This window comes from Protopterus annectens, chromosome 1.part2 (genome assembly GCF_019279795.1).
Source record: "Protopterus annectens isolate FY-2018-M chromosome 1.part2, PAN1.0, whole genome shotgun sequence".
Lineage (NCBI taxonomy): Eukaryota > Metazoa > Chordata > Ceratodontiformes > Protopteridae > Protopterus > Protopterus annectens.
The window spans coordinates 300,297,288-300,369,376 of NC_056727.1; positions in this window are offsets into that span (position 1 = coordinate 300,297,288).

Sequence of the window (72,089 nt, forward strand, 5' to 3'; positions counted from 1 at the left end):
TAAAATTGTGGGCATTACCAAGGATAAGAGACTACATTAACATTCATGACGGGCATACCTTAACTATATAGGTATAAAATTGTGGGCATTACCAAAGATAAGAGACTACATTAACATTCGTAACAGGCATATAAGTATATAGGTATAAAATTTGGGACATTACCAAAGATAAGTGACTACATTAACATTCATAACAGGCATACCTTAACTATATAGGTATAAAATTGTGGGCATTACCAAAGGTAAGGGACTGCATTAACATTCATAACAGCCATACCACTCAACTGTCCAGATTTTTGCGTCATAATTTTAATCTGTTCTTCATAAAATTGAGGATTGAAGTCGCTAAAAACGACACACATTTGAGTTTTAGACTTCATATCCTTGAGAAAAAGGCACACATCCTGGTATTCTAGCAACTGTCCAAGTTTATAAGAGCAATATTTAAAATCTGTCCCTATATTTGGCCTTTGCCTCCCTCCAATTATTTTAGGGTTTATACAGATTTATTTATGCTAAGAGGTTGAAACATATGATAACAGCATAGCTTAACAGTTTTGAGTTCATAGTTAGAGCAAATTTTTTGAATCAGATCGAGAAATGTAATGAACCCATCTAAGAAAGGAAGCTAACGGTTCATCTCCTACCTTAAAGGTGATTTTATATGCTAACTATGAAATCATTTAGTGCTGTTTGCATTTCAATAGGTACTTTCCTACAAATATTACTTTGAACATTTGCATTAAAATACTGAAATACATGTCCAGCTGACAAAGAAAATGACAGACTTTGTCCATTCTTGGTCTGACATTTATAAGAAAATATATGCCTGTACTACATAACTAGTCCACAGTCACCGTCTGTTAACTGGTGTGTAGAATATTTGGGACCAGAAAAAAGTTTACTATTTTATTGCAAAACCATATATAGTTTATGGCAATGTATCCTGCATGGGGATGCTACAGCTAACAAAAACATTTTGAAAAACATGGTTATACAGAGATCAACAGCTCTATACTGAAAACTGCAGTTGCAAACAGATAGCAAATTCAAAGTTGTAATATGATTAAAAACAAAGTAAATGCCAATATTAGAAGGGTACTGAAAGGTAATATGCTGGTTTATTCTGAAAGTAATCAGGCCAAAAGTTTTAACAATAGCTCATCTTCAAAACTTCTGTTGCACAGGAGATATCTAGAAAGAAGTTGTACAGACTGTGAACTTTCTTATGAAGGAGGCAGGCATGAGTTTTGTGCGTCTCCAGTCTGTAACCCAGGAAAACCAGGTCCTGTGTAGGAACCATGTGTGATTTTTTTGCAGATTATTGTGAAACCCAGACCTGCCAGGAGGTGGCGAGTGAAATGTAGATGCTGAGGAAGGGCTCCTGGAGACAGAGAGGGCTTGATACTATAGATCATCCAGGTAGGGAAAAATCTGAATGCCCTGGGTGTAGCAGAATGCTACTACTGGACTTAGACACTTTATCACCACCCTTGCGGCTGTGGAAAGACCAAAATGCAAAGCAGTATACTGAAAATTTGAGGAGCCAGAGAAAAACCTGGGGAGTTTACTGCAAGAAGTACAAATATGTCTGTGTATGTAGGTAACCTTCATATGTGGGAACACTAGAAGGTCTGGGGAGAAAGAAAGACAGTAGGAAGAGCAAGAAACTATGATCCCTCATAAAATCATCCAAGGCGAGTTTTGAAAGAAAAATTGCCAAGGAATCCAAAGATAACCACAAGGCATTCTTAAGCTATGTCAAGAATCTAAGTGGCAGTGCTCAGATCTGCTCAGAGTTAGTGCAGAATGGTACAAAATACACTGAACCGACCGATATTGTCAACATCCTGGCAGAAAGGTTCAGAGCAAACTTTGCCTTCCTCTCACCCCCAAAGGGGCCCATAACCATACCAGAAGAATGTACAGCCCCTGAAATCACAGACACTCAGGTTAAAACAGCCCTCTCCAAAGCCAAAAACACAGCATCAATGGGACCGGATGGTGTCCCAGGCTGCGTCCTACACAAGCTCAAAGATGAACTAACCCCACACCTAAACACACTGTTAAAACTCAGCCTCTCCACAGGTTACGTACCCATAGAGTGACGCACAGCAACGATTATTCCACTCCACAAAGGTGGAGCCACAACAGACCCTCGGAACTATCACCCTATAAGCCTGACTAGCTTGGTCTGCAAGGCTATGGAGCGCATCATCATGGAACTCATTGACAGAGACATTGGGAACCTCCAAACACTGGACCCTACCCAGTTAGGCTTTGTTAAGAGCAGATCATGCCTCCTAAATCTGGTGGACTTCTTGGAGACAGTTACCAAGGCTATAGACAAGGGAAAAGTGGTACACACAGCCTACCTAGACCTAGCAAAGGCCTTCAACAACATTCCCCATTCTGGTATTATAGACAAGCTCACCAGCCTAAATATAAACACCTACGTCACAAGATAGGTTGTCAACTGGCTCATGGACAGAACCCACATGGTAAGAGTTGCGGGAGCTAGGTCTGACTCTAAGCCGGTTACAAGTGGTGTTTCCCAGGGCTCAGTCCTTGGACCCCTCCTGTTCGGCATATACTTCTCAGAGGTACAGCCAAGCACAGGAGGACTATGGCTGACCAAGTTCGCAGACGACTGCAAACTAGGGGCTGTAACTGACTCTCCGGCTGACACAGACATCCTCCAAAAGGGTATCACTGAGACGGATACCTGGTGTCAAAATCATTGCCTCAAGCTAAATGCCAAAAAGTGCATAGTCATCCCCTTTGGAAAAAACAAAGTACCCACAAACTACCACATAGGTGGTAATCCCCTAAATATGGAAGATGCAATAAGGGATCTGGGGACCCAAGTAGACAGTAATCTCTCCTTTGATAATCACATTGCCAAAGTGGTTAGAAAATCCTTCTACATGGCCCACCTTATCACAAAAGGGTTCGCATCCAGATCAAAAGAGGTCATTGTGCCCCTCTCCTCATCGCTCATCAGACCCATCATAGAGTACAACGCCCCATTTTGGATGTATCTTACAAGACCCCTGCAACAGCCGGAAAGACCACAGAAGTACCTTACCAAGAGGATCACTGGCCTCAAACAGATGTCCTATGCAGCTCGAATGAAGAAACTCCAGCTGTACTCGGTTGCATACCGCCTACTCAGAGGTGATCTCTGCCTGACATACAAGGCCATGTTCAATCCAGCACAGATGGACATGCTCCACCTAAAGAAAAGCTTATCCCCTCGAGCCACACGCTCTAGGGATCTAAACCTCACTACAACAATAAATAGGACATGCTGGAGGGAGAGATTCCTGTCCCAGAGACTTCCCATGCTTTGGAACAAGATTCCAATCTACATTAGGCAGAGCTCCTCACTAACATTCTTCAAGAGAAACCTTGATGAGTGGATGGGAAACAGAAAATTTATCCCGGGCATCACTTCTGTGGCTCTGCTGGACAGAGGCACAGGGAACTACTCTAAGGGGGCAATGAAAGCCAAAACATTCTGGCTAGGCTTATAAATGCCTTCGGGCAGATAGCCTAGTACCTACCTATGAACCTATGAGACAGTATTTTGAAAGTCGGTGCCTTCAAGAAAGTGTTTAGAACAGAAACATCTAGGATGGGTCTCCAATGTTTCCTTGTCAACAGAAAAAAAATCTGTTGTATAATACTTTTCCTATGAAGTCTTCTGAGACTTGTTTGATGATGCTCCAATTCCAGAGGTCCTGAATAATGGAGGGGGGGGGGTAGAGATAACTGGTTGTGAGAAGGATGTATGATGCCTTTCAGAGGGGGAATATTTTCCCAGGGCATGGTGTAACCATCTTTGATAATTGACAGGAACCATTTGTCTGTGGTAATAGCTTCCACCAGGCCAGGGAGAGTGACAGTCTTTTGGAAAGATGTGTTAGGGGGCTGAGGGCAAGGAAGGGGGTGCTGTGAAGGTAGTCACAGATTTTTATTTCCAAAGGTAGGCCTCCCAGACGGAGCTTTTCTATTAAATTTGTCAGAGTACCTTTTCCTAGGGGGGTTTCTTGTTTTTTAGTTCCCCTAGGGTCCTTTCTGATGAAGAATGTAGACTTTTATAGGTAGTTATGATGGTTTCTAGGAAATGAGAAGACTAGAATCTGCCTGCACTCATTCATAGTCTTACTTCAGTCTTGCAGAATTCTAAACAGACTGGCAATCTAGGTACTAAGAGATAGGTCTTCGTTTAAGAGGGAGTCTACAGGTTTTGACTTGAAATCCTGAGGAATAGGCTGGCTATGAAGCCATGGACATCTGTGAATAATAAATCCAGTAGGTGTTGCCCTAGAAGAAGCATCCACAGCATAGTAACTGCAATTATTGCTTTGTCTGGCTATTTGAGTGGCCTGGGAAAGTAAATTCTGCATTTCTTGCATTGATTCTGCAGTTGGGGGATTCATCATAACTTTGACCAAGGACTGAAGTGGAGAAATCAAATATTTAGTAATTTGTGTCTGGTAGTTAAATGCCCTAAAAGCAGGGGTAGAAGAGGTGTATACCTTCTGAAAAATGATTGAGTAAAATAATGGTATCAACAATGAAATGGTGATCAGTCCAAAAGATGCACGACCAGCATTTGGAGTGGTGGCAAGCTAGTGCATAAACTTTACACTTATATGTCCACCTATCTGCCCCAACACTTATGAGCTGAGATCATGCATTGGGTGTACAACCCTTGGAAGATAAAGCTTTGGTACCTCGGCTAGACGTCAGTGGCAACAACCCATTTGTCACGAATTCTGCAATAGTGATTTCGGTCAGGACATTAATGGGTAACTGTAGTAGTATGAAATGGAAATATATCAGATTTCAAAATCTTGTCTACCCCATGCACTGCAGCTATGCAGTAAAACTGAAATCAACAAAACATTTTGACAACTGTATGCATGTTACAGACACAGAAGTATTTGACATCCAGCTGTGAATTCTAATTTTTTGACTATGCCTGTGCATATATTTTTCAAAATAAAAGCCTAGGAATACCACTGGTTTACACAAGACAGACCATCCACTACTCTTGCAATGAAGAGGTAGTATATAAGGATTACATTCTGAGCCTTTATAAATGCATATTTTCACAACCAACACTCTTTTAGATGAGCCATCAAACCGTATCTCTGCTGGACTATTACATCAGTAAATCACTCTTTCTCTAATGAAACTCATTGTAGTCACAATGGATTTAAAGCTCTCCCTTAATGTAATACAGTAGTCGCATCATTCTTATCTCCGACCTAAAACAGCACAGAAATAATCCACCCAGAGACAATGGCATGCCCTCTTTTTAATGCCATGAAATGCAGAATATATTTGAATTGTTTTAATACCTGGTTTCATAATCACAAGTACCATTCCAGTGAAATATTAAAATAAATAGAACTGACTTGAGCCTGCATACTACACATGTTTTCCTGCTGTTTTGTCAGTAACAAGCGGTTTGTATCATGGAAGATTAAATAAGATGTAATGTGTAGTTTTCCAGATATGACAGCCTAGTCATTGTCCTATGCCTTTGAGGTTATGTTTACCGCAAATTCTGTTTTACTAGACTTAATTTGCACTCTTTTTATTTTTTTTATTTATTTTTTTTTTTTTTACAGTGATGAGAGTATTTATTTATCATGCTAGGCAAAGCACTTCCTAATCTTGGCTATAACTTTTTTTCTTTTGTCGTACAAACTGTTGTGTCTGGATTCCACCTGGGTGGTTTGTTTTTCAACATAGTTTTGGGCATATTTGTAGTAGGCACACCAGTCTCTATGCATTTAGTGACATGATTGTACAGAGTTTCTGTGAACAATTCCGAACAGGAAGCTGTGTTCTCAGGATTTGGGGAGGGGGCTTGAAATGTTGACAGGTTATCACTTAGTATAAGAAGTTTGCCTTAGACTATTTACTAAATGTTGCATGGTTATCCAGGGTCAAAAAATGAGCTTTATTATGAAGGAGAAAGCTTTGTAGTCTGACCTTACCAGAGAGGGCACTACACTAGTTGGGATACAGTGTCTTTCCATATTTGTGAGTACCAGGTTGAATACCTTTGCACCCCCAGTGGGTGCATGAACTATCTGTGCCAAGGTGTTTATGTTTACAAGGTCCAAGAATCTCTGGGTCTATAAGTTTGGGGCTGTATAAATATACCAGTTTATAGTGGGGTTGTCAAAGTCATCCATGAATATGGTATTGAGTTGAATGGTGAGGGCATCCAGTAAGTCCAATTATGAGTTCTGGGTTTCTTGGGTCATAAAGGGTGACCTATCACTTGGAAGGATATGATATGGGACTTTGCCTATGGAAATCTGGACATGGAGAAGCTCAGTGCATTGTCCTGTTTAACTAATCTTGAGGTGAGTTTGTTATTGATATAGACTGAGTCACCACCACCTGTAGTCCCTACCTGTGCGGAACTCGTAAAAGTTCGAACATTGATGTAAAACCACATAAAACCAAAAAACACAAAACTAAACATTTATAGCCCCCCTGCACCCCCCACAACCCCTTTTAAATATACCAACTCTGAGATCGCACTACATTGCGGAAATGGGAAATCTTCCCTTTCCATTCTGAATGGAGATCTCCATTCATTCAGATTGGACTTTTACAACTTCAAACATATGGTCTCGGCCATATGTGGTTCGAACTTATAAACGTTCTGTCTACTGAAGGGGACCCATATATATATATATATATATATATATATATATATATATATATATATATAGACAGATATATAGATATATAAATATCTATATGGGTCTACTTCAGAAGACTGAAAAAACAAAAGACTGAATCCCAAAAGACTAAAAATGCAAAATACTGAATGATGGAATTTGCCCTCTTCTCCACTGTTGTGAGATCTTGGAGTTGGTATACACACACACACACACACACACACATATATATATATATATATATAGTTAGCAGGGGGTGTGGAGGATGCAGCTCCCCACATAAAGAGCTTGCCCCATTCAGTAAATATGTGTTCAGTATTTTGAATTTTCACTCTTTTGAGATTCAGGCTTTTGTTTTTTTCAGTCTTCTGAAGTAGACTCATATGTATGTATATATATATATATATATATATATATGTATATATATATATATATATATATATATATAAAAGTATCTATGCATGTATATAAATACATACATACATGTGTGTGTGTGTGTGTGTGTGTGTGTGTATATATGCGTGTGTCTTTGTGTGTAAAAAAAACATGGATTTATTGATTTTTTTTTTTAAAGTTTTTATGTTTTATGCACTAAGGCTATTGGTACTTACGTGGTTGTGTGTTGTCATTTTGTTGTGAATGTCGATTTTGGTTAGGTTAGTCAAAATCAATAGGCCAGTCTATATACACACATACTATGATGTCCACCACTTCTACGAATATGTGATGGGCACATATATGTGCCATCCCCATGCTAGGCCAGTAATCAGGGAGCCTGAATCCTCACCACTGACACTGGAGCGGGATGTACACTTGGAATACAAATGGATACACTCAGTATTTCCAGATGCAGACCTCTCTGCATCAAGTACAATTTCCCTTAACAGCACACATGGAACACACTCAGCCATGGGTCTGGATGTCTCTCTGTCTCCCTCCAGGTCCCCAGTAAGACTCTCCACTGGTACAGGTGTAGGGTTAGGTCCTCAGCTGAGTGTTCAAGCCAAGTCATCCAACATCCTCTCTGCGAACCCAGTGCTTTGTGTCCCTGCCCCAAGTAGCTTACACACACATTCTTTAAGATTTAATTTTTACATACACACACACCTGGGAAAGGCTGGCACAGATTATCCGCTCTACCAACTTTGGTAGACTATAAGGTAGCTATTACTGCCATCAGACACTCCACAATCAGCTACTCTAAGATCCTTAACAAAGGGTGTCCAATTATACTGTGGAATATTAATACTAATACAAATGGTAATAGTTCACCACAATGGCTAGGCCTTCTGGAGTGGCCTACACAGTGTCACCAAGTAAATATAAGCACTCTCAAAGGTTAGGTATCAGGATCAGCCACAATAAAAGTTGTAAATGTAATTAATAATAAATAATAAAAGTACATCAAAATAACTGAATATATATTCAAAGTAAATCACATAGTTCAAATCACAGGGAATACTGAAAAGAACACTGATGAACAGACTCAAATAAAGAAAACTAAACTAAGCTTCACTGTACTCCTAACTGAATCTAAAAGAATCACTGTTCCCTAGTTAAGTTACTCACTACTGCAAGGGAAGATGATGTAGGTAAGCAGTGTTTTAGTCAGGCTTCCAAACATAATAATCAATACTCTCTCAGATTTTTATTTTCAATATCTAAAATAACATTTCCAAAAAGGCTGGCAGAATGAACTAATCTGGTCTCCTGACTCTAGGTTCTCACAGTATCACCCTTTGAGATGAGACAGGAATTAGCACAGATGGCCACAGTAAACATCCAAATATTTATGGCAGTGCCTGTGGCCTCTCCTCTTTTCACTGAGCTAATGGACAAGTCTCTTCCCCAGCAGCTCCAGTCATATTTAGCACTGTGGCAAGTCTTTTAATTTATTTAACAGCTCATTTACATTTCTCTTATTTTTGCGAGGTACAGTGTAACGAACACTAATAAACAAAACAAACACTGTGGCAAGGACAAAACGCACCGGACAGCCAAGTAGTATAAAAACTTTTAATTTCTAGGTTAAACATTGAACAATCCACCACGTTTTTCGTCGACAACTTCAAGACTTCATCAGACAAATCACAATAAAATAAACATTAATTTTATATACTGACACAATTTGAATCACCCAATGAAATTCATTAAAACCAATTCTCATGAATATATATGAAGAAATTATCATCTCATAGAATGGAATACAATTTAAAATGCATCGCTGATTTGTAAATACATGTGGTTTTAAAAACCAATATTTTAAAAAAACAACGTTTTAAAAACTGAAAACAGTGAATAATTAATTCAAAACTTGTAAATATGTTTTCAAAAAACTTTTGTTATATATACAATCATGTATAATTCATATTATTATAAAAATTGCGTTTGAAACCATAGTGCATTCATCAATGCAATAATACTTCCATCTGGTGGTCAAAAATGGTAATGGATACCTAATTCCACATTAACAGAAAACTTGAATCAAGCATAAATCCACAGGAAAAACCCTAATACATATACTATATAAAATATTAGAACCCAAAAAATATTAGAACCCAAAAAATTGTATTATACATACATTATTCATGAATTCATAGTTTTTTTGGGTTCTAATATTTTATATAGTATATATATTAGGGTTTTTCCTGTGGATTTATGCTTGATTCAAGTTTTCTGTTAATGTGGAATTAGGTATCCATTACCATTTTTGACCACCAGATGGGAGTATTATTGCATTATTGCATTGATGAATGCACTATGGTTTCAAACGCGATTTTTATAATAATATGAATTATACATGATTGTATATATAACAAAAGTTTTTAGAAAACATATTTACAAGTTTTGAATTAAGTATTCACTGTTTTCAGTTTTTAAAATGTTTTTTAAAATATTGGTTTTTAAAACCACATGTATTTACAAATCAGCGATGCATTTTAAATTGTATTCCATTCTATGAGATGAGAGTTTCTTCATATATATTCATGAGAATTGGTTTTAATGAATTTCATTGGGTGATTCAAATTGTGTCAGTATATAAAATGAATGCTTATTTTATTGTGATTTGTCTGATGAAGTCCTGAAGTTGTCGACGAAAAACCTGGTCGACTGTTCAACGTTTAACCTAGAAATTACAAGTTTTTATACTACTCTGCGTTTTGTCCTTGCCACAGTGTTTGTTTTGTTTATTTCTCTTATTTTTCTTAAAGTTAACCTCTGCTGTGCCAGTATCCTCCTATTAAAGCATATACATTTAATTCAGCTGCAATAATACATGTACATTTCAATTCAATTCAGCAGGGTGTACTGTGGATACATTTCAACACAAGCAAATCTTGCAAATACATTTTCAGCATAAGCATCTGTACAGAGGAGTTTGATAAACAAATGACATGCAGTTCTAATACATTTGTAACACAAGCATCTTGTTTAAATCAGTTTGATATTCAAAGGACATAGCATTCTTTACAAAACTCCAGCTGGCCATGCTGGCACTTGCCATATCATTACACATACACATATATCTATATACGTGTGTGTGTGTGTGTTTTTTTTCGGATACTACACAGAAACACGTTTATGAAACAGAATGACAAAAATGATGAAAAAATATATGCACATTACCAAAGAGACGGTGTTAAATCTATAAACTTTAATGAACTGTACTGCAAAATTCTACTCACAAGATCACTTATTTTTGCTTCAGAAAAGGGGAGTTGTAAGATGTCACAAAGACATGCATCTGGAGCATTTCTCTCCAGGCCTCTGCTGAAAATTGGCTTTGTTCCAAGTCTGACTTTCCCGGTAAACAAATGTTAAATAAAATATAAATAAATAAAATGTGTGTGGTTTTTCCTTAAATTATTGTTGCTACTACTGTGTTGATCATGTAGTGTGGTTTTTCTGTGTACTAGATAGCTTAAAAATCACATGTGATGAAGGCATACCTCTGTCCAGATATTTTCAGAATGTCAAGACTTTTGCCTCATACTGTTGGTCTGTTTTTCACAAAATCTGTAGTTGTCTTGCAGTTCACTGAGAACATAAGTCACTAAATAGAGACATTTGAGTTTTACATATTCTTTGCAAAATACATGTTAATGCAAAACCTGTCATTCTGTAAGCTTTCTAATATTGTAAAAGCAGTATTTAGAAACTTTCATTATTTTCTTGATCTTTGCCCCCCACACACACACACACACACACACACACACACACACACACACACACACACTGTTTTTGGCTTTGTTCAGACTTCTTGTGTTAAGAGGTTGAGAGGTATGAAGATGATTCAGAAAATTTTGTTTAGAAGTAAGTCCGAAAACAGGGACATCCTAAATCATGTCTGAAAATAGAAATGTTCCTCCAAAATAGGGGCAGTTGAGAGATCTGTGGCACTGCCAGAGAGAGAGGGTGGTTTACAATTACATTCCAACAGACAGCAGTAGCTGTAAACTTACAACACAGAGTGCAATTAATTTGCCTACAGTCAGTTTTAAACTAATGTAGTTTCAAGGTTAACTCAATAAGCAGCTTAAGATGACTGAATTGGTTCCTATTACATATGAATACAAATGCCAACTACTTAAGCCTACATTCGGTACGTAAGTGTAAACAAGGATATATACAATATGTAACGGAGGATGCAGACAGCAGAGCAGAATCAGAGAGAAGAGGTAAAGTGATCAAAAAATAAAGAGTGTAGGCCAGTGAAAATTAACTCGTCCTCATAAGTAAAAGTCCCTGCTGTAATCACTCATGATGGAGTTATATGACAGACTGTGTGGAAAACAAGATTCTATTAGCAGTATATTATGACAGACTTGAAAATGAACCAATAATGAATTGAAATAAATATGGTACAGCAAAGTAAAGGAGGAAGACAGAGGTTAAAATAAACACACTTTCTCCAGCATGCTCCACTGTTATATCAGTGGACTAGCTGCTTCACATGATGAACAGGTTTGCAAGTGGCAGGGTGCACAGAAAACAGAAGGTGAATTTCCAAGTATAGTGTGAAAAAGTAGTATCCAGGCCTCAAAGGTCACACATGCTCTCTCTAAAGTCATTACAATTCAGTATCCATACCATAGTATGTTTCTAAAATATATTATAAAGAAAATGTAAAACATCTGATCCCTTCACTCACACAGTTTTCACAAAATACTTTCCTGACACATTAATGCTGACTGGACACAGCCTAGAGCAGATTCCACACAAACGTAAATGGGAATTTAAAGAGATGCACCAACTCCAAGAATTATAGGTCATAACTATGATGACCAGAGAAAGTCTTGTTTTCCTTTCAAAGTCTAAGGTTTCAAATTATTGTTTAAGTGCAGAATGTAATACTAATATCCACCTTGTGACAAAAGAAAATAGAAAGTGTTTTATGTGGATGAAAAGAAATTATATGCAATTATAAAAAAAAAAAACACAACAGTTTTCTCTTTTATCACAAAGAAAGTCTGCATGTAGTCAGTGGAAGCCGACATCTTTTTTTGAAAGAGTTCTGCAGGGGGTCCTGGCAGAAGTCTACATAACACAAATCAAATTCTATAAGCGTAAAAGGAAACGGCGGGACAGAATCGTGTCTGGGACTACACTTAATAATAGCTGTTAACAGAGGACAGCCTCTTCCAAAGAAAGTAAAGATTAAACAGGGCCACATTATCAATCAGCCAAGAGGGATTCAACATGTCAGAATTAAGCTGTGCAGGGTCACAGCATGATCTGATGATAATGCTCGAAGACAGCAGTAAAATCAATATTCCAAAAAATACCCAGGTAATTGCTTCATGTCGTGTCCCACAAACAATGACAAAGAACTTAGCAGCAATTACATGCTGAAAGCCATGCCACCATTACTTTGTAATTATCATCAATGAATGTCCAAGTGAAGGAGATGCATTCTTTGTGAATGCACACCGGTGCAGGTAACAAAAAAGGCAATAATGATTTTGGACACTAAAAGGCTTTTTACCATTAAAAGCACATTTCTGGGATTACAATGCTCTGTATTTCCGAATGTCTTCTAAATCTGACAGTGTCAGTACAAAAATAAAAATTACTTGGGGCCCGTCTAAATAAACTGCTCCAATACTTCTGAGCATCTGCTGCATGTACAATAACGAATATCACAGTTTAACATATGTATTGTACAGACACAGTAGCCTGAAACTGTTCCCAATGAAAAAGGATGCAACAGCTAGCTGCAGTATGACACTTTTAAACTGTGGTGAAAATGTACATATATTATGGCTAAGACCCATTACTCAACAATACTGGTGGGATAAGTTTAAAGGGAGTTTACCAGTCACACAATGATGACACGGACGTTCACCAGTTACACAATGATGGCACACCATCACACGATGTGTAGTTAAACCTAAGGAAGTAAGAATTTCAGGGACATCTGTCTCAGTGAAATATGAAAGCCTTTGTTTATCTCCTTAGTTATCCAGCAAGTGCTCTCATTTAATACCTCAATAACTGAAAAAAAAAAAACAAAAAAAAAACAAGGAGGGGCTTCACATCTAGGAAAAAAATAACAACTTAAACAAGGTCAGAGGATTAGCATCCAAGGAGACAGCATACAAAGAAGTATTAAGGATGGCATGGTGGAGGTGTGGAAGAAAAAGGGTGAGGGGGAGACAGAGATGAAGAAAGGGTAGAATATTAAATCCAGTTAAAGGGTAGAATATTAAATCCAGTTAAAGGGTAAACTGAAAAGGCTTAGTGTCTCCTGCTGCCAACAAGCAAATTTGTCGGACACAGTCTGATTGTCATAGTGTTGCAAAACATGTAGAACACCAGCTGCTCCTCATTTTAATACTTTTTTGCAGATGAATCAATAAAGACACTGTTTTTAAATTTTCAGCTTGCAAAAAAATAGAAAAGGAAATCACAAAATGATTATGGCTACTAAATCTACTCTGTCTGCTGGGTCTGCAGGCATAAGAACAAGACACACATGTTTGTCTCACGGGATGTCAGTTTCTGTAGCTGCAGGAAGGCCAGAGTGATAACCCATTTTTTCTTTGTGGTAAAAAAGTATGAAATATGACCTCTGACTGACTAATAACACTGGAGGTCAGGTGTCAAATATTCAGTAGTCAGTGTGGGAGTAAAGTGTGTAACATGTCTTTACATATGATAAATACTGTGTGCCCCTATGCCATGGTTACATATTGTACCCTAAAGAGAAGGAAGTAAAATGGCAGCTCGTTCACTAAGGCAACACGCACTTCCCCCTCAAAGGGCAAACTTTCTGATACCCACAACCAGATGTGAAAATGTGACTGAATGGACTGAGATAGGCTGAAATAAGGGCTATCCAGAGAAGTAGCAGTATGTGGCTGGCTAGGAGTGGCTTAGGAAGGCAGGCAGGCATATTGTGTACTTTAGATTTACTGGCCTGAATGCTCGAGTACAAGTACTTTGCAGTAAAAGAAGTTAAAAAATTAATAGATATAAAAAGAAACACAACCACTGTACAAAAGAAATAATAAAGAATAAACAAACAGATGAATATTACCAACATTCGGAACCAAGCATATGAGACAGCACAAAATATTCAGCTTGATAAAATTTGAGCACTATCTGACAAACTTATCCAAAAAAATGTAGGTGGAAAAATACTCTAGTATACTGTTGTGAACATTTAGCATTTCAGTGATGCCCTGATTTCACTGAGCCAAATCAGCAAGCCAACAACTTCTACAAATCAGGAAATAGATAATTAAATGAATACCTGCCAAAAGTCTCAGTATGTACCCTGGGAATACCTGCACCCAATTCTTAAAAAAACACAGGTGATATGTCAGACCACAGACACCAGCAGATCCTTCTGGAAGACAAGGCTATAGTCATGAAATGGACAATATGTTAGACAAGAGATTTTTAACATGGACCTAGATGCAACAGAAAGACAGTACAATTCGTAAAAAACAGGATAAGATGTTCAAAGGAGGAAAATACCCTGGCTGCAGTGTTTGGGACCATTCACAAGTAAGTACAATCATAGAGTATGAATACCACAGTAATGGAGGAAAGAAGGAGCAACCACAGCAGCAGCATCTTAGGAGTTAACATATTCTTACCCATGAGATATTCTAGAACATACCAAGCATTCACAGCCATTTCAGCATATCATCAAGAACAACTCCAACATCTCATACCCTAGATATGAACTCCAAATTAATGTCATTATAATAATAATTAAGGGATATAAATAAGGACTATGTGCAGTCTCTGAGAGGTTTAACCTCAGTTGACTATGAGCCATCGAGTTCAGTAAGGACAATGGACAGCTATCAAATGCTCCTGAGACAAAGTATAGCTGATCAGCGTAACAGTAGCATGGTATACTTTCTTAGCAATGACCTTTTTAAAAGGCAGGAGATGCCAGCATACAGATGTACAGCCCACACCAAACGTTCAGGTTCTGAGAATAAGACAAAAACTAAGAGATGCAATATGCTGGTAATATTCCAAGAGTTAAAAGACACAGTAAAAGATGGTAGAGATACAAACATTGTGAGTGTGCAGATGGTCAAGCAAAATTACATAATCTTCTCTATTAGATGCTTCTGAAAGATCAAATGAGATCAGTACAGAATTAATCAAAAGGCCACTGTAATAAATGCAGTCATAGTGTTATTCTTACACCAAAAGATCACTCACAACTCTAATCAAGGCAGTCTTAGTGCTACTTGCAACTGCAATCAAGGCACTCTTAGTGTCACTTAAAACTGTATTCAAAGTAGTTGTAGTGTCAGTCATAACCAGGGCAGTCCTTTGAGAAGCCAAATGACCAAGGGAACTTAAATAAGAATGCAACTGTACATGGACAACTTTCCCAGTAAACATCAAAAGGAATGGAAGGCTATAAAGTGAGTGGTAGCTGGCCAAAATGTCAGGAGTTAAAGAAGGTTTTGAGGGCAAAGCAAGGTATCTTTAAAAGCAACTACACAATAATCTTCTAAGAATATTTCAGATCTAGAGGATAACTGGTTCTAAAGACAACAGGACAGAAGCACAACCAGGCAAGTCCAGGATCGAACCCACAAATGGTCTGACATAAAGGAAAAATTAGCTTTGTGATCTTGTCATAGTCAATAAAATATAAAGCTGGGTCAATACACTGCACTTCTCACTAGAGGTCACATGGGGTGGACATGCCTGACAGAGGACAATTTTAATAAAACGTAGAATCTCCCTCATAATTGGCTCTTCAAATGGAAGGGCTCTGTGAATGGTACAGTCTGTTGGCTTCCCAGAAGACTACAGCATAATGTTTGAACAGATGCAGATGAGATTCTGTCAAAACAAAAAAAATGCTTTATCTTTGAGATGACAGCTTGTTATACTGAATAGCATGCATCGCAGACTGAACTGTGCTCAAAGAGTCTGGTCCTATTACATCAGCAGTCCAACTCTGTTTAAGTCTCCACAAACGTGAGCATCAAGACTCTCCCAGTTTTTGTGCAAAACACAGGCTGATGATAAACACAATGAGGAACAAGCCAATCATCAGGATCAGTTGCAGCATGTCATAGGTCAGCAGGAGTGACTTTGGATAGGGTTCAGTGTTACTCTCCATCTATGGGGGCAGATAGTCCATTAATGGTAGTATACATTTAAGCTAAATTTTAGGTTTTTAAAGACATTACAATGAATTAGGTCAGTGTCACATAAAGAAACCAAAGAAGTAAAATGTTGACTCCAAAATAGAAAGAAACAGTAGAAGAAAGTCTCCTTTAGTCCTAGATGACTAGACAGCCATACTGCAGATAAGTGTAGCATAGTAGGAATACTATCTCAGGCAAGCATCAGACTGCCTGCCACTCTTTTCTAAATCCACAGTAAGTAACATACAACTGATGTTTATGAAGCAAACAAAGCAACTAAAAGAAGCAAGACTAATCCGGAAAAAACATCAAATGGTTACTACCAGCAACTACTTTTAAGAATGTACTTTCATTTCAGCAATATTTCTGTACAAATCTTCACTACATTACAGTTTAGTGACAATATTATTTTAATAAAAGTAAAAATGGCATTCTTAAAGGAGCATCTGTAACATGGTGTAGCTTTTTAGGAAGCAGGTAACATTTGCATTGGATCAGGCAAGCTCAGTGTTTGTGTACATGCATGTGTGTGTGTGTGTGTGTGTGTGTGTGTATGTATATATATATATATATATATATATATATATATATATATATATATATATATATATATATATGTTTTATATATATATTTATATATACATATGTTTTTTATATATATAGGTTCATAGGTTGGTACTAGGCTATCAGCCCTAGGGCCTATACAAGCCTAGCCATAACAATTCCCTGGCTATTTCTTCCCACACTGTTTACTTCCCTGGACCCCTGTCTAGCAGGGCGACTGACGTGATCCCCGGGGTGAATTTCCTTTCTCCCATCCAATCATCAAGGTTCCTTTTGAAGAGGGCCAAAGAGGCACTCTGCTTGACATGTATGGGCAATCTATTCAAGAGTCTGGGGAGTCTCTGGGTCAGGAACCTATCCCTCCAGCAAGTTTTGTTTATTGTGATGACAAGGTTTAGATCCCTGCAGCGTGTGGCTCTGAGGGATTGGGATTTCTTTAAGTGTAGCATGTCCAACAGCTCTGGGTTTGACATGGCCTTGTATATTAAGCAGAGATCGCCTCTGAGTAGACGATATGCAATAGAGTATAGCTGGAGTTTTTTAAGGCAATCAGCATAGGGCATCTACTTTAGGCCTGTGACTCTTTTAGTGAGGTATTTCTGTGGCCTCACTAGTTGTTGCAGATGTCTTGAGAGGTACATATTAAACGGGGCGTTGTATTCTATAATGGGTCTAATGAGGGATGAGTACAGTGGGGCAATGACCTCCTTTTTTCTGGATGTAAAGCCCTTAGTGTTGAGGTGTGCCACATAGAAGGATTTCCTGACTGTTGTGGCGATGTGGTTATCAAAGGTGAAACCACTGTCCACCTGTGTCCCTAAGTCTCTTATCACACTTTCGGTGTTTAGTGTACTGCCACCTATATGGTAATTCATGGGTACATGTTTTTTCCCAAAGTGGATAGCTATACATTTCTTGGCATTGAGCTTGAGCCCATGGCTCTAGCACCAAGCATCTGTTTCTGTAAGGCCCTTTTGTAGAGTATCCACATCATTTGGGGATTCAGTAATGGCTCCCAGTTTGCAGTCATCCGCGAACTTTATTAGCCAGAGTCCCTTAGTGTTGAACTGTACTTCAGAGAAGTAGATGCCAAACAAGAGCGGTCCCAGGACTTAACCCTGAGGTACTCCACTTGTCACTTGTCTGGAGCTGGATTTGGAGTCGGCTACTTTTACAGTGTGGGTTCTATCAGTAAGCCAGTTAGCAACCCATTGGGTGACGTAGGGATTAATGCCCAGCTTAGTAAGTTTATCTATGAATCCAGAGTGGGGGATGGTGTCAAAGGCCTTGGCAAGGTCTAGATAGGCTGTGTGAACCACCTTACCCTTGTCCATGGCTCTGGAGACTGATTCGAAGAAGTCAATCAGGTTCAGGAGACAAGATCGGCCCTTCATGAACCCAAACTGGCTGGGGTCCAGTGTTTGAAGGTTGCCAGTGTCTTTGTTTATAAGTTCCATGATAATACACTCCATGGCCTTGCAGATAAGGCTCGTCAAACTGATGGGACGGTAGTTTCCGGGATCCAAGGAGGATCCCCCCTTGTGAAGTGGGATAACTGTAGCTCTGCGCCACTCAGTGGGCATGAAACCTGAGGTGTGGCTATGATTAAACATGACACTTAGGTGAGATGCCAATTCATATTGTAGTTCATGTAGTACACAGCCTGGGATGTCATCTGGTCCCATGGATGCTGTATGTTTAGCTTTGGAGAGTGCATTTTTTACCTGTGTAGCCACTATTACAGGAATTTGGCAATCTTCCAGTATTGAGATGGGCCATTTAGTGAGTGAGAGGGGGGTGAAGTTGGCACTGAATCAATCTGCCAGGATATTGGCAATACCCTTGGGATCAGTATATTTAATGCCATTCTGTTTTAGCTCAGAGCAGATCTGAGCATTGACATTTAGATTCTTGACATAGTTATAGAATGCCTTGTGGTTGTCTTTGGAATCTTTGGCAATTTTATTTTTGTAACTAGCTTTGGAGGATTTTATGAGGGATCTCAATTTCTTACTGAAGCTGGTATGGGAGTTTTTTGCATCCTGGGATTTTCCTCTTTTCTGCAACAGTTTCTTCCTTTTGTTGTAAAGTTTGTTTATGGCAGGGGACCACCAGATTGGCTTCCTTTTTTGGATGAGAGCATCTTGTTTCTATTTGGGATGGCACGATTCATGCATGAGTGGATGTGTTCATACAGTGCCTTAGTGTAGGATTCAGCAGTTGAACTTTCAGTTCCCGTCTGCATGGGTGTCATGATGTTTGTCACTTCTGACTTGAGCAGCATGAAGTTTTAAGGGACACAGTGCTAAGTTTATGGCCATTGGTCTTGGGAGATGATAGAGTAGGGAAGTTTTTCCCTAGAAAAATCATCTTCTCTTACGGCAGATATCCTAATTTAAAGGAGATCCTGAACACTAGGTATTTTTCAAGGAGTAATATCAGTACATCAAAGGTAGGGACATATAGATGTGGCAAATGCAAGGTCTGCAGCAAAGTGAAGAACTTAGATGGCACAAAGATCAACAATAAGAGATATAAGGCTTTGGAATATTACGACTGTAACTCGGTAGGAGTAGTATATATTATTGGTTGCGGGTGTCATAAATGGTATGTGGGGCAAACTTCCAGAAAAGTTAAGTTAAGAATAATGGAGCATTTAGGAGATATTAGGCACAGCAGACAGGACAGCCCAGTGGCTAAACATTTCATAGATTTTCACAAGGGGACAGTGGATGGATTCATATTTTGTGTTTTAGGAAGGCCAGTTAACATAGAAGGGGATACTGGATTTAACAAGAAATTATTAGAAATGGAGTCCAAGTTTATCTTGAATTATAAAATTCTCGCTCCTAATGGTATGAATTTAGATATGTGAACTTTGCTAAGGTTAAAACATTGGTTATGTAAGACAGTTCTTCATTCATTAAAGCAAACATATAAGTACATTTTGAATAACATAGATATTTATAAAAGTTATATATTTTTGTATTTTTGTATTTTTGTAATTATATGGTAAGGTCATGTTAATTTGTACATAATGTAATATGCATTCATGCATTTGAAACATTATTTTTTGAAAAAAAACATTTGAAAAAAAATTTTCGTGTAGGGGGATATATTGTACAGTTGTGATCAATGCTATTTATGATACATTTAATAAGTGACACAACTAAAAGAAAAGAGAACATCTTGTTTTGCACAGTTATTTGTTTATAAGTGACATGAGATGCATATAGTATAAATGAAATTAATGTCATTCATTAAAACATAGCAAAGAGATAGAATATGTATTTTATGTATTTCATGTATCTTGACCTATTTCTTTGATGAGTCTCTATGCTATTCATAGTTTCATTACTTTGTTGCAAGGTTCAAGATTCTTAGTCTGAAAAAGAAAAGAAATGGGTTGGTTGATTGGTTGATTGTTTAATTGTTTGATGGAGTGTTTGATTGAAATTAATATATCAAGTTAAAGATATAAAAGGTGTGGTGAAACATAAGTTAAATGTATTCCTTGAGAAGGTGAAGGCCGAGGTACCAGAATGCAATAAAGAAGAAGTTTTTCACCATTTACCAGCGTGTCTGAGTGGCGTTCTCAGTTTTTTTTCTACTTATATTTTGCCAGTGTTTTTTCATTCAGCATGAAGTTGGCTTTGGAGAAGTTTTTTATGGAGGTTTCCTTACTGGGTGGTGGGGGTGGGATGTGGATGTTAAGGATGATTAGCTTATGGTCAGACCTGACTAACGGGGGGTGACCATAGGTGTGGAGCATCGATTTCCCATGTTGGTAATGACCAGGTCTAGGATATTGGAGCTCCTGGTGGGACTATGGATTAGATGATCCAGGGCATTGGAATTTATGAATTTCAAGAACCGTTGGGCAATTGTGTTGGTACACTAGTAGTTTTCCCAGTTAATGGCAGGGTAGTTAAAATCACCCAGTATTAGGGTGTTTGGTTCTATCTTAATATTTTCCAGTATGTTTAGAAAGGTGTAGTGAGAATTGTGGGGCATGGTGGGGGATCTGTAGCAAGCTACAATTTGGATTGCAGTCTTACCTAGTATTAGTTGCACCTGGAGAATTTCAGACGCATTGTGTTGGGCAACTAGCCTGGTGGTGTGAATATCCTTGGTGAATACTGACACTCCCCCACCTTTAGTGTTTCGGTCCTGGTTTGGTAGCCAAAAGTGTGGTAAGTGTTGTAGCCTGGTATTGCAGGGGTGCTCTCTGGAGCCTTGAACCAGGTCTCAGTTACTGCACAGATATCGATGTTCTCCATTTTTAGGAGTGCCTTGAGAGAGTGCATTTTGAGGATTAGACTTCTAGCATTGAGTAGCATTACCTTCACATTTTGCATGCTTGTACCTGTTACGGTGGTGGTTTTGTCCTCTGAACTTAGCCTAAAAAAGGCACTATAGGGGTGGCAAGAGCCTTAGTCAGTAACCTGAATCCCAGGGGCGACAGGTGCAGACCATCTCTGGCAAAGCATCATGGTCTATCGATCATGTCGTTCCAGGCAGACAGATACTGGATCCCCTTTGAATGACACCAGAAGCTTAGCCAATTGTTGAAGTCAATCATTTTGTCCTTATATTGTGGTATCATTCTGGGCGAAGACAGGATGCTACTCAGGGCTAGGGTCATGCCTACCTGGGCCACATGATCCGAGAGCTCTTCCATGTCTCTTTTCATGTAGTCCAGGGAGGTACGTCTCAAGTCATTCACTCCAACATGGACAATGACTGAATCATATTTGTACTTGTTGTGGAGTGACTTGAGTGCATGCATTATGCGGCGGATCCTGGCACCCGACAGGCAGCTGACTGTAATTTTCTCCTTGTTCAATCTGGTGAGTGGGACATCAGTGTGCCGGACTATAGAGTCAACTATGACTAAAGTGTTAGGTATGTTGTCTTGCCTTAGGGGCTGTTGCTGGGTGGCACACTGGTGTTGTAAGCTATGTGACACTTTGGTTGTTATTGGTGTTTGTTTGCGTTTCAGCTTCAGAGGTCCTTGTTGCCTGGGCAGGTTACAGTTAAGGGCCTCTGCATATGTGGATTTAGTGTTGCTATATGTGGGTATTGGTGGTGTGGGTTTAGAAGGGCTATGTGTTGCTTGAGGTGTAGTGTGAGTGTTCACCTTCTCCTCTTGACTGTCTAGCAAAATCTTGGGTGGAGAGAACTTTGCTTCCATTTTGACTATGTACGTGCATCTCTCACAAGTTGTAGTGTTGGGTGGTAGGAGGACAGGGTTGTCTGTGTACATGAAGGCAATAAAGCAATTGATGCATTGCCAGAGTATGCCCAGATTCACCAGGTGGACAGGAAAAATAACCGGAAGCTGACCCTTGGACATTCCTGATTTGGTGCTTTTTTTTTTTTTTTTTGTAAAGTACAGGAGCTGTTTTCCCTTACCTTAGCAAGGTACTTTGCAATTATAGGCTGTTTAGTGCCAATGATTAATTTCTCCTTATTAACAAGAAGAGTTGAGTGCTTGTATCAGTTTAAGACTTCCTAGTGCTTTCCAGCAGATATTAGAGCAAGTGCTAGTCACAGGGATGCTTAAAGGTAAGATGAAAAAAATGCACACTGCAGTGTGCACCAGAGAAGTTAGATGTGAAAGTAGGTAACTTAAGTTTTACCTGTTTAAAAAGTTAAGATTTAGTGGAGAGTTACTATTTTTAAAACAGCAAGATGGATTGAATGGGGTGGTCACTTTTGTATTCTGGTACTATGGAATACAGCAGGATGGCCAATAAATTTAAATAGCTGAAGGGGAGGGATTTCAAAAATGATGATTTTGTGATTACTCACACAAGCCAGTGAAAGAAGAGTGGAAATGAGATATATGGTCAAATAAATATAAGAGGCAGGCACCTAGAAAGACAGCTGTATTTCTGCCTGACTCAGAAGAGACAGAGCTGTGGTCTTTTTTGAAGTTTTAATATGCAGTTAAAGCAGAATGCAAATAAAACACAAGGTAAAGAAAACAAACCACAGTATTCAAAATATAAAAAGGCAATAAAGCAATACAAAATACAACAAATAAAAGCAAACTACCCTTTCCTTCCCAGCAAAGTGTAGCAGAGTCTGGATGAGCCCATATATATGGGTCTACTCTAAATGACTGAAATTCCAAAAAGCTGATTCCCTTATAAAAACTTATCTATACATTGCTAGTAGGGAGGCAAGCCCCCCTGCACCTCCCATGGAGGGGGCTGTGCTCCTCACACCCCTTGCAATTTAAATATACCAACCCATTCCGCACTATATGGAGATGCCATTCTGCATGACTGAAATTCCAAAAGTCGATCATATGGTCTCGCCCATATGGGAATCAGCTTTTTGGAATTTCGATTATGTGTAGGGGACCCATATATATATATATATATATATATATATATATATATATATATATATATATATATATATAATATATGTGTGTGTATGTATATATATATATATATATATATGTGTGTGTGTGTGTGTGTGTGTGTATATATATATATATATATATATATATATATATATATATATATATATATATATGTGTGTGTGTGTGTGTGTGTGTATATATATATATATATATATATATATATATATATATATATGTATCTGGCGTGCTCATGCTTGGCACACACACACACACACACACATATATATATAGATCCCTATCATACGATGGGTGGTGCATCGATCATTCAAAAAAGATGCAGATGTGTAAGCAATAACAGGTTAGTTCAAAATAGTTACATATAAAAACTGTAAATGTACATTCCAGTAAACAACCAGAGTGTAACATACAATATGTACAACAGTTTCTAAAGTGATTCAACCTTCAGTAATTCTGTGAAAGTAGAAAAGAAGTAGAAATAAGACTGGAATAGTGTATTGGGTGATATGTCCTGTGCTGAAGCAGAAGAATTTGGCTTGGTTAAAGGAGTTCATTTTGGGCTGGATTCTTAACCTGGAGCAAGTGTTAATTTCCTTTAGACTAATAGGCAGAGCTTCCAAAGACTAGGTGACTGAGAGGAGAATGCATTTGCAGGGGTGTGAAGTTTGGCTCTAGAGTAATGAGAGTTGGTGTGGCTTGTGAGTAGTGTATGGGGTTGTATGACAAGTTATCTTTATGAAGTTTAGCTGCAAGGGCAGTACATGTCTGGAGTTGAACCAGAGGTGGGACCCTAACAGTAGGTTAGACATTTGGCTTTTTCTAGAGTGATAAGATGATGCTCATGGAGCAAAGTGTTCCTAATGAATCAAGAGATGACGTTGGACATTGTTTGGCGTGTGATGGTGTTTTTCTTTACGGTGGATTCGAAAATGGTAATGTGTATTCTAGCTGAGAGGGGAAAACTCCTTTACAGATGGCTGCTCTGACAGGTTGAGACAGAAGAGGAGATCTTTTTGGCCCAGAAGAGCAGAGAGTGTTGCTTGCACTCTGTCTATGTGGAAATGGAAGTTTAAAGATTGACTGAGCCACAATCTTTGGTAGTTGAAGTTCGAGGCTGATTCTATGATATGATAGAGTAAGTCAAGTATAGTTAAAGAGCCAGGTGCTTGGTGAATTTTCTCTATAGCTCCAAAAAGCATAGTTTTGTTCTTGGAAATGTTGAGACATAGTTTATGGTTTATGAGCCATTGCTGGAGGTCATGCAAGTCTGACTGGAGTTGGGACGAACACATTAATATGAATTATGTTTTGAAGGTATAATAACCCATAGCATTTTTGAATGAATCAATGCTGAATGAAAAAAGGCCAGTGGCTCTGTAAACATGATTTAACACCTGGTTTGTTTCAAAATTAATTTTTCCAATGTTTCAACAGCTTGGGCACATGAGTCTATATACTACCTATAGTACCACAGCTCCAATAGCACCATCCATATATTCCTTAAACTAATACTGTCAGTTCCCTCCAGAACTAAAACAATCAATTGAATTACTCCCAGTAGTACCACCCATTCTTGTTTACCACCAAAGACACTCTCTCAAACTTTCTTAATCCACGCTCCCTGTAACCATCAAATTACATCTCTATAACAAACCTAGTACCCTCCTAACATTTTCTAATCCTGATTTACAATAACGATAAAGCCCAAATTAAATATGATGCCTTTAACTCAGATTGTTTTACTATTCCTCCTCACCTCACTCTACTAGCCTTCATCACAAATGATCAAATCCACCTCCTTCAAATATTTAGGACATCAACCAATCCTCACAAAGAATATCAAAATCTACCTAGCCTGTCTTATTTCACAACATCCTGTATATGCAAACAAAGCATATCTGACTTCTTTATCTATAAATATCTCAAAGCTGTGTATCCACATTTATGACCAAATACCAAACCAAGACCAAACTATAAATGGCCACATTATTCCCTCTATAATATATCAATTAAAAAAAATTAGCGGATATATTCACCCCAACCCAGGTCCCACAGACCATATAACCATCATTTCCAACCCCAAAATAAATCAGACACCTAATACATCTTAGGAAAAACCAGAATCCAAACTCACCTTATTAAATATAAACCTAAAAAGTTATGTACATTAAAATTCATGGCATACATGGTTATCTTGCCACATGCACTCTTGATGTAGCCATAGCTACTGAAACCGGGCTAAAAAAAGAAGTAAAGGATAATGAAACCCCCCCCCCAAGGATACAATATACTCAGGCATGACAAACAAAATAAGCTTGCAGGTGGTGTAACAATCATCTATAAAAAATATCTAACCATCACCACAGGAAACATCCAAATTTAACAATGCTGAACTTTTATTAACACATCTAAAAGTCAACCATAGGAAAACTATATGTTTAACAGCAATTTATATACCACCAGGGAATAACACTGATACTGCTGAAAGCATCCTGTATTGGATATCCCAATAAATTAACCATAAAACTATAATTAAATATTGACTGGCAACTCAAAAGCTCCACTGCCCCTCTGAGTCCATAAACATGTACAACTTCCGACAATTAATAACCACACCTACTAGAATTAATAAAACTTCAGGAAGGCACTCAACATTAGACTGTATTCTTAGAAACTAACCAGACAAACTGACAAAAGTAGGCTGTTCCTCAGATAGCGTAAGTGGCCACATAACATGTGCTATTAGTAGTCACCCTAACCTAGATAAACATATCTATAATCAAAGAAGAAATACAACTCATTTCAGCAAAAGATATTTTCAGTGAAACACTAAAACAATATAACTAGTAGACACTGCTGTAGAACACTTTAACCAACGTATTCTTACAGGCCTTAAATAATCTAGCACCAGTACATAATAAAAGAGTAAAGTTCAACCCTCCACCATGGCTGACAAAAAAATCATGATGAAAAGGGATAAAGCCTGGAAAAATTGGTATAAAATAAAACTCAAAATGGCTTCCAGCAATTTAGACATGTTAGAAACCTTGCAAAACTGCATGTCTAACAAGATTAGCAAACATACTACACCAAACTACAAGATAAACAGAAAAACAACACAAAACTTTTTTTTGGTTATCACTAAATAAACTACTCCATCCTGGCAAGACCACAACTCTCTCTCTAAAAACAGACAGTTCAACTGTATACCCATACAGTTTAATTCCTACTTTATACAATACATCTGCCCCCCTCTCTCTATCCCTGTCCAATCAAAACCACCGAAAGCTATTCAATTTTAGTCAAATACCTACCTCGCTCATAAGGAAATTGCTCCTTAAACTAAAAACTACTTCCATAGCTGTAGACCAACTACCATCGCGCTACTTAAAAATGGTCGCAGAAGTCATAGACTTCCTTGTGTCCATACTTATTAATAAGTCCATAGCAGAAATATATGCCCCATTATTGTGGAAATATTCCTACATCATACCAGTGCACAAAGGTGGTACATCTACAGAGTCTAGTAACTACAGACTAATAGCAATTCTCTCCGTCCTCTCCAAAATATTAGAGAAATGCACCCATATGCAGCTGATGCAATACCTAATCTGAAATAACCTGCTTTCAGAAACACAACTTGGCTTTAGGCCCCAGCACAGCACCACTACTGCTCTACTACATTTTACCAATGTAATAAACTGACATAGAAACTATAAACTGCTTGTGTCCACCAGCTTAGACTTGTCAACGGCATTCGATACTGTCTCGCTCCAGCAACTGCTCATTTCTCCTCAATAGGACTTTCACAATACTCCTTGTTGCGGTTACTTAGTTACCTATCTGGAAGGCAACAAGAAATTAAATGGCAACAAACTTACTCATCCTTTCAACCAGTTACTACAGGTATTCCTAAGGGCTCTATCCTGGATTGTCTACTATTTAATATATTTATTAATGACCTCCACACTGCCACTCACCTTGCTAGTTTAGTTCATAGGTTTATACTAGGCTATCTGCCCTGGGGCATTTATAAGCCTAGCCCGATTGTGTTTGGCTTACTCCACCCCTTGATTTGAGTATACTGTGCCCTTTTTAAAGTTTAGTTTACTGTGCCTCTGTCTAATAGTGACACGGAAGTAATCCCTGGGACAAACCTACGATCCCCCATCCACTCATCAAGATTCTTCTTGAAGAAAGTCAGTGAGGTGCTCTGCCTAACATGAATTGGAATTCTATTCCAGAGAGAAGGGAGCCTCTGGGTTATGAATCTGTCCCTCCAGCATGTTCTATTTATTTCTGTACTGAGGTTCAAGTCCCTCGAGCGCGTGGCTCTAAGGGATTTAGATTTACTGAGGTGGAGCATGTCCATTAATTCTGGGTTGGACATAGCTTTATATGTCAGGCATAGATCGCCTCGAAGTAGGCGGTATGCAACTGAGTAGAGCTAGAGTTTTTTTAACCGAGCAGCATATGGCATCTGTTTGAGTCCCTTGATCCTCCTGGTGAGGTACTTTTGGGGTCTTTCTAATTGCTGCAGGTGTCGGGTAAGGTACATCCCAAAGGGGGCATTATATTCTATGATGGGCCTGATGAGGGATGAATAAAGGGGCACGATTACCTCTCTTGATCTAGATGTGAATCCTTTCATGATGAGGTGGGCTATGTAGAAGGTCTTTCTAACCATTATGGCAATGTGGTTGTCAAAGGAGAGATTGCTATCAACTTGGGTCCCCAGATCCCTAATTACTTTCTCTGTACTTAATGGTTTAATACCTATGTGGTAATTTGTGGGCACAATGTTTTTGCCAAAGGGTATGACTATACACTTTTTGGCATTTAGCTTTAGACCATGGCTCTGGCACCAGTTATCCGTCTCTGCGAGACCTTTTTGAAGGATGTTTGTGTCAGCTGGAGAGTCGATTATGGAGCCCAGTTTGCAGTCATCTGTGAACTTGGTGAGCCATAGTCCTCCCACGTTGGCCTGTACCTCAGAAAAGTAAATACCGAACAAGAGAGGTCCCAGGACAGAGCCTTGTGGGACGCCACTTTGACCGGTTTCGAGTCTGACATGGCTCCAGCAACTCTGACTCTGTGGGTTCTGTCTTTGAGCCAGTTTGTGACCCATCTTGTGACATAGGGGTTTATATTTAGGCTGGATAGCTTATCTATGATGCCCGAGTGGGGTATTGTGTCAAATGCCTTTGCGAGGTCCAGATAGGCTGTGTGGACTACCTTCCCTTCATCTATGGCCTTGGTGACTGTTTTGAAGAAGTCGACCAGGTTCAAAAGGCAGGATCTGCCCTTGACAAAGCCAAATTGGGTAGGATCTAGTGTCTGTAGGTCCCCAATGTCTTTGTTTATGAGTTCCATGATGATCCTCTCCATAGCCTTGCATACTAGGCTAGTCAGGCTTATGGGGCGATAGTTTCCAGGGTCCGCAGAGGCGCCATCTTTGTGGAGTGGGACCACTGTTGCTGTACGCCATTCTTTGGGCACATATCCTGTAGTGAGGCTGAGATTGTACAGCAGTTTTACTTGAGGGATTAGTTCTTCTTGGAGTTCATGTAGGACGCAACCCGGAATGCCATCTGGTCCCATGGAATCAGTGTTTTTTGCTTTGGAGAGGGCGGCCTTCACCTGAGCATCAAAGATGTTTGGGAGGCTGCACTCAGCCGGTATAGATACTTGCTCTTTTGGGGGGGAGGGGGTGGAGAAGTTTGCACTGAACCTGTCTGCCAGGATATTGGCGATGTCTGTGGGTTCAGTGTATTTTTTGTCGTTTAGAATCAACTCAGAACAAGTCTGGGAGTTGCATCCCAGGTTCCTAACATAACTGAAAAAAGCCTTATGATTATCTTTAGTGTCCTGTGCAATTTTTCTCTCGAAGCTGGCCTTGGAGGATTTTATGAGGGATCGTAATTTTTTGCTAGTACTGATCAGAGATGCCTTCCCTTTTAGGGATTTTGCTCTATCATGTAGTAGCTTCCTCCTTCTGTTGTACAGTTTATTTATGGCTGGGGTCCACCAGACTGGACACCTGCCTTTGGATGATTGGGTCTTGATTTTGTTTGGGATAGCATGATCCATGCATTCCTGGAGATGTCCGCAGAATGCGTTTATATAGGATTCTGCAGTTTGGGCCGTAGTTTCCACTTGCCCTGGGGCCTTGAAGGATTCCACTTCAGTTTTGAGAAGTGTGAAGTTCGCTTTTGAGAAGTTTTTCACTGTGGTTTTCTGGGCTGGGGGTGGGGTCGGGATGTGGATATCCAGTGAAATTAATTTATGGTCTGATCTTACCAATGAGGGATATACTTCTGGTATGGAGCATAGAGTCCCCATGTTGGTAATGATCAGGTCTAGCATGTTTTCCCCTCTTGTGGGAGTGGTGACTAGTTGTTCCATAGCATTTGAGTTTATAAATTCCAGGAACCTTTGGGCTAAGGTGCTGGGGCTTGAGTAATGCTCCCAGTCTATGTTTGGATAGTTGAAGTCACCCAATATAATGGTGTTCAGAGAGATCTTAGTGTTTTCCAATGTTTTCAGGAAAGCCGAGTGGGATTCCTGACTTTGAGAGGGTGGTCTGTAGGATGCTATAAACTGAAAAGCAGTCTTGCCCACTGTCAGTTGCACATGGATGATCTCCGATACTTGGTGCACTGACACTAACCTGGAGGTGTGGATATCCTTGATAAATATGGAAACTCCCCCTCCTTTTGTGGTTCGGTCCGGGTTTTGGCGCCAAAAAGCATGATATGAGATATAACCTGGTAGTGCTGGGGTGCTCTCTGCAGCCTTGAACCAGGTTTCTGTCACTGCACAGATATCAATGTTCTCCATACTGAGGAGAGCTTCGAGTGCATGCATCTTGAGGTTAAGACTTCTGGCGTTTAGCAGCATTACCCTTAGTTTCTTGTTCCTTGTGCTGTCTATGGAGGTGGGTTTGACTTTTGAGCCTTGCCTAAAAAAGGCACTATGGGGGTGGCAAAAGCCTTTGCCAATATCTGAAAGCCCAGGGGTGACAGGAGCAAGCCGTCCCTAGCGAAGCAACGTGGCTTGTCGAGCATGTCATCCCAGGCTGACAGACACTGGATCCCCTTTGAATGACACCAAAATTTTAGCCAATTGTTAAAATCGATCATTTTGTCTTTATACTGTGGCATCATTCTAGGTGAGGGTAAGATGCTGCTCAAGGTCAGGGTCATACCGGCCTGGGCTACATGATCAGAGAGCTCCTCTACGTCTCTTTTCATGTAGTCGAGGGAGGTACGTCTCAGGTCATTCATGCCAGCATGTACAATGACTGAGTCATATTTGTATTTGCTTTGGAGTGACCTGAGTGCTTGCGTTATGTGGCAGATCCTAGCGCCCGACAGGCAGCTCACTGTGACCTTCTCTTTATTCAGCCTGGTGAGCGGGACGTCAGTGTGTCTGACAATAGAGTCACCTATTACAAGGGTATCAGGTGTGTTATTCAGCCTTAAGGGCTGTGACTGCTTGGCACACTGACTTTGTGTGCTATGTGTTGTACGTGTTTTGTTTTGGGGTAGCGTTTGCTTGGATGTCTGCTTTGGAGGTCTCTGTTGCTTAGGTAGATTTTTATTTAGAGCATCCGAGTATGTTTTTGTGTTTTTATGTGTTTGGTTCGCTGTTGTGGTGGGACTATGTGATACTGAAATTGTGTTGTGTGAGGTTACCTTCTCCTGACTGGTTACACCAGTTTTGAGATGAGAGAGCACAGCCTCCAATTTGGCTATATGGTTGCATCTCTCACATATATTTGAACCTGTTTGGAGGAGGAGAGGGCTGTCCGTGTACATGAGACAGTTGTAACATTGCCTCAAAATTCCCAGATTCACCAGCTGGACTGGAGAGGAAACCATTGACTGACCTTTGGATATGCTAGAGTAATATAGGGAACTGAATTAAAATGGACCAATAGGGGACAAGGTAATCGTAGAGAGTATAAGAGTAAGTAGTGCTTATGGTTTATTAGTGCTAACTTGTAAGATTACTTATTTGGACCAGTGAGGGGCCTTAGAATGAGAATATGGTGTTTAATTTGAGAAATAGAGCAGTTCTAAGGGAAAAAGTGAAGAGCAGACTTTGTGGAGCCAGGAATAGTTTAAACCCAATTAAGCGGCGCTGCCCGATGTTGCGCTATGCGCAAAAACGAGCAAAAGAGGGTTTTAAGAGAGGGAGATCAAGGAGTTTGGAATTGACCCAAAATGGGCAATAAAACTACAGTTTTAAGGCAGTAACCACTCCCACAGGGGCAGGCAGGCTGCTCAATGTTTATCACTGCCACTGATGAACACAGAGACTTCCCTTTAGCTCAAGCAAACAATGGCCTCCAAGAAACTTACAAACAGTTCAGAACAGCAAATCTGTAACTGAACTTTTTTAAATCTCAGAAAAGTGGGAAAAAAGCAAGATTTTTTTTGTTTTGTTTTTTTTAAGGAAAGCAGAGGTTCACAAGTATCAACAAGTTAGAACAGTGCGGTAAATGACCCCACACTTGAGTGCTAGGCCAGAGACAGATAAAATGCAAGTTTTAAGAAAAAAAAAAGTTTAAAAATAAGTGCTGGCAGGAAATTCAGTAATTAGCTCTAGGATGTGTTCTAAATACAGTTACCAACACAGAATTCAAGTTTAACAAGCCAGAAAATGCTCAAAAGTAGGTGGCAATGCAGAAAAACTTGACAAATAATCTGAAGCAAAATACTTAAAATCTCAAAAGTGGCTCCTTTCTTCTCTCAGTGTTTTCTCCTCTTGGTGGGTGCTTCACCAACAGCCAACAAGTCCAAAAAGACGCCAAAACCACGAGGCAATCGGGTTTTAAGAGAGGGAGATCAAGGAGTTTGGACTTGACCCAAAATGGCCAATAAAAAGTACAGTTTTGTACCTACCATAAATGTAGATGTTCGAAGATCCACATTGCTGCAGTCCTTACTTATGGGTAGTCCGCTGTCCTCGGTCGGCCCGAATACCAAAGTATTAGGCTGACGTCGGTCATGGGCGCACAGCCCTGACATCAGAGCGTCAGGGTATAAAAGCGCATGACCGACGTCATATCCTCAGTCTTTTCTTGCCCCAGATGTCAGAAGGCCCTAAAAGAAAGGTCACAGCCAAAAAACAGAGTACCTTCCCAAAAGATATGCCCAACTACAGCCATCACCCAAACCATATAACCATGCTAAGCTACAGAGGGGAAGGAGGGAGGGAAAATTGGACTGCAGCAATGTGGATCTTCGAACATCTACATTTATGGTAGGTACAAAACTGTACTATGTTCTTCATCTCACATTGCTGCAGTCCTTACTTATGGGTAGAATCCCAAAGCAGAGGTAAAGGGAGGATGGCAAAATCATAAAGCATTAGGGGCTGCTAAAATGCCCTGTAATATAGCAGAGGCAAATCCAGCCCTAGACTTAGAATAAAGAGGAAGGTGGTAATGCTTGGAAAAAGTATGTACTGAACTCCAAGTGGCTGCCTCCAAAATATCCTTTGTAGCTACCCCCCTTAGAAAGGCAGTAGAAGTTGCAGTAGCTCTAGTGGAATGAGGTCTGATTCCAGTCGGAATCTCCTTACCATGATGGGAATAACAAAAAGAAATACAAAACCCAATCCATTTAGAAATAGTTTGTTTTGAAACAGGTCTACCCTGTGAACCCAAAGCAAAAGAAACAAACAACTGCTGAGACTGTCTGAACTCCTTGGTTCTGCTCAAATAATAACGCAACTGCCTGTGAATATCCAAAGTATGCAAAATCTTCTCCCCTTTATTTTGAGGATTTGCATAAAAAGTAGGCAAATGAATAGTTTGGTTTAAGGCCACACTAGAAACCACTTTAGGCATAAAGGAAGGATTAGTACGCAAAGATACCCTATCCTTATGAAAAATCAAGAAAGGCTCCACTGCCATAAGGGCCTGTAATTCAGAAACCCTTCTTGCAGAAGTAATGGCCAACAAAAAAGCAGTTTTCCATGACAAATACTTTAACTCGGCAGTAGCTGCAGGCTCAAAAGGTTGTAGAGTAAGTTTTCCAACACAAAATTGAGATCCCAAGCAGGAGTAGGAGCTCTACGTGGGGGTCTTATGTTCTTTGCCCCTCTGAGAAACTGCTTAAACAAAGGTTGAGAGAATAAAGGAGGGTCACAGTCATAATTAGCCGAAATGGCTGCAGCATGAACCTTTATGGAGGAGAAGGACAAACCTTTGTCTAATAACTCAGTAAGATATTGTAAGGAAGCACTCAAATTAGGCTTGGAAACATCAAAGTCCTTCCCTTTGCTCCAAATAAAAATCTCCTCCATTTATCAGCATAAACTTTCCTTGTACTAGGCCTCCTGGCCTCCAAAATAACATTCAAAACTTGTTGTGGAAGCTGAGAACCTCCAGAATCTAAAACAGAATATGCCAGGCCGTTAGATGCAGAGACTGAATTCTGACATTGAGAAAGTGATTGCCCTCCTGAGACAAAAGGTGTGGAATCAAAGGCAGAGGCCATGGAGGCTCTCGGACCAAACTCCTCAGTAGTGGGTACCAGTGCTGTCGAGGCCAATCCGGTGCTATCAGGATCATGGATGGCTTGTCTTGTCTGGCCTTCAAGAGAACCTTGGGCAGAAGAGGTAGAGGTGGAAAGGCATATACATGAAGATTGTTCCAACTGAATGACAGAGCGTCCACCTTCCAAGCTGTGGGATGAAACCTTTTTGTGCAAAGCTTTGGCAACTGGTAATTTAGTGGAGAAGCGAACAGATCTATGTCTGGAGTTCCCCATGACACTGTCAACTTTTGAAATACCTGAGGATCCAATTTCCACTCGTGAGGATCCACTATTTGTCTGCTCAATACATCTGCTAAGGAGTTCTGTGCTCCTGGTAGAAATCTTGCCTGAAGATTGAGGTTGCAACTGAGAGCTGTCTCCCACAAAATCATCGCTTGTCTGCAAAGAGGGAGAATGAGTTCCCCCTTGCTTGTTGATGTACCACATGACAGTTGTGTTGTCTGTTAGAATCAACACCTGCCCTGGGTGAAGTAAATCCTTGAAAGCCATCAGTGCAAATTGTACTGCTAACATCTCCTTCAAGTTGATATGCAAATGTTGAAGTTTGGCAGGCCACGTGTCTTGCACCCATTTTCCATTGAGGTGTGCTCCCCAAGCCTTGTCCGAGGCATCCGTCGTTAGAATCTGACTCGCCTCTGGTCGGGTCACAGAGAGTCCCTTGTTTAGGTGACATTCCTGAGCCCACCACAAAAATTCCTTCTGAATGCAAGGTATTATCTGAATGACAGTGTCTAGATCCTGGCAGTGTTGTGTCCATAGATTTTGAGATACCATTGAAGCTTCCTCATATGCAATTTGGCATTGGGAAGCACCAGAATACAAGATGCCATGAACCCCAAGGCTTGAAGGACTGTCCTTGCAGTCAGCCTGGACTGTAGAGACATTTGATGGAAATAAAGTGAAAGACCTTTCTGTTTGTCCGGGGTCAAAAAGGCCATCTGGGAAGCTGTATTCAGTCTCACACCCAGAAAGCACATGTCTTGAGAGGGTACTAGACTGGACTTTGTTTCGTTCACAGAATACCCTAGGCATCTTAACACTACCATCACATACTGTAGATGCTGAAGAAGCTCGTCCTTGTCTTGTGCAATAATCAGGCAATCGTCCAAATAAGGATAAATTTGTATTCCTTCCATCCTGAAAAAGGCTATCACTGGAGCCAGAACCTTTGTGAACACTCTGGGCGAAGTAGATAAGCCAAAGGGCAATGCAGAGAACTGATAATGTAAATTCCCAGCTCGAAAACGCAGGTACTTCCTGCAACTGGGCCTGATAGGAACATGAAGATAAGCCTCTTTTAGATCCAGAGTTACCATCCAGTGATCTTTTCCCAGCAGAGGCAAAAGCTGTTGTAATGTCAACATTTTGAACTTTGGAATGTCCAAATAAGTGTTGAGGAGAGATAAATCCAAAATCGGTCTCCACGTGTTCCCTTTCTTTGGTACTAGAAACAGGCGGAATAAAACCCTAGACCCACTTCTGAAGGAGGTACTGGCTGTATAGCTCCCATGTGAAGAAGTAATGAAATCTGTTTGTGAGCCTCCATCCTTTGCCGAGGAGGAATGTCTGGCATACCTTTGAAAGGAGGCAATGTATGGAAATAAAACTTGTAACCTTTGTTTATAATGTCCAACACCCATTTGTCTTGGGTGATTAAAAAACAATTTTGCTTGAAGAGAGCTAGCTTTCCTCCCAAAGGAGCTGCCAGGCAAGAAGAATCTGGCAGCTGAAAATGCAGGTCATTGGGCCTGTTTACGAAAGGACTGGCCCCTACCCTCACCAGCAGATTGAGCAGGCGAACTCCATGTTCTAGGCCTAAAGGTACTCTGAGCTCTGCCCCTACCACGCCTAGATCTACCCCTAGACTGGGAATCAGAAGAAGGGTACATCCACCCCTTAGCAGGCCAATTTCTACTAAACTTAGGAGGTTGAACCTGCAAAAAATCTTTAACAGTCTGCATAGACTTAGCCTTGTCCTCCATTTTCTTCAAAACAGACTCCACAGGAGGACCAAACAAAACTTCGGACTGTAAAGGGGCATCCAGAATTCTAGACTTAACATGCTCAGATAAATTCTGATCCTTAAGCCAGGCATGCCTACGAAGAACTGAACCAGTGGCAGACACTCTAGAAGAAGCCTGCAAAGCATCAAAACCACACTGCAAAGAATGTTTCCCCACCTGTTCAGAAACATGCACCAAATCTTGCAATTCTTTACACTCTATGCCCTCTGCCAAAGCATCCACTTTAGATTTCAGCTGAGAAAGAAGGAAATTCTGATATTTCAACATATGAAACTGGCAATTTAAAGCCCTCATTGCTAAAGTAGAAGAGGTGTACACCTTCTTACCCCAACTGTCCAAAGCTCTAGCTTCCTTATCTAGAGGAACCGGATTCTTTACAACAGAAGCCCTAACACCCTTAGGCCCCTGACTAATAGTTTCTGGGTCCGCCCTAGGACTCTTATATAGGTATTTATGAGCCTCAGGTACCCTATAATACCTGTCCGGTTTAACTGGTGCAGGAGGCATAGAATCTGGATTAAATGAGGCCTCCGAAAAAACATCCTGAACCACATCCAAAACAGGAGGAATAGCCAAGGGTCTATGCTGTGGTAAAAACAAGAACTCTCTAAGCCTCTTTCTGGAATCTGAGTAATCCTGTCCTTCCCACTTAAAATGTTCCCTCATAGAATGTAAGGTTTCTGAAAATGAAAAATCCTCTGGAGGGGAAGCAGAAGGAGTAGAATCCTCTGCATCGGAATCCGAATAAGGAGGAAAATCTTGAATATCTTCAGCAGAAGACTCAGAATCATCTGAGGCCTGCTCCAAAATTTCCAACTCTGGCTCTACCCTGGGCCTCTTATCAGGAGGGGGCATGGAACCTCTAATTAAAGTAATCAAATCTTCTGCCATTTTAAGCATATGCTTCTTAGGTACAGACCCTGAAGAACAAGAACTAACTCCAGAAGAAGGCAAAACAGACCTGCCCTTAGAAGGAGCCCTAGAAACAGTAGCAGAAGGCCTAACCCCCTTAGGCAAAGAAGGGAGAATAGTAACCTGAGAGGCCCCTTCAGCCTGACCTGACTCCTGTGAGGCCACATCCTGTAAAATCAAGGTTTCCCCGAGACTCAACAGAAACTTCAGCCGGATCCACCTGTTCCACTGCAGTCTCTAAAGGACCGGCGTCGGAAATGGACGAATCATCCTACCTAGGCTCTACAGATTTGTCTTTACGCTTCTTCGGAAGCGGCGCGGAGGTTCCGACGGTATATTATAATTACACCGTTTGCCAAAGACTAACCTAGCGCAATCTAGCCTTCTCTTAATAGTGCGCTTATTAAACCTAGCACAAAACTGACACCCAACTACGTGCTCCGGTCCCAAGCAAGGGATACAAAGCGAGTGGTAATCCCTATGCGGTATCTGCTTCCCACAAGAAATACAATTATTCACTTTTTCTGACATCCGGTAAATAACTGAGGCAAGAAAAAACAAAAATGCTACCCAACGGGGTACTTAGCCCAACTTGGTATGTCTGAAACTCCGAAAACGAAAAATTTCAGAAAGCCGAACGGCACTTGCAACGCTGCTTCTGCATCGGACCATGCGGCAAAAAAGACTGAGGATATGACGTCGGTCATGCGCTTTTATACCCTGACGCTCTGATGTCAGGGCTGTGCGCCCATGACCGACGTCAGCCTAATACTTTGGTATTCGGGCCGACCGAGGACAGCGGACTACCCATAAGTAAGGACTGCAGCAATGTGAGATGAAGAACATCTACAGTTTCAAGGCAGTAACCACTCCCACAGGGACAGGCAGGCTGCTCAATGTTTATCACTGCCACTGATGAACAGTGAGACTTCCCTTTAGCCCAAGCAAACAATGGCCTCCAAGAAACTTACAAACAGTTCAGAACAGCAAATCTGTAACTGAACTTTTTTAAATCTCAGAAAAGTGGGGAAAAAGCAAGATGTTTTTGTTTTTTTGCTTTTTTAAGGAAAGCAGAGGTTCACAAGTATCAACAAGTTAGAACAGTGCAGTAAATGACCCCACACAAGAGTGCTAGGCCAAAGACAGATAAAATGCAAGTTTTAAGAAAAAAAACAATTTTAAAAATAAGTGCAGGCAGGAAATTCAGTAATCAGCTCTAGGTTGTGTTCTAAATACAGTTACCAACACAGTTCAGTATGCAGAGGACTCAACATTAATATGTGTGGCCTCAACAATAAATAAACTCCAAGACATGACCGAAAAATCTTTCTCCTTTGTAGAAACTTGGCTTAAAGAATCAAACCTGCTACTCAACGCCAAGTAAACTAAGTTAATGCTTTTTACCTCAAAAAGTTGTCAAAATCAAAAGCAATCTTTTACCATAATGTCAGCAAATAATGTTGTCAATGAAGTTGTAACTCACTTTAAACTTGTAGGCATTATAATAGATGAAAATTTCAAATATGACCAACATATACTGCGGGTCTATATTAGAACATCGAAGTTTCAAAACTTCGAATGTTCTAATATCGACCCCTATTCAGCGAAAGCTGAAAATATCAAAGCAACAGAAAACCGAATTTTTTCCTAGGGAAAGAATTCGGTTGTCCGTTTCTGTTGCTTCGGTATTTTCAGCACTGTGGTGAAAAGTTACCGGTCGGGTTCAGGTAAGTGTGCGATTGTGTGCGGGTTAGGTTAGTTAGGGATAGGGTGCGGGTTAGGTATGTGTGCGATCGTGTGGATGTGAGGGTTAGGGCGGGTTAGGTGAGTTAGGGTTAGGGCGTGGGTTAGGTATGTGTGCAATTGTGTGGACGTGAGGGTTAGGGCGTGGGTCAGGTAAGTGTGCGATTGTGTGGACATGAGGGTTAGGGTGGGGTAGGTGGGTTAGGGCACTGGTGAGGTGAGTGTGCGACAGTGATGGATCTTAGGGTTAGGGTTTGGGTTAAGGTAAGTGGATAGTTAGTGGTGTATGTATAGTTTAGTGTAGGGTTAGGTGTAAGATTTTAGGTGTATGTGTGTGGATTGCTGTTTGTTTGGTGTGCTTGTGTTGTGTGTATGTGTTTTGGAACAGCAATTTTTTTCCCTAGGAAAACATTTGCTGTTCTGTAAGTTCGATATTTTCAGCTTTCACTGAATAGGGGTCGATATTAGAACATTTGAAGTTTTGAAACTTCAATGTTCTAATATAGACCCTATACTGCACACCATTAAATCTGCACACCACTAACGATGCTCCGGCTCCCTTTACAGGATCAATGGATTCCTTGAAGATACTGCAAGAAAAACTCTAGCTACCAGCTTCTTATTGCAAACTCTCTTATATGCTGGTCCTAGCCCAACAAACGTAAGCAATATACAAAGAAAGAAACTTGTCTCCTGCTACAATAAAATAGCTACATCTGCCACCAATCTCCCTCACAGGACCCACCATTGTCATAGCTTAATGCAATTAAACTGGCTAGAACTGCACAACGGCCTAACATATTCACAGCTAACTACAGCACACAAACTCATTCATCACCCAGAAAAATGCCCTGCACTACAAAACTTATTATTCCCCTACTGTCCAGCAAGGGACCTCCATTCTAAGAACAATTTCTTACTACTCACAAATAAGTCAAATAATGCTGCAGGAGACTCACTCTACTCACAGTACATTGCTAAACTCTGGAATAGTATCCCCACACAAATAAAACTCTCCAACAAACTCAATAGTTTTAAACCACTGCTTAAATAACATCTTAACCAGTCCTGGTCCTGTACATTCTCATTACAAGGTTAAGACTTGGTGCTTACTGTACAATACTCTCCTTAAACAGAATACTCTCAACTTCTCACTGAAATGACAAAACAGGTTTTATACATAACTGCTGCCTGTCCAATCCATTAAGTTGCATGGGTCTTTCTCCTTAGCATCTCCCACCTGTGAAAAATCTTAGAATGTGTAAATGTAGCTACTGTTTGTGTATAAATACAAATAGAAATGTAACCGCTATATGTTTAAGCTTAGTATGACGTAATTTGAGCAAATGGAGCTTTTTTTCTTGGGCCTCTGCTGAAAATGGATATTACCCAGTTGGACTTTCCCGGTAAATAAAGACAAATAAATAATAAATAAATGTTGCAAATCTTCCTTTACTCCTTCTCCTGCACATAAGCTGGTAATAAATGCTGCTGTCTCAAGTTACTTTTTCTCATCTCATATCCCACTAACAGTGCTCTTTGCACTTTGTCAGTATATTAACCCCATGCCAAACAAATCCATATCTCCTCCAATAAAGGCAACAAACACAGTCCCAAGATACAATGTATTTATCCCACTCTCCTAATTTTTTTCCTGCAACTTTATGGAAAATAAAGTACCAGGGGCTTCCTAACAAGCAAACTTGGCCAAATGCTGGTCACCTAGTTATAAAATCCTGCCACGTCTAAATGTATATGTAGAGGAATTCAGTGAAAATCCAGGCATCATATTCTACATAACTCAAATTCATTGTCTTCAGCAGTGTTGGGGATGTTATCTCAGCTGGTGGCAGGTACTCATCCTAATTCTGAGGGCATTACAAGGAGGATTAGAAATTTCCGTTACTTTTTTAACATGCACACTAGTTATATTCAGGAACAGATATACTGTTAAATAAATGTGAGACAGCAACTGCTGCTTATGAGCTAACGCTGCAAGAATATCATATACGTGAGTTTCAGTATAACAAAGGCATGAAGCTAGTTATGTGCCTGATTAACACATTTAATGCTGCACTGCACTGCTACAACGTTAATCAAGTAAAATATGCATTACAAACTTCTAACTGATATGTGTTATCAGAATATAGTTCTCATCGTCTCACCTTGAAAGACAAGGACAGAGCGAAATAATCAAGATAAAGGCTTCACTTCGGGAACATTTTTTTAAATATTAGTACTGGTCTATGCCGCGGTGGTACAGCAGTAGCGTTGCTACCTCACAGCAAGAGATTCTCCCGTTCGATTCTCGGCTGGGCTTGGGAGTGCCTTCTGTGTGGAGTCTGCATGTCCTCCCCGCGGTTGGGTAGCGTTCAAAAGACATGCGTGCGTAAATGGGCGTGCCTTCGTTGAAGGTTGGGCGTCGAGCTGGCACCTCAGCGTTTCGTAAAAATCTACTGCCAATCATTAGTGGACCGGAGTTCCGCTGTGGCGACCCCTTACCGGGAAAAGCCGAAAGAGAGTACTGGTCACTAAAAACAAAACTATTTAGAATAAGATAATAATGTATTTAAATGTACTTTCTGAAGAAAAACGTTTCTGGCAGTTAGTGCAGAGTATTAAGGTCAGAGCTGTTAACTAACTACTTCCTGTGGTACAGTGTATGATTCCCACACCTTTCATTTGCCTACTGTGTGACCTTGAGCAAGTCATTTAACCACACAGTGCTTTGGAGCAATTGGGGATTCAGACTAGGCTCCTTAATGATCTCCAGTTACTGAACTCATATAACTGTAATGTCAGACATTATTCAATGGCTGTTATTATTTTTGTCAACTATCTTTTCATCAGCAATGTTTTTGATTCAAAAGCAAAACTAGGCATAAAAGTATAAACACAGGAAGATGCAACAAAATGAAATGAAGCCACTTAAACTATATACAGAGATTTTATAAACTATTATAACTAGAACAAGTGGTTGTTTTGAACACTTTGCCACAGAACATATTTTACAAGGGATAGTGCAATCAATATTTGTAAGCAAAATCAAGGGCATCTGAGAAGAATCGATCAAAATCAGCTTCACAATGTGATGCTCTGTAATTTTAGAACTGTTTAAAGAACCACTGAGCAGAAGAATTCTAATCCCAGTCCTTCAGTTATTTTCAAACGTGTGTTAAACTAGGTGACAACTGTCAAATGTGTGTTAAACTAGGTGACAACTGCAATCTCTGCATATAAAGTGCTAAATGGCTAATTTGTTTAGCCATCCAGTTAGAGTACATAAAGTCAGGCATGCATTGGTGGTATCAGAGGTGAAGTATGCTAACTGGGTCGCTAAACAGATTGGCCATTTAGCAATTTATATGCAGAGAATGCAGAGTTTTCCAGTTACAGTATCTGTTAATATCATTAATCAATGACACACTGCATGAGGGTGGGGTACATTTTCCAGGAGTCTTTTATATAAAAGATTAAAGCATTTGAACAAATTGAGGATTTCACTGCTACCTGATTAATGTTTTAGGACATCCCCATACCGGAGGGGAAAAAAAAGACTGTTATGAAAATGCCAATAAAATAATGAGGTCTGTAGATGAAAGCAAATTTCTTCACACTGGTCCAGCTACTGAACGTTCTTGCCTAGCTTATAAAACACCATTCTAAATCACCACGAGAGTTTCTGACTGCAAACTACAGCAGCTTAATGGGTTTCTTCAATTCATCGACATGTGCCCTAAAGAGCAATTTGCACAACGAATGACTACTGCAAAAGGCGTGAAGGAATAAACAGCAACACTCATGGTCAAAAGACATGACATACAGAACAGCAATCTGTTTACATTTCCAGCATAGCAACAACTTCAGACTGCATCAAAAAGAACGAATCTGCATGCCTTGCGTTTTACATTCAGAGACAGGAATGCAATTTTCCCAGAAAGCAAAAATGCTTCTGGCTCTGTAATTATCACCACAATAAAAGCACATTACAGTCTCTTTGCTTTTATTTTTAGGTATCACAGATTTGGAAGGAATGTACTTTACAATGCAAATTACAATACTGGAAAACTGTGTGGACTTGGACTCTTGCAGTTATATTTATCTGTTTGGTACAGAAAGGAAAGTCACTTTCTTGCCAAACCAGGTCTTTTAAATAAGGCTGCAGAAGATACCCAGAGCCCCTGTTTACAGACCCCTCCCACATTGTTACAGTGCACAGTTACCAATTTACACACTCACCCCAGGAGACTATTTTCCTGAGTTTGATTCTTCAGTAAGTTTCAGTTCATTTCAGTTCACTTCTCCCCCCCACTGTCAACCGATGTTCCATAATTGAAGACTGCAGAGCATGGTTACCACAATATTATATATGACAACTCTGAGCAATGCTTCTCACAAGAAATCTCTGTTTCATTTTATCTCTTATAAAAACTACTGTATGTCACTCCATGACATTATCATTTAACATTGGAGGGTCACAACAACCTAAATTGATAAGTCAAGATGATTCAAACACACTGAAGGAAAAATAATCTCAAACAACCTAGAAAGAATTATCAAGTATAACTCATGATGCAAAGCCCAAAAGTAACTTGTGCACTATCTTGCTAACAGACTCACACATGCTAAAATAATATGACATTATTAATATGATGCATGTGTTAGCTTGCTGAAACAGCTGAGCAATGTATTCATATTACATTTGTAACAGTGCTATGCTTCCTGAAGCATCCTAAAATTTGAAGCTATTATAACAACAGCAGAGAATTTACTCTCTTCCTGTCAAAAAGGCAGGCGAAGCTGTAATTTTACTAATACCTGCTCCTTCTTCACTTATCACTATTTTCTTGAAAGCTACAGGAAACCTCACAGAAAATACCCATTCCATTCCCTCAACTCTGACATCTTGCTACTACTTTATTATACTCCAAAACAGCAACTTTCACCAGTGTGTAAGGGAAAAGTCTTTATGTATGAAGGGAGATTTTAAAAACTGCACCTAAAGTACAACGAAGATCATACAATTAGTGGTGTAACATTTCAACTTATGAAAAAATATGAATGGGAAAAGAGCAGTGTGCCTTACAACTGTTCATTAGCAATAGAGGTACACCGGATGACAGCTGGGAGTTAATCCTGTATTTAACAATGTTACGTGCTTCCACACAGCCTTTCTAACCTTGACAGAAACATGTAGTTACACTCACAGAAGACAAGCAGTGATGAACAACTCCCAGTGGCTATCCATCTTCAAATAGGTTAATTGTAGGCTATATAACAGAGGAAACTGACTAGTTCAAAAAACATCTGAAACATAACTTTCTACTTATTTCCTCAAAAAAAAAAAGAGAAAAAGTCAAAGTAAACTTTATTGTCATTCAGACTTCACATCAAGCGCAACTGAACGAAGTTACGTTACTCCAGCTCTATGTGCAAACAGCTAACATAGTATACAACAATTCACATTATTACATTTAGACATTCCTACTACAGAATATCTACTGTTTTACATATCAACAGACATTTACTAAGCTAAAGAGACATGGTAGACTGGTGCAAGTCTTGAAGAGATGGTAGAGTGGTCCTGGTAACCTTTTCTGCTGCTTTCACCACTCTTTAGAGGGACTTGAGGTCTGTGGAGCAGTTGCCATACCAAGCTGTAAAACTCTTTGTCAGAATGCTCTCAATTTTGCCCCTGTAGAAGGATGTGAGAACAGAGGCTGGGAGATTTGCTCTTCTCAACCTTCCCAGAAAGTGTAGGTTTTGCTGTCCTTTCTTTACAATGGCATTTGTGTTCACAGACCAAGGCAAGTCTTCCGACATGTGCACCCCAAAAAACTTGGGTGCTTTTTACCCTCTCCACTGCTTCCTCATCAATTGTGAGTGGGAAATGTTTCTTCTGAAATTCACGATTACCTTCTTGGTCTTATTCATAATGAGTGCCAGACTGTTATTACCACACCAAGTTATCAGGTGTCTCACCTCCTCTCTATAGGCTGTCCCTCCAGATTGCTGATGAGCTCCACACCTGTAGAATCATCTGCAAACCTGATTATATGATTAGAGCTGTACTTGGCAGTGCTGTCGTATGTTAGCAGACTGAATAGCAGGGGGCTCAGAACACAGCCTTGAGGTACTCCAGTGTGCATGGCGGTACTATTTGAGGTGTTCTTTCCTGCACATACTGTTTGTGGTCTTTCAGTAAGGAAGTCCAGAATCCAATTGCACACTGGAGTGCTGACACCTAGTTGAGTTACCTTCTCTAGCTGAGGTATGACTGTGTTGAATGCCAAACTGAAATCAATGAATAACACGCGTACATAGCTGCTGTTATTTTCCAGGTGGTCCAACGACAGATGGAGTGTGGCAGGGAAATAGCATCTACCTTGGATCGATTTGGTTTGTACATAAATTGGAGTGGGCCCAAAGATGACAGAAGGCTGAATGTTGAGTGGTCCTTGACCAGCCTTTCTAGGCACTTCACTACTATGCAGGTGAGAGCCACAGGGTGGTAGTCATTGAGGTCCTTTGGTGGAGACTTCTTAGTTAGACGTATTATGGTGGGGTTCCTAAAGCACCTGGGAACAATGGCCTGTTTCAATGAGGTACTGAATACATCTGTGAGTACATTTGTCAACTGACAAGCACAGTCTCTTTGGACTCTTCCCAGAATGTTATCAGGACCAGCCACTTTTCTTTGATTTTTCCTCCTCAGGGTTCTATGGACATCAGTTGGATTTAAAACTGAAAACTGGTTGCAGGAAGGAAGGCGCCAAACACAAAACGTAAGAACAAGCAGTTTAATCCAAAATGAAGCGCTTTTCGTCACAGTAAATACTGTGACTTCTTCAGATAAAAACAACATTGAGAGCATGCCCTTAAGTAGTCAGTGAGCAGTAGTTAATTAGTAAGGTAATTAACCAATATTAGTTAATCAGTTCATTTCATTCTTCTTGACAACAAATTGAAAACTAGTACTCATAGAAACTACAGTTTCTAAAGACTACGAAAGTGTCACAAACACATTTAGACACACCCACATGCAAAACTCAAACCCTAACCCTACAGAAGAAACAATACTAAATGTTCTTATATAACATAAAATACCTACAAAGGTTTTTGTATAAGTACCAAATATCTAAAATATTAAAATGACATGGTAAACCCATGTTCGTTCCTACTATTGTTGATTTTTAAGATCTTATGTACAATTAATACATACTTTACATGAATTCTATACATAAAACCCTATCTAGTAAGGCTTTTTAATTTCAGAATACATACAGTAGAACATCTTTCATTTAAACCTGGATACTGCCCTGCATTGGTGTTCAACTGCCATATTAATTCTAAATGTTCTAACTCCAGTGAAACTGTACCACCCATGTTATCAGGTACAATTTGGTCTATTGCCCTGAACAAAAAACCTATGATCCATGTATTCGCGGATATGTTTAGCTAGGGCACCGTCTTCCCTCAATTTGCCAATGTGGTACAGATGTTCATATATTCTTTCCCACAATTTCCTGTCTGTTTTCCCTATATAGAATGTGGGACACATTTGGCATTGGTCCAGCCATATGACCCCTTTAGACTGGCAGTTTAATCTAAATCTGGTGGTGTACTGAGTGCCTTTAATCTTAAACTTCTGACCCACATCCATATGTTTACAGTACTTACACATACTACATTTATACATCCCACATCTACTGACTAGTGTATTAGAGTTTTTTCAACTAGATTTTTTAAATAAGCTCCTCTTTTGAAGGTAATTCTAGGTGTGTGAGCCACTTTCTAACTTATAAAGGTGTCTGACCATAGTAGGTCCCAGTTCTTCCTGATGATCCCACATAAGTCAAGAACATCTACACTGAATGAAATATTGAAATTATTAAAATTACTAAAATTCTGGAGTGCATTACTGTCGGTATTCCCTTCAATATATATACCTATAGTATCAGTGGGTGTATCAATTCGATTTTGACTTAAAATAGGTTTGTATACTCCATTCGTATGCTTGTGAATCACCTCTTCAATAAGCATATTCAACATCTGTATAGGGTAACCCGTCCTTGTGAACATCTCCTTCAAGTTGTTACATTCTAAGTATAAGTCTCTATCTAGGGAGATCATCCTAGCTGCCCTGACCAACTGTCCTTTTACTTCTGAATTCTTCTGGTGGTAGGGGTGACAGCTAGAAAAGTGCAAGAAACTATTAGAATAAGTTTCTTTTCTATATATACATGCACTGTAGCATTCACTCGTATCTTTACAAATCAGAACATCCAAGTATGATATGGAATTTGCACCAAATTGTGATGTAAACTGCAAAATGTCAGTTGTTTCATTAAAGTAACTGACAATTGCATTAGCTGTGTCATTGTCACCCCTTATCACCATGAAGATGTCATCCAAGAATCTAGTGTAGTAGTGTACCTTGTCTTGGACCCAGTTGTTCTATAGGACAAATTCGTGTTCCCAGTCAGCCATTACTAAATTGGCAAAACTGGTGCCACACAGGGACCCCGTGGCTATCCCTGATAGTTGTAAAAACAATCTTTTGTCAAAGATTACGTAGTTATTGGACAAAATAATGTCCAACAGTTCACTAAGCAAACTTATTGTATCATAAGGTACGCCCTTGATTCTCAGAATGTGGCTAATTCTCCCTATGCCCTCCATGTGTGGGATAGACGTATACAAGTCCTTAACATCTGCTGTTAAAAAATTGTAACTATTGTCATATTGTAAATTATTTCGACAGTGTAGGAATGACCAAGAGTCCTTGCAAATTTGTTTCTCACTAGTTACATATTTTTGTAGCACAGAATCCACATATTTTGCACATGCATACGTTATGCTATTTCTGGCATCAACTAGTGGTCGCAAGGGAGGGTTGCTTATATCTTTGTGCATTTTAGGTACTCCAAAAATATTAGGTATTCTGGGCACTGGCATAGATAAATAGTTGAACAGATTAATATCTATTCTGCTTTCAATGAACAATTCGTATATAAAAGATTTAAGTTTCTAAAGACTACAAAAGTGTCACAAACACATTTAGACACACCCACATACAAAACTCAAACCCTAACCCTACAGAAGAAACAATACTGAATGTTCTTATATACCATAAAATACCTACAGAGGTTAACCTTAATTAAACTTAACCTAAATCTAATCTTAGGTGAAAATACTACCAGAAAAGATGAGTTCCACATTCCACCCTTGCACCTAATCTTAGACCGGTTCGAGCAAATTTGTGAGTTGGACCTCAGGAATGAATTGGTGAAAAATAAAACCAACAAGAATTTTGTAAGAGAGAGGCAATTATTAGATGAATTGCAAACGGCCGGTTTGAGAATAATGAAACTTGACAAGGGAGGGGGACTGGTTATGATGAACATCAGTGACTATAGTACTAGAATGTTACAAATACTCAACACAGATGCTTACAAAGAAGTTTCTAGAAATGAGTTAAATACAGCTTACAGTCACGTTAAATCTTTTATATATGAAGTGTTCATTGAAAGCAGAATAGATATTAATCTATTCAACTATTTATCTATGCCAGTGCCCAGAATCCCTAATATCTTTGGGGTACCTAAAATGCACAAAGATATAAGCAACCCTCCCTTGCGACCACTAGTTGTCACCAGAAATAGCATAATGTATGCATGTGCAAAATATGTGGATTCTGTGCTACAAAAATATGTAACTAGTGAGAAACAAATTTGCAAGGACTCTTGGTGATTCCTACACTGTCTAAATAATTTAAAATAATTTACAATATGACAATAATTACAATTTTTTAACAGTAGATGTTAAGGACTTGTATACGTCCATCCCACACATGGAGGGCATAGAGAGAATTAGCCACATTCTGAGAATCACGGGCGTACCTAATGATACAATAAGTTTGCTTAGTGAACTATTGGACAATATTTTGTCCAATAACTATGTAATCTTTGACAAAAGATTGTTTTTACAACTATCAAGGACAGCGATGGGGTCCCCGTGTGGCACCAGTTTCGCCAATTTAGTAATGGCTGACTGGGAACACGAATTTGTTCTACAGAACAACTGAGTCCAAGACAAGGTACACTGCTATACTAGATTCTTGGATGACATCTTCATGGTGGTGAAGGGTGACAACGACACAGCTAATGCAATTGTTAGTTACTTTAATGAGACAACTGACGTTTTGCAGTTTACATCACAATTTGGTACAAATTCCATATCATACTTGGAAGTTCTGATTTGTAAAGGTACAATCAGTGAATGCTACAACGCACGTATATATAGAAAAGAAACTTATTCTAATAGTTTCTTGCACTTTCCTCGCTGTCACCCCTACCACCAGAAGAAGTCAGTAGTAAAAGGACAGCTGGTCAGGGCAGATAGGATGACCTTCCTAGATAGAGACTTATACTTAGACTGTAACAACCGGAAAGAGATGTTCACAAGGAGGGGTTACCCTATACAGATTTTGAATCTGGCTTATTGAAGAGGTGATTCACAAGCATATGAACAGAGTACACAAACCTACTTTAAGTCAAAATCGAACTGATACACCCACTGGTACTATAGGTATACATACTGAAGGGAATACAGACAGTAATGCACTCCAGAATTTTAGTAATTTTAATAATTTCCTTATTTCATTCAGTGTAGATGCTCTTGACGTATGTGGGATCATCGGGAAGAACTGGGACCTACTAGGGTCAGACACCTTTATAAGTAAGAAAGTGGCTCACACATCTAGAATTACCTTCAAAAGAGATGCCAATTAAAAAAAAATCTGGTTGAAAGAAACTCTAATACACTAGTCAGTAGATGTGGGATGTATAAATGTAGTATGTGTAAGTACTGTAAACATATGGATTTAAGATCAAATGCACTCAATACACCCCAAGATTTAGATTAAACTGCCACCTAGCCCAATGCCAAATGTGTCCCGCATTCTATATAGGGAAAACAGACAGGAAATTGCGGGAAAGAATATATGAACATCTATACCACATTGGCAAATTGAGCGATTAGCTAAACATATCCGCGAATACATGGATCATAGGCATTTGTTCAGGGCAATAGACCAAATTGCACCCAATAACATGGGGGGGGTCCAGTTTCACTGGAGTTAGAACGTTCAAAATTAATATGGCAGTTGAACACCAATGCAGGGCAGTATCCAGGTCTAAATGAAAGATGTTCTACTGTATGTATTCTGAAATTAAAAAGCCTTACTAGATAGGGTTTTATGTATAGAATTCATGTAAAGTATGTATTAATTGTACATTAGATCTTAAAAATCAACAATAGTAGGAACGAACATGGGTTTACCATGTCATTTTAGTATTTTAGATATTTGGTACTTATAAAGTACTAAAACCTTTGTAGGTATTTTATGGTATATATGAAAATTTAGTATTGTTTCTTCTGTAGGGTTAGAGTTTGAGTTTTGCATGTGGGTGTGTCTAAATGTGTTTGTGACACTTTCGTAGTCTTTAGAAACTGTAGTTTCTATGAGTACTAGTTTTCAATTTGTTGTCAAGAAGAATAAAATGAACTGCTTAACTAATATTGGTTAATTATATAACTAATTAACTACTGCTCACTGACTACTTAAGGGCATGCTCTTAATGTTGTTTTTATCTGAAGAAGTCACAGTATTTACTGTGACGAAAAACGCTTCATTTTGGATTAAACTGCTTGTTCTTACGTTTTGTGTTTGGTGCCTTCCTTCCTGCAACCATTTTTCAGTTTTGTGTTCTTTCATCGGGTTGTATCAGTTGGATTTAGGCTGAGCACTTCTTCGTTCTGGCTTGTTGGAACTTTCATTGGTTTCATGCTGTTTCCTTCTTCAAACCTCCTGAAATATATGTTGAGCTTGTTCAGGAATTCAGTGTTGTCCTCACACCAAGGAGAAGTGGGCTAGTAATCCGTAATTGTAATCAGGATAGGAATATCTTTTTTTTCTTATTTTATACAGCCACTTGTGTTATTTCACATTTGCCTGAATGTCCCCAACCCAAGTGCTACTTAGTCCTTTCTTATACAATTAATACATCAGTGGTGATAACAGATCATTGTGATGATCTGTGTGATCAGTGTTTGACTGACTGTGCCTGTATAAAACCTACAGGGGTTTGCTCATAATTCATATGGCAGTACTGAAGCTAGCAAGAGTTGTTGATTTGACTGTGAAGCTGGCAAGATGTGCATGTTGCTGTACTATGTAATTGGGATGAAAATTAAACGCAATAACCTAACACACACTGATCCTGGTCTCCCACATGTCCAGTGTTCTGAAATTCAGAAAGGAATATGATGTGGTGCAAGAATCCAATTGGATTAAAATGCAAACCACCACCAATGCCACAAGGAAAGTGACAAACAGTTCAGACTGGTGAAAAAATGCACAACCGGGAGAGGCTGATATAACAGTTAAGGTCTTTACCTCACAGATACAAAGTACAGAGCTTGATTCTAATCTCTGGTTGTTGGTTAGACTTGTAATATTCTGCAGACTGATAGTCTAGTTTTTGTCTATGAGTGCCAACAGAAGGACCCATAACTGTACTAATATTTTGGGACGATATTGACTCAGGACAGTTGGCAACATCAATAAAGCAGGCAAAAATAAAACCAGTAAAAATGACAAAATTCAGTCTAGCAGAGCCATCTGACATCACATAACTGTCAGCATGACCAGTATGAAAGCAAAGGTTTACATGTTATAGAACAGCAGCAATACAAGACAATTAATAAAATCCACAGCACCAGAAAATAGAAAGAATGCAAAACACACAGTTGTTTTTCACTTCACTGCAATGTGCACATTAAGCTCCTTTGTCTGTACAAGGACTTCTTCAGACACATAAATAGTCCGATTATCTTGTATACTTTTCCTAATATCCTTGAAGTCAAGGGAAAATTTCAACACCACTGCTTTGTCAAAATTTACTTCTCAACTGTGATTAGGAACAATTTATTTTTATATGTTTTTTATATACAATTTCAGATTTTATTTTTATATTTTTTCACTGTTTTTACATTTGAAATGTTAATGCATGGGCAAGATTAAAGTGTTTATTATTGTGATTTTTTAATGTTCAGATTATGCAGGCTTGGTATAATATACTTCCACTCAATGGGACACCTGGGATGTATGAATTTCATTGTGTACGTTTCTTTAACAGTTTTCTTTATATTTAAGGGGATGTGAAGACGTCCTTATTGTATGGAAAAAAGTGCTTAACACATTTTATTAGTTGTTCTAAGTGTGCTGGAGTTTGCGGTGCCATTCTGAGAGTTTGTGGTTTTTGGTATTGGCAATGCAGAACGAGGAAGACCATGAGGTCCACGTAATTCCCCCCTTTTTGTGGTTTCATGTCTGTTAGGGGATAATCTTTAGCATTTGAGGCTGTGATAGCAAAGCTAGATAAAACTTTTCTGCCTAAAAGAAATCATAATATATGAAAAAGCATGCTTTCATAAATATATTCAGTAACGGGATGAGGCTGCAGAAGCAATTGTGAGACAACTGTATGAAATGGCAGAGTGCTGTAAGTTTGGAAACGCTGAAGACAGCAAATAAGGGACAAAACTGTCACACGTATTGAAGACCATAAAGTTTTACTGAAGTTACATCTAGAACCAAATTTAACACTAGAGAAAGCCATACAAATAGTTCATTAGCCTAAACAAATTAAAAAAACAAAGTGCAGAAATGACGGTGACAAGAGATGTGAGCTAAAGCAAGGAAACAAAATGCAGCAATCAAAAGCAAAAGCAAGTGGAGGCTAGTGTAAACATCCAAGATATATATATATATATATATATATATATATATATATATATATATATATATATAGGGCATTGCCAGACCCCACTCTGATGAACCTCCTGCATATCCACAAAACAAACAGCATAAGTAGTACCCATTCTAAAGACTTAAACCTTGCCTGTGATATTAATAGGACCTGCTGGAGAGATAGGTATGTATCCCAGAGACTTCCCCATCTATGGCACAGGCTCACAATCCATGTGAAGCAGAGTTCCTCCCTAACCAAATTCAAGTGCAACTTGGACAACTGGATGGTAAACCAGAAATTGATCCCTGGTTTGGGACCTATGTCTGTAATGGACAAAGGTAACCTGTAAGTGGTTCATCTCCAAGGCCCATGCTTACACTTATGAAGGGCATCAGAACTTGTCAGAGATTTGGGATGCATGGTTAGGTTTAAAAAGGCCCTTGTGGTTGTTAGCCTAGTAAACACCTATGAACCTATAAGTAAATGTAAAACTAATGAATGCAAGCAAGAGAACTGTTACTAGACGCAACTATGAGCGTTCTGAGTCATTAGCTATGTTTGCTGCAAAGCAGAAGGTATGACAAATGTAATAAAATTGCACATGTTGTTGCTTAGTGTAAAACTATGGAGGTAAGGAACAGATGCTAAAAATAAGGAATCTGCAAACGAAGCCTTCTTTTCAGGTTCTATTATTAAGTAGCCAGACATCCAATTAATGGCACTCCAGTAAGATTCAAGACTGAACCTGGACAGATATAAATGAAGTGTCATATGATACATAATAGAAACATAATGAAACGCTTGCAGCTGCTCAAAGCAAAATTACATGTATGTAGCCCAAGTGGAAAGCTTAGATGTCAAGGGATGTTCCTAACAATGAGTGATTGCAAAAAGTGCAGCGTTTAGTTCTATGTGATGTTGAGTTCTAAAGCAAACAATCTACTGAATGGAGCCACTGCATGCAATTTGAGTTTAATTACCAGAATTGTAGAAATAAGTCAGATGCATTTAGTGATACTGCAAGCTTTAAATAGGAGCCAATAAATATCTGTTTGAAGTCTGATGCAGTTCCTTATGGCATTACAATGCAACAAATAGTATTATTTTACGTATGTTGTCAATGGTACCAGTTGATTTAAATCAGACACAATCTCTCTGCATAACAAAAAGAGTTACAGAACCTACAGATTGGTGTGTCCCAGTGATGTCTGTAATAAAATTGGCAAAGTGAGAATATGGGTTGACCTTAACATCTGAATGATGCATTCAAGAGAGAGAGAGATTTATCCTGCTTACCTTGGAAGGTATACCACCCAAGATACCTGAAGCAAGGATGTTATCTACCTTAAAGTGCTTTGAGTAGGTTTTGACTAAAAGTATCAAAAAGTTAACCATAGTCATCACTTCAGTTGGAAGAGTCAATTTTAGGAGGTGACCTTTTGGAATTACTTCAGCACCTGAAATGTTATAGTGTAAAATAAATACAATTAACAAATACCATGAAGGCATAGTTGTCATGCTGGATAACATTTTGCTGTTTGGACTGAGAAATAGTCATATCATAACAGGCTAAAAAGGTACTTCATATCAGTGAGCAATAGAAAAGTGCTACCTTGTCAAGACTGAACTTTGCATTTCAGACCATTTATCAGTGAAGATGGTCTCAGAATAGATCCAAGTAAGGTGACCGAGTTATCCAGTCCAGATAATGCCATGAAACTCCATCAAATGCTTGGTATAGCAAACTATCTGGACAAATAGTACCAGGACTGCCAATGGCATTTCATTCTCTAACTAGCATAGTTAAAGAAAAATGGTGCATTCTAAGGTCCACAATGGTAACTGACTATTATGTTGACAGTAAAAAAAGTGAAGCAAGTTCAGACACAAGCAACTTAAAAGTGCTGGAACAGCTTTATTGCAATGGACTGAACTAAACCAAAGCATGTAGCTTTCTGTTCCAGGGCATTAATAAAGTCTGAGAGAAGATACTCCTCAGTTGAAAAGGAATATGTGATATGAATATGGATATAAAGGTATTTTCCACATTACGTATTAGGTCTAGTCAGTTTCTTACTAAAATGATTCAATAAACTGCTGGCACCACTGATAAATTCAATTGGCTATTAGATGTTAATGGTTACTGATAAGGCTCAGATAAGTCACTGTAAACTAATAGTGACAGATACACTCTCCAGAAATCCAGTGACTGAGACAGACCAACCATAGACTGAAGATGTGAGTGTTCACATACAGTTCATAATGTCTAGCAGATCAGTAACTTGCCAGAGGATGAACATCCTCAGAGAACCAACTAAGCAATAAGCATCCTCACAGACTAAAAATGCCTACCTTCAAAACAGCAGCTTCTCTTGTCCTCCAAGGGATGACCACACAACATGTAAACTGTGTTTTGTTAGTCTATCTTCTACTGATTCACAATAGCCCTAACATAGGTTAGACCACATTAACAAATGGTGTTAGGACAAGGTCTCAAATTAAATGTGAAACCATTTAGCATAGTTCATTTTTGTAAACAAAACATTTTCTCATACCACATAGGTGAAACACTGCTCAAATCAGACAATGCTGTTAGAGACCTAGGCAGTGAAGTTGATAAATCCTTATTAAATCATCATATCTTCACAAAAGTTCAGAAAGTCATCTAAATTTCTCACCTAATTTCTAAATAAGTCTGAATTCCTTTTCTTTAAATTTCATCAGATCCATTACTGAACATAATGCACCGTTTGGCATGTATTTATCTAAACATGCCATTCATCTTGAGAGACCTCTGAGATTCATAAGTAAAACATAAAATGACTTAAAAATTGTAGTTATCAGGACAGACCGGCAGCTCACTCTCTGTCCTCAGTCTCTTACATAATCCTCCATGGAGATGTGTATCTAGCCTTTAAAGCCATGAAAGAGCCAACCCTCTTTGACTGCCTAACTCCTTCAAAAAACAAATGGTACCTCAAATATTCAATTAAATGAACAAAACCTTCATCAACAGCTAAGACGTGCTGGCATGATAGACTTCTATATTAATAGAAACAAGTTCATTGGATACCACAGGCAAGACCAAGACCAAATGTATTACAGTAGTATATTTTAATATCCACTTTCATAAACCAACTTCATCAGAACAATCACAAAAATGAATACACCACCACATTTAAATACACATCTAAAAACCAATGACCACAATAAATCAAATAGCAAAATTAGTTAATTAAATCAAACTCAGTTAACTCTCTAGTTTTCTATTGACTAGATAACATTTGATATTAATGTGCTCATTCAAATCTGGCAGACTGTCAGCCCTTAATTTTATTTGCCAGAATACTTCTCTAGTTTCCATCAGGGTTTTAAAATCACCCCCTCTTCTATCTGCACTAACCTGTTCTAAAACTGTGAAACAATTTTTTTTTTAATCATTACAGACACTAGAAGGTTTATACCCGTTTATACCCGAGAAAGGAATTTAGCATCTGTGATGAAAGCAGTGTTACAAGGTAATGGGTATAAAGTATTACAGGATGAGAAGACTGCAGAGTCAAATTAATTTCTAAAAAAAATATTAATGTCAACTTCTTGTGGTGATGGAGAAGGATTAGGATATTAAACAAGATGTAGGAGTTGGTTAATGACATTCCATAGGTTATAGGTTCATAGGTTAGTACTAAGCTAACTGCCCTTTCAGGGCTATTTTAAGCCTAGTCAGTTACCCCATGTGAGAATCAAACCCTGTACCTTGTGTAAGGTAAACACCTTAACCATTATGCCAATCTTGAAAGAAAAATTTCCCTGGAAGAAAGAAAAACAAGTAATGATTATCTAATGTAATGTTTACAATGGTTACTTAATTAGGATCCCAGTGACCGCATTGCTTTTATTGAATAAAGCAGCTGTTTACCTTATTGTACTGTACCCATATCCTAAGATTTGGAGATAATCATATTCCTTAAGGTGTCAATCATCCAGCAATTAGATAGCTCCTGACTTGAAAAGATTTTAGAGGAGCTAAGCTTTGTATCAAAAAGTAATTTAGTAATTCGTCAAAGGAGGGGAAATGGTACAGGAGTTTTCATTCTGTGCCAGGAATAACAATTTACTTTATCTCTACTGATGTTCTAGAAAGATCTAGGGAGCAAATTTTGATTTGAAACTGAAATGTAGAGCGGTTTTGTAGGTTTCTTTCAGTTGCTCAGTCTTTCACTGCTTATTTTAGCATTCCACAAAGAACCGGTGTATGTGGGCTTGAAATCTATTACTCGTTGTGTAACCCAAGGCAGCAGCATGTCTGAGAAAGGACATTTTGTCTTGAGGATTGATCTTTTTGCCAAGCTATAGCTGTAGTGAATTGATAGTGAGAATATGAAACACAGGAGTCTAGTGGGTGCAAAGCCGTCTCGTTTACCTACATAAAATGCTTGTTATGATTTTTATTGGTTATTATAGGTTCATAGGTCGGTACTAGGCTATCGGCCCTAGGGCCTATACAAACCTAGCTATAACAATTCCCTGGATATTTCTTCCCACAATATTTACTTCTCTGGACCCCGGCGACTGACATGATCCCCGGGGTGAATTTCCTGTCTCCCATCCAATCATCAACGTTCCTTTTGAAGAGGGCCAAGGAGGCGCTCTGCTTGACATGTTTGGGCAGTCTATTCCAGAGTATGGGGAGTCTCTGGGTCAGGAACCTATCCCTCCAGCATGTTTTGTTCATTGTGATGACAAGGTTTAGATCCCTGGAGCATGTGGCTCTGAGGGATTGGGATTTCTTTAAGTGGAGCAGGTCCAACAGCTCAGGGTTTCACATGGCCTTGTATGTTAAGCAGAGATTGCCTCTGAGTAGACGATATGCCACAGAGTATAGCTGGAGTTTTTTTTAGACGGTCAGCATATGGCATCTGCTTTAGGCCTGTGATTCTTTTAGTGAGGTATTTCTGTGGCTTTTCCAGCTGTTGCAGATGTCTTGTGAGGTACATACCAAACGGGGCATTATACTCTATAATGGGTCTAATGAGGGATGAGTACAGTGGGACAATGACCTCCTTTCTTCTGGATGAAAAGCCCATAGTGATGAGTTGTGCCACATAGAAGGATTTCCTGACTGTTGTGGCAATGTGGTTATCGAAAGTGAGACCATTGTCCACCTGTGTCCCTAAGTCTCTCATCACACTTTCGATGTTTAGTGTACTGCCATCTATGTGGTAATTCATGGGTACATGTTTTTTTTCCAAAGGGGATAACTATACATTTCTTAACATTAAGCTTGAACCCATGGCTCTGGCACCAGGCATCTGTTTCTGTAAGGCCCTTTTGTAGAATATCCACATCCTTTGGGGATGCAATAATGGCTCCCAGTTTGCAGTCATCTACGAACTTTGTTAGCCAGAGTCTCTTAATGTTGGCCTGTACTTCAGAGAAGTAGATGCGAAACAAGAGTGGTCCCAGGACTGAACCCTGAGGTACTCCACTTGTCTGGAGCTGGATTTGGAGTCGGCTACTTTTACAGTCTGGGTTCTGTCAGTAAGTCAGCTGGCAACCCATCGAGTGACGTAGGGATTTTAGTAAGTTTATCTATGATTCTAGAGTGGGGGATGGTGTTGAAGGCCTTGGCGAGGTCCAGATAGGCTGCGTGGACCACCTTACCCTAGTCCACAGCTCTGGAGACTGATTCAAATAAGTCAATCAGATTCAGGAGACAAGATTGGCCCTTCACAAAGCCAAACTGGGTAGGGTCCAGTGTTTGAAGGTTGCCAATGTCTTTGTTTATAAGTTCCATGATAATGCATTCCATGCTCTTGCAGATCAGGCTTGTCAGACTGATGAGACGGTAGTTCCCGGGATCCAAGGCGGATCCCCCCTTGTGGAGTGGGATAACTGTAGCTGTGCACCACTCAGTGGGCATGAAGCTTGAGGTGAGGCTATGATTAAACATGACACTTAGGTGAGGTGCCAGTTCATTTTGTAGTTCATGTAGTACACAGCAAAGCACAAGCAAACATGACAGGCTCCAGTATGTCTGTTTAGATGCACCATCAACTTGAGCTGCTGGTTTCCTGCAACTACAACTGAGCGATAAAATGTATAGCAGTTTAGTTCTATCAATTGTAAGAGACCCTGAATAGCTCACAAGAGTCTGATAGCACATCACTAACCACAATGTTCTTAGGAAAAGAGGACAGAACCCAGTCTACAGTGGACTCTGTGCCTCTTCAGTTATCAGTATGGCTGGTAGTGGTGATTAACTGTATAAGGCTGCATAAATGGGTTGAATCATGGTAGCAGCATGTCATGATACATATGACGTCCCCTGTGCAGAGGATCTCAGAGGTGCAACTTTCCATAATCCAGGCAAGGGTCTGTTCAACTATGATACAATTTTTAGGTGAGATCCAAATTCAGGCTAGTCTGAGATATTTCTGAATACCAAGGTAAGTTTCACTGGAATAAATTCTCTACCGTTATTGTAGTACAGGCCACTCTCCAGCATATCTGTAGGATGGCTTGCTCAAAAAATATTGTATCTAAGCATTATGAACTAAGAATGTTGAGTATGAGGCTTGTGCCCTGTCGCAATGATCCATAAGGCATCTCGATAAGATGGGAAATGCTTATTAGCTGTTGTGATTTGCTGTACATGCATACACTGACATGAATGACCTTTAGGACAGAGATTGTTGCCTGCTGCTGGTTAGTTAAGTAGGGATAGTAAGTATATGCTAACGCCTTAGTGTAGAGTAGAAGTGACCAGACATAACCTGAACGTCAGCATACCTATGTAGGAGGAGGATATGGATGTGTGAGTGGGATGGAAAATGACACTTGAGTTGAATTGTTCTGTGCAGTCATTCTACAAGGATAAACATTATGAAGTAGTTATTGAATAGATGAGGCATGTAGTTTTTGAGGAACAGTAGCACATGGCAATAAAACGAAGACAGGATGCTCTGCACAACATTTTCTCCCAAGAAGACTGCCTTCAGCAAGCAGGACTGATTTAGAGAGTCTGAGGAGAGGTATAAATAAATGATACTTGGGGAGCAAATTCAACGGTGAGAAACACTATAAGAGTAGTGTAGAAAGGGCAGAAAAGAAATGGAGTGGAAGAACTGGGAGAAAGCAGACCGCATGCATAATTGAGCTACTGTATAGCTGAAATAAAATGAGAGCTCAGGACAAATTATTTTAGTACTATGGGGAGTAAGAAGTGTCAGAAAATGAGTGAGATATGCAGTGTATAAGGACTATAATGTAAGAGGAAAGAGCAAATTAAGTGAAATGAGAGTGTTAAAAAGAATTAGCACTGTTAACTGTGCAACAGTAAATGCAAACAGGATTGATATTAGCCATTGTAGAGCTGGGCTCTTAGTAAGAATTAAGTGAAATATCTACTAGTTTTGATGATAAACTATTAATATGAAACAAAGGCAAGACAGAGTGATTGAAAAGAAGCAAGATCATTTTGAGTTGTTTGATGAGGCCAGTAAAAGAATGTAATTCTTTTGGTGATAGAGACAGGAATAAAACAAGGAAGGAAGGTTCTGAAAAGTTTTGAAGTTTGTCTAATTCAACAGTCAAGGTTCTGCAGGCTAACTGGTGGGTACTAACATCAATGATGACTGATGTGGTATAGTAAATGGTATAAGGAGGCAAATGATAATCGGAGCAAAGAGGAAAATGAGTGAATGGTGTTTTTCAGAAGGCTAGGTACACCTGTAAAGATGAATACATCTGCAAACTGGGCTTATTTTAAGGGGGATACAGTATTGGTTTAAGATTACTTAGTGTGCATGGATACTGTGCAAGATAAAAGTACAAAAGCAAGGGGTGCACAGGGTAGGAAGGGGTGCACAATAGTTTCAAGATCAACATGCAGCACAAAGCACTCAGTACTCACAGATGTGTAAATGTAGACTGAAAGGCAAGCCATTTAAAAGCCAAAGGAAAAATGTTACTTTCTTAAGCTATTCAAATGCTATTAGATAGCAGCTGTTTTATTCCAAGAAATGGATTGTGAAACAAAAGAAAAGAAGAACATAACTTATAATAAAAGAACAGAAAAAATATTTATGGAGAGGGCAAAAGAAACCTACTATGGATATAGCAAGTAAATAAAACTGCATCCCTTTGTGCACTGTTAATATATTGTTTTATTCTAGTGTAAGAATGGTAGCTGTGGAACAGCAGGGAAGAAGAGAGGCGCTGCAATCTGTAAGATATGTGGGCAGTTACCACTGTACAATACAAAATGATTATTCCTTTACCCATCAGTTTCCCAGTGACATCACAGTTAAATAAGCCATAGTAAGGAAGCCAACACAAAAACATTAAACTAGATATGTCCCATATGAAGGAGAAGTTAAAATTAATTTTTAGCCCATTAATTGCATTCTTAACTTCTGATGGAAGGAAATAACTTTAGCTATTGCAGTATGGGGGAGGTTAAATCATGGAACAGATATATGTTACCACTGGCAACATAATTCTAATAATCAAGTTTTTTATTAATGCAATAAGATAGTATGAGTTTAAGGCTAAAGGCACTTAGTTATACAGACTTGAATATGTGTTTTAAAAATGGTTCATTTACACTCCCTTGTGTTTTATTCATTACACATAATCGTCTTCGTCTGTTAACATTAAATCCATGAATTCTCATATAAGATGATAAAGAGCCAAACAAAACAGATGCCTATGTTTTGACAAAATAAAAGGCCAGACCAGAAACTAATTAGAAAGGCAGCAGAACTGCAAAGCATTCTCGTACTTAAGATTACATCTAAAGCTGGACCATCAGCAGATTGAGACAATGACATAAAATAATAGAGCTGTAAAAACTTTTACAGTTAGACTCTGCTTACAAAGGCGATTCATAAGGCTTTGCATTCCATCAGTCAGTTTACAACACATTATAAACAAGTTTAATAAAACAACAGATCCTATACTGGCAGAAGAGGGTACACTGAGTAAAAAACATGTTCCCTGGAAAATAAATACTAATGAAACCTGCTTTAATATGCATTTCAAGTTAACCATGCCTTCTGGATACAGTTTTCATGTGAATAAGCAAAACTGCAATATATCTAAAATTGTCTCACTATATTAACAGAAAGAAAGGGACAGATACACACACAGAACAGCATACCTCTCAGCCTCTAAGTGCAAGAAATCTACTTAAAGTAAAATATAATTGGGGAGGGCAAAATCAGGGTCAGATTTTAAATATTGCTTTTATAAACCTTAGAAAGTTATTAGGATATCAGGTTTTCAGTTAGAATGCATTTTCTGAATGATATGAAGACTGAAACTCAAACATATGTCATTATTTTAGTGACTTCAATTCTTAACAATTTGGCAGAAAAACAAGTTTTATGAGAGAGATAAAAAATGTGAGGTAAACAACTTGACGTACTGCAAAAAGTTGGACAGTTGAAAGGTCTGCTGAACAGATACACATATCTACACAAATAAAAATATGCTAATCAAGCCAAACTATAAATATAGATTCACAGTCCATTAAAATTACACAGCTTATTCCCACTCAGACTGAAGAACAGCAATTTAAGGTACATGCAAGCATATACACACACACACACACACACACACACACACACACACACACACACACACACACACACACACTGTACATTCACAAAACATACTGATATCGCACTGCAAAATATATAATACCCTATTTTAATTAGTTTCAACAAAATGGAAGCGCATATCAAGACAGGCAAAGACTCATAGCAAATGCAATATTTTTTAAACTTACACCAGCATTTATAAAAACATTAGGAAAAAAAAGGTGCAACACAAGTTAGTACCCCCATCTCAATGTCAGAGTGCAAAATCCCCACAAACACCTATTATAATTCAAAACACAAGCAAAATGATTGTGGTCCTGTAGTCCAAAACAGGTCCTCACTTCTCAAATGTAAAGTAGAAACTCTGAATTAAGCTCTGTACTGCACTTCACTACAGCTCCCAGTTTATATTTAAAAAGTCCAACTTTCTCAGTTCTACAGAATAAGCTAAAGTCTTCATGGCATTAATACAGAGCCATCTTTCTATAAAATTACAAAATGAAAATTTAAGTATAGAGGTACACAAAACAGAAAATACTGACATCTATATACATAGAGATATTGTTTTATTTATATATATATATATATATATATATATATATATATATATATATATATACATATATATAGACTGCGGTGGTGGTGCTACGGTAGCATTGTCGCCTCACAGTAAGATTTCCTGTTCGATTCTCAGCTAGAGTGCCTTCTGTGTAGAGACATGCATGAATGGGCGTACCTTCGTTGAAGGTTGTGCGTCAGAGCTGGCAACTCGGCACATAAAAATCTACTGCCAATCATTAGCGGACTGGAGTTCCACTGTGGCGACCCCTAACCAGGAAAAGCTGAAAGACACACAAAAAAAAAAAAAAAAAAAAAAAAAAAATATATATATATATATATATATGGGAAACAGCACATGCAAACCTATTATATCATGGTACATTTCTACAGAGTAAACAAAGATTAGAACTAGGTGTATAGACACGGATCGACAGACATCAAAACAGATCTGCAGAAAAAGTGAAAATATGATTATGAAACAAACTTAATTAAAACATTTAGTAAAGTTTCTGGAAAAAAAATTCCTCCACTGACTCAACTTGACGGGTCTTCAGTTAAATTTATTTTAGTACCCCCCCCCCCCCCCAGGGATGGGGAATAACAAGCCACACTTACTCTCTCCATTTGTTCACAGGAACCATTGATGTCTTGTAAATCCCATCAAGGGATGTTATCATGCATGAAATGAATATTCTTTACCTACACAATCCAGTCCTAAAGCAAAAACAATATATATATATATATATATATATATATATATATATATATATATATATATATATATATATATATATATATATGGTTCTAGGTCATAAGATCGACAGCCACTTTCACCGACAACAGAAACATCGACACCACATTATCGACAATCCAGAAACACGACACCTCACATGCCCGACAAACAAGTAACCGACGGTCCACAAACACGAAACCCCATACACTGCACACACCACAATAACAACAATCAACTAACAAAACACATCCCCTTATCCAAAAACCACACACAGAACACAAGCACACCAAAATCCTCACAAACCCACACTAAACCTCACACACACAACTATGTCCAACCCTAACCCAAACCCTTACCCTAAGGTCCGTCACTATCGCACACTCAGCTAACCCGCGCCCTAACTCACTTAACCCACCTAACCCAAAAATACCACTACCGCACTTACATAACCCGCCTAACCCTAACTCACTTAACCGCCCTAACCCAAAAACTGCCACTACCGCACACTTACCTAACCCGCCTAACCTAACTCACTTAACCCTCCCTAACCCAAAAATACCACTACAAGACACTTACCTAACCCGCGCCCTAACCCTAACTCACTTAACCCACCCTATCCCCACAGACTGTCACTATCCACACTTACCTTACTCGCACCCTAACGTCCGTCACCACCGCATACTCACACAGCCTTCTTTCCAACTCACTATCCCTGGCGTCGGCATGTTCATCCGTAGCGTCGGTCTTCCGAGTGTTGATCATCTGGTGCCCGCTAATCCGTTGTCGGTTATATCGGCTGTCGATCTTCTAACCTAGACCCATATATATATATATGTATATATACACATATGCCATTTCTTTGACAAATGCAAGGGGTGTGGATTAATGTCGATGGTAAAGATAGTCAAGCAACAGAAATCCCGATAGTATGCAACATCAAAACAAGTAAATAGGGTTGAAGGAGTGAGAGTGCTTGTGCATGTGTATGTGAGTTAGAGTTACGGTCGGGATGAGTGAATGACAGGTGTATGTTTGTGTGCAAGTTTGTGTAGTTTAGGGTTAGGGTCAGGGTTAGGTTAGGGGATAGATATAATGCTGCTTGTCTGCATTTGTGAATGTTTGTGTGTCTGAGTGTGTCTTGTGTAGTGGCAGTGTTACGGGGAAGGCTTTTATGAAGGTGAAGTGTAGAGTTACATTTGGGGGAAGGGGCAGCATTAGAGTTAAGGTTAGCAGCCATTACTAAGGTGGTGCAAGGGCGGTGAGCCTTTCTGCACTTTTTAGTAATGGGTGCTAACCCTAACACTGCCCTTACACTCAACCTTAACTCTACACCTAACCTTCATAAAAACCTTCCAGTAACACTGCCACTATTCAGACAAATTTGAGGTAAAGTATTATGGGGAAGTTTTAGTGTTAATAATGAGAGAGGAAATAGTTTTCCTTTCTCAATATTATTTCTTTCAATATTTTAAATTTCTGGTATTGTGTATGCTCAAATTTTTTTATTGGTGTTTTCAATTCAATATTAAATAGTTTGGTCATACACAATCTAACTATATATATATATATATATATATATATATATATATATATATATATATATATATATATATGGTTTCACTTCATATTCTCGAAATGCTGAAATCCTGAAACCAAAACCTCACAAAGCCGAAATCACAAACCCGAACACACATACACTACACCACACAAAAACCACAACACCTACACCACAAAAAAACAAAAACACAACAAAACACCACACATACCTACACTAAACAGAAGCAGGGGGGCAAGCACCCCTGCACCCCCTGCTTATATATACTAACTCCAAGATTGCACAGAGAAAAAAAAAACCTCAAATACAGACATTCTACAGTCCCTCGCGCGTGCACACAAACACATTACAAAAACACTCACATACACTCCCTCACCTGAAAGTCCAACACAAACATACCAAACAAACACTTCCCATAAAGTAGCGTCACTGCATAAGCATGGATTCGACATATTTGCATTCGCATTTACGCACTTTTGTTATTCTGAAGTTTCGGCTTCATGCACTCAAAATGTTGAAACTCAAGATTTCAGCATTTCGAGTATATGAAGTAAAACTATATATATATATATATATATATATATGTGTGTATATATATATATATATATGTGTGTGTATATATATATATATATATATATATATATATATATATATATAGATATATATATATATATATATATATATATACACACACACACACACACACACACACAGACACACATATATATATATATATATATATATATGTATATAGATAGATACACACACACAGACGCGCATGCGCGCACACGCACACACACACGCACACAAAATGAAGGTTGCAAGAGATATTTATAATACACCATCAACACTACATAAGTACTAATTTCTTATTGAAACTGAAGAATACCATTAAGAAAATATTCTATAAGTAGTAGAATTAAACAAAATCATTCGTGAATGGGCGTACCTTCCTTGAAGGTTGTACGTCAGGGCTGGCAACTTGGTACGTAAAAATCTGCTGCCAATCATTAGCAGACTGTGGCGACCCCTAACCGGGAAAAGCCGAAAGATACAACATTATCAGTTGACAATGTATAAGATTGAGTGGTTATGGAACACTGAAGGAAGAGTTCACTTTTGATTTCTGGGATTTACTAATTTATTGAAAGACTGCATTTAACAATGTATCAAACCCATCAGAAACTTGCATCATCACATAAAGTCGTCACTATGTGATAGAATCATACAACCTCTTACACCATCCATGCTTTTGAACTGCTTTCCTGCATGAAATTGAATGGGTATTTCCACCATTATCAGGTACTTACAGGTTTTAGTAACTGTTTGATAACAAGTACTAAGTCAGATTGAATGGTTCCAGTTCAAGAGGGAGCTGGTAGCAAGGGAGGGTTGAAGTGATGGCACGGCACATCAACTACTATGAAACCAATTTCTCTGATGACTGTGTACAGCTCCACTGTCTGTATTTACATTTCTATCAATCAACAATAATATAACTCTCACAATGGATAAGATTTGTCAGTCACAGTATCCCTGCTCTGAGCTGTGTGAACTTGTAGCTAGTTTTGCCATCTCCTGTACCCTCACCCAGTTGGCATCTCAGAGGTTTGGCATGAGTTCTAGGACCAATTAGTTCCTATCCTGATTAGCCTATATTTTTGTCCTGCACATTCAGTAATGGCCTGTAAGTGCAATATGCAATAGGCATCATCACTTAGTGGTCCCTCATTTCCACACAGGACATAAATAAACAAGACAAACCCCCTATGCAAGGAAAGGCACCACAAACAGAATTCTCAATGTCCAATGGGAAATCATGATTTGCATACATGCCCCCAAGCATACACCCCTGCCACTGCCCCTTCCACAAGAGAAGGAGCGAGGTCTGCTCCTTCACCGAGAGAGGGAGTGAGGTCTGCCCCTTCCCCGAGAGAGGGAGTGAGGTCTGCCCTTCATCCCGTCTTATCAGCCACAGACCCAAGCTGCCACTTGAACTCGGGTGACCTAGGTGACATTCAGAGCATTATCCCGCTATGCTACAAAAGTTGGTTAAAGCCTCCATAACATTTAAAAATGATAAAGAAATCTTTGATTATATTTTATAAGCACTGTGGTCATTTTACATTAAACACTTTGTTAGCTGTTGTCCTTATAGAAACTACAGCTATGCAGATCATTCAAACATTGTTTTAACTGCTTCAGAAATCTAGGAAAGTTATTTTGAGTGTGGTGAATTCAAGAAACAAGTTCCATATTGCAGGAGTAAATATGCATACATGTATATCATGTATGTACACACACAGATAGATATATGCACATACATATTGCATGTTTAAAAAAATAATATTCTAACACATTTATATGATTTTATTATGTTGATGTCTTGAGTTTTGTGACACAAATGTGGTTTAATGCAAAGGTTTAATTTTTATTTTTTTTTCTGACAAAGGGAGTACTTACAAAAGCACATTCTACAAAATGACTTAGCATAGTATTAAATATGATTTCATTTTATTATAATCATTTCCACTGGTGCAGGTTTGTGATGCAAAGGCACAGAAAGCACCTCTGGAACAAGCTTCCAATTCACAAACAGAGCCGCTCCCTGACCCTCTTCAAATGCAACCTAGATCAATGGATGGGTGACTGCAAATTCACTCCTGGTGTGGTGTCCATGTCCCTAATGGACAGAAGACGCCAGTATTAACTACCATAGACCCTTATCTCTGCAAACTTCACTCACCTAACCATCAACAATTAGGGCAACCTGGGATAGATATGGCTAGGCTTGCAAGGCCTCTAGGGCCATTAGCCTAATATCCTAGTAACCTATGAGAACTTGCAGTGATTCTCCCAGGCAGTTCACTCTGTCAAATAACTGAAGATTCAGCAGAGTTAATGCTTATCATACATGGACATGTATATGTATATATATATATATATATATATATATATATATATATATATATATATATATATACACACACACACACACACACACACACACACACACACACACACACACGCACACACACACACAAATCCATGCGTGTGTGTATATGTGCATCTATTCACACATAACTATATAATATACACAGACACACACATATATATGTTTACTTATGTTAATTTCAGTAGATTACCTATTTACTATTTTCACCAATAATCTTTATACCTCTACTCTCCCCTCCTCAGTCATCCAGTAAGCAGACGACTCTACATTAGTCTGTGCCTCCGCTTCCATCCAGGAACTATACCAACAAACTCAAGCCTCCTTTATCTCTGTCAAATCTTGGCTCACTGACCACCAACTTATACTCAACCCAAACAAAACTAAACTTATCATCGTCCATCCTACACAACATACCAATCATGATCTCTCATTTAACATTTTATCCAACAATGGAACTATCATAGCTCCTGTTACCCACACAAAGCTTTTTGTTGTTGTAATTGATTGCAACATGAAATTTGATATCCATATCTCTCTTGCCACAAAGAAAGTCCACAAAAAACTAGGCACACTATATAGAAATAAACAGTTCTTAACAAACACTGCTAGGGTCACTATCTCATCTCTACACTGTTATAGGCCTCTCCAATCCTCACTAACCTTAGAAAATATGATTTATGCAAACTAGAAACCTTCTGGAATAAAATAGCCAAATTCGCCACAAACAGTACTTACAGATCACTTCACTGTCTATCTCTCAAATAGCTTAAATGCTTGGAACTTCCTCACGTACCTTTATATAATCAACTTACCCTATCCTGCAAAATTCTAAATCAGCCAGAGAAAACCCCATCACTACAAAATCTGATAATTCCATACTCCTGTACCAGAAATCTCCACTCCACCCACAAACTCCTCCTCAAAGTAACTAAAAATAATAATGCCTCTGGTACATCTCTCTACTCTAACACAATAGCCAAACAATGGAACAAACTCCCGCCTCTCATCACTGCCATAGCTTCCACACAAGAATTTAAAAATTCAGTAAAATCATACCTGATAAACTCATGGCTGTTTATCTCCATACCTCTGTACTTTTCTATCACACCTTCACCCCTCACTGTACCTATCTAACACACCTTCAGCACATACCTCTCTCCTCACATCTCTGTTAAATATATCCACCTCTACCTTTCTGTCTGTTCTTTTGACAGCTGCAAAAATGTAACAAAAATGTAATAACTCTTTCTTTAAAAACTTATACTGTATACTGATGCTGTTATTATAAATCTTCATGTCACATGTTCTATAACACTACTTGTCATTAATGTACTGTATGATGTGCATTCATTACTGTAATGTATTGGGTGTATTCATAATGATGAACATTAGATGATATAGAACATCTAGATGTTATTTGTGGAGCTTTTCTCCAGGGGACTCCGCTGAAAAAGGACCCACGTCCATTCGACTTTCCTGGTAAATAAATGTAAAATAAATAAAATGAATGAAGTATGTACATGCACAATTTTCTTAAGTATCATTTGAAATGTATTTCACAAAATGTAATACTGAATTCTGTTTATATGGAAATTACGTGCACTGCTTTTCTGCAGATGAAATGTTTGCTTATTAGTTTCTATTACATGGCTGCTTTCCAGATATTGGGTAAATTAGAACTTCTGTACTTACCACAATTTGGCATCTGTGTTGTCTATTTTCATTCTTCCTCATGAATGGGTCTAGGATCCAGTCCTCAGATCTGACTCGAATGCATCTACAAGACTTTGGATCAAAGTCTCAAGCTCCTATCTCTACCCGTAATGCTAGTTTACAGAGACAGAACAGACACAAGGAAAGAATGAGGCTAAAACCAGGAACAAGGTGGATCCACTATCATCCAAAGATCCTTCTAGCAGTGACACGGGCAGGGATGGCTGGTAGGAAGTTGAGGAAGAATGAAAATGGACAACACAGATGGCAAGATGTGTAAAGTACTTAACTTCTAAATCTGTTGTCATCCTTTTTATTCTTCCTCACGAATGGGTCACGTAACTCAGGAGGCCCTGAAGGAAGGAAAGACATGCCATGCCTGAGCATTGTTGAAACAAAGGAAGCTCTGCTTCTGGAGACAATGTCTAACTTGTAATGTGTAACAAAGGTATGAGTCTTTGACCAAATGGCTGGAGCACAGAAGTCGTCAATGAACTTTCTTGAGGAAAAGGCAGACAAAGTAGACATCGATGTCATGGAATGAGCTTTAGGAGGATGAGGCAACTCTAAAACATTTTGAGAATAAATCAGCAAAATGCAATCAGTAATCCATTTGGCAAGGGTAATTTTGGAAACTGCCTGACCCAAGTGGTTAGGGGAAAGGATACAAAGAGATGATCAGACTTCCTGTAGTGTTTTGTTCTGTGAAGGTAAAAATATGATCGTCTGTGAACATCAAGGAGGTGCAGCATATATTCACCCTTATTAGTGAAGTTTGGAAAGAAAACTGGTAACTGTATGGACTGGTTAACATTAGTGTCCATAGCCTCCTTAGGCAGAAAGGAAGGGTTGGTTCAAAGAGATATCCTATCCTTATGGAAAACAATGTAATGAGGCCTAACTGATAAGGCCTGGAGCTCAGAAATTCTTTTTGCTGAAGTGATAGCTACTAAAAAGATAATTTTCCAAGAAACTAACTTCATATTGCATTTGTCTGCCAGTTCAAAACGTTTCTGAGTTTGTCCCTAAAGGACCACCACCAGATCCAGAGGAGGAGAAGGATCCTTTACTGGGGATCTAAGAAGGAAAACTTCCTTCATGAAAGCTTTACATAATCAAGAAGATGCCACAGATAATGACTTGTTTCCAGCATGGAAATCTGAGATGGCTGCCAACTGAAGTTTAAAAGTAGAAAAATTAGCCCCTTCCTTAAAAAGAGTAGTGAGAAAAAGAAGAATAGCCAAAGCAGGTGCAGAAAAGGGGTCAATATTCTGCTTGGAAGCCATATAGTGAAACCTTTCCATTTGATTCTGTAGACTTTCTTGGTGGAGGCCTTCTGGGAAGCCAAGACAATGTTACGAACTGGAGAAGCAAGCCTAGACTATCTTACTATCACTTAAAGTGGCAAAACTATGTGATCAGCTTGAGGGCATGGAGATTGGGGTGTTGAATTCCTGATGGGTGAGATAAGAGATCCTGAGTGGGCACCAGTAGCCATGGTGGATATTTCAAGTGAGAACAGAGAAAGGGCAACCACACCTTTTGAGGCCAGAAGGGGACAATGAGGATGATTGAGCTCTTCAGCCTGCTTGCTTTCTGTAGAAACTTTGGAATGAGAGGAATAGGGGGATAAGCATATAGAAAACCCAGGGGTCAATCATGAATCAGAGCATCCCTCGATGACTTCCTAAGAGGGAGGATCAGAGAGAAGTACTTGCTACATTTGTTGTTGAGGGGCAAGGCAAATAGGTTATGGCACGGCTGGCCCAGGCATGATCATATCCGCTACTGTTTGACTGAGGGACTACTCATAAGGAATCAGAATGGACTTGTTGAGTCTGTCCACCAGCACCTTGGTTTTCTCTGGTATGTGCATTTTAATGAGAAAGTGGTGTGAAGATATCACCCATTCTGAGACCCTCATGGAGTCTCTGCATAATGGGCAGGAATGGGTTCCTGCTTGTTTTTGATGTCACAGACAACTGACATGTTATCCATGTGGACTGCAATAGTCCCTATTGGGAGGACATCTTGAAAGACTTGCAACATTAGCAGGATTGCTCTCATCTTTAAGACATTGATATGCAACTTGGTCTCCAAGGGGGACCACGTGCTTTGTGTGATTAGAGGAGTTATTGCTAGCCATGCCAAGGAGAAGTAGGGCAGTGGATGGATGACTTGTGCCAACACAGTTAGCTGGAATTTTGTAAATAATTATATGTCCTTTGTATATCAAGCTGATTTGTACAGATGCTTGTGTTGAAAATGTATTTGTGAGCTTGTGTTAATTGTGTTAAAATGTATCAACAGTGTGCCCTGCTGAAATGAAGAGAAATGTACATGTATTATGGTATCTGAATTAAATGTATGTGTCTTAACAGAGGACACTGGCATTGCAATGGTTAACCACCTGACTTATTTTAAGAAAAATAAGGGAAATGTCAATGAGCTGTTAAATCATTGAACATCACCCCACAGTGCTGCGAAGGACTGAAGACAGTAGGTCTCGGAGCAGCCATTATCTGTTAGCTTTTGTAAAGAAGGGGGTAAGTGTTGTAAATATTTTTGGTTCCTAGGCATTGCCATAAGA